The sequence below is a fragment of the Ovis canadensis genome, chromosome 26 (genome assembly GCF_042477335.2).
Source record: "Ovis canadensis isolate MfBH-ARS-UI-01 breed Bighorn chromosome 26, ARS-UI_OviCan_v2, whole genome shotgun sequence".
In the NCBI taxonomy this organism is placed as follows: Eukaryota; Metazoa; Chordata; class Mammalia; order Artiodactyla; family Bovidae; genus Ovis; species Ovis canadensis.
The window spans coordinates 40,452,766-40,505,000 of NC_091270.1; the positions used below are offsets into that span (position 1 = coordinate 40,452,766).

At 40.0% G+C, this 52,235-nt stretch overlaps 1 protein-coding gene and 1 long non-coding RNA gene across 3 annotated transcripts; one reads left to right on the plus strand and one right to left on the minus strand.

Annotated features, from left to right (window-relative positions):
• Positions 1–14,391: 14,391 nt before the first annotated feature.
• LOC138431022 (uncharacterized) lies at positions 14,392–24,394 on the minus strand. Its single transcript, XR_011253500.1, has 3 exons — positions 24,224–24,394; positions 22,089–22,192; positions 14,392–14,582 (listed from the first exon to the last, which is right to left on the minus strand). It is a non-coding gene; the product is annotated as an uncharacterized lncRNA (long non-coding RNA).
• Positions 24,395–24,403: 9 nt separating this feature from the next.
• Positions 24,404–41,685, plus strand: ERI1 (exoribonuclease 1). 2 transcript variants are annotated; one of them, XM_069573153.1, is made up of 7 exons: positions 24,404–24,745; positions 28,782–28,960; positions 30,159–30,369; positions 34,901–34,984; positions 36,319–36,428; positions 39,129–39,243; positions 40,541–41,685. In XM_069573153.1, exons 1-7 carry the CDS (start codon positions 24,638–24,640, stop codon positions 40,781–40,783), a joined length of 1,050 nt encoding a protein of 349 aa, XP_069429254.1. In that variant the 5' UTR covers positions 24,404–24,637; the 3' UTR covers positions 40,784–41,685. The 2 variants fall into 2 exon arrangements, with proteins under 2 accessions (XP_069429254.1, XP_069429255.1); XM_069573154.1 differs by having other exon boundaries at positions 24,457–24,745; positions 28,767–28,960.
• The last annotated feature ends 10,550 nt before the right edge of the window (positions 41,686–52,235 follow it).

Below are 52,235 nucleotides of genomic sequence, written 5' to 3' on the forward strand. Positions count from 1 at the left end.
TATAGTGACACGAAAGATCAGCGACTGCCAGCGGTTGGGAGAGGAGTGAGGAGCGAGGGATGAACAGGTGGAGCACAGGGGATTTTAGGACAATGGAACTATTCTGTGTGATACTGTAATGATCCATACATGACATTCATTTGTCAAAACCCATAGAACAAGGCAATAACAACAGTGATCCCTAAGGTAAACTACAGAGTCGGTACAAATGCAGCTGTGTTCTTGGGCTTCCCTTGTGGCTCAGCTGGTAAAGAATCCACCTGCAATGCGGGAGACCTGGGTTCCATCCCTGGATTAGAAAGATCTCCTGGAGAAGGGAAAGGCTACCCACTCCAGTATTCTGGCCTGGCAAATTCCATGGACTGTATAGTCTATGGGGTTGCAAAGAGTTGGACATGACTGAGTGACTTTCACTTTCAGTTTTCACTTTCACTATGTTGGTTGATCAGTTGTCACAAATGTACTACACTAATGCAAGATGTTAAGAGGGAAACTGAGGAGTAGGGGCACATGGAACTCTCTAGATTTTCTGCTCAATTTTTCTGTAAAACTGAAGCTGCTCTTGTAAGAAGTCTATTAATTTTAAACTAACAATGTGGGCTTTTAATATTCATATGTAACAATAAAAGGCCAATAATAACATTGGCCTAATAAGCATTTCAAAACCAAACCAGGACCATGATGCTCTAAACATGTTTTATAAGGTGCCAAATGCTCTTCTTCCCTATCTAGTTTGTTCAGCCATCTGGGACTCATCCAGGTCCTGCCTCGGGTGGAACTGGTGCGAACCTGCTGTGCCCCTGTCCACTGGCATGACCTTGGCAAGAGCTGGTCTCGCACGCCCTCTATCGCCTGGATCCCTCTGGTTCCCTCCAGGCTGTCAGGCACTAGGGGCAGCCCCCCTGGGCTGGGAAGTGGCTCTCACATTGGTTGGTGATCACTGCGGGCCACGGCCACAGCTGTGCTGCCGGGTTCACGCATCCCACAGCGCCAGCTCCACCTGCCAGACGAGCCCTTCCTGCCGCCACCTGGCTCCCAGGGATGGTGAAGATGTGGAGCGAACGAGTCTGCTCTGAGTCCCTCTCTGAGAAATGGGGTCCTGGCTAACAGGGTGCAGGAGCAGGCGGCCTGGAGGTGGTGGTTGGGAAGGAAAGCCCCCACGCTGGTTTGTTTCCGTCTCTCCACCCGGCTCAGGGCCCTAACCCTGCAAGGCCACAGACGCACTTCCACGCTGCTCTGGACTATCAGTCTGTCATTCCCAAAGTCTGGGTGGCAGTGCTTGCAGCCTAAAAATAAACCCCTACTTCCCTTGGGGGCATTGAGATTTATTCTATTTAAATTGCACAGATTGTTTTCATTCCTCGGGGTTTGAAGCACTGAAAACTGAAATCTGCTTCTCAGCTCTTTGCCTGTATTTGTTTCAGTGATAGAGTCACCCTTGCAACACAGGCTACTACTCCTATGGCAAAGCAGTATGAGGCTTCCACCCTGCTGGGGAACATGGAGCCTCCAAAGAAAGACAGCCCTTCTTTCTTCCACAGGTGTGACCCTCCCTTTTAAAGAATCTGCCTGCAATGCAGACGACCTGGGTTCGATCCCTGGGTCAGGAAGATTCCCCTGAAGATGGGAATGACTGACCACTCCAGTATTCTTGCCTGGAGAGTTCCATGGACAGAGGAGCCTGGGGGGCTACAGTCCATGGGGGTCACAAAGAGTCGCACATGACTGAGCGACTAACACACACACACAGGAAGGGAGGGCCTGGTGAGCAGGCCTTGAAGAGAGACCAGCATGACAAGGATGTGTTCATGGTGAAGTCCTGCATGGTACTAACTCAACTGAAAAAAAATTAAGTAAGCCCTTCCCTTTGGTTAGTGCTTATTTCAATGTTATGTGGCAGCCTGGATGGGAGGAGAGTTTGGGGGAGAATGGACTCATGTATATGTATGCCTGAGTTCCTTTGCTGTCCACTTGAAACTATCACAATACTGTTAATTAGCTATACTCCAAATATAAAATAAAAAGTTTTTTTTTTAAAAAGTTAATGCTTATTTCAAATGGTTACATGAGGGGCAAGTATTGCACCTTAGTTCACATTTATATAATTGTATGCACTGTCCTAGATAATTGTAATATATAGATATGGCATAAATATATATGGCAAGATATAGATGGATATATATATATATATAGTGCACACAACAACATGCATATACGATTATATATAGCTATTGCATATAAAATATATAGTTATAGCACATTGAAAACTAGACATTACTTTACTGACAAAGGTCTGTACAGTCAAAGCTATGGTTTATGGCTATGGTAGCTTTGACTACCAGTCAAAGCTGGTAGTCATGTACAGATGTGAAAGGTGGACCATAAAGAAAGCTGAGCCCCGAAGAAATGATGCTTTTGAACTGTGGTGTTGGAAAAGACTCTTGAGAGTCCCCTGGACTGCAAGGAGATCAAGCCAGTCAATCCTAAAGGAATTCAGTCCTGAATATTCATTGGAAGGACTGATGCTGAAGCTGAAGCTCCAATACTTTGGCCACCAGACTCATTATAAAAGACCTTGATACTGGAAAGATGAAGGCAGGAGAAGGGGATGACAGAGGATGAGACAGTTGGATGGTATCACCAACTTGATGGACATGAGTTTGAGCAAGATTTGGGAGCTGGTGATGGAGAGGGAAGCCTGGCGTGCTGCAGTCCATGGGATCCCCCCAAATTGAACATAACTGAGTGACTGAAGTGAACTGATTGCCTATAATTACATAATGCTCCACTTATTTAGAAACTTTGTACTTCTGAGCAGATATTGTTTGGAAAACACTTTTGGCACTTAATATAACACTTTCTTATATTAAATAGAGTTGAGGTTAAGATTCCTCTGGATCCAACTTAAAAAGCAAGGTTCCATGTCCTTCTAACAGAAGAGTTCTTGATCCTATTAGACACTGTGCTCACTTTTTTATCATGAAAATTTTGTAATGCCTCCTTAACTATCTTGAAATGAAATTTATGGTTAATATCAATTACCTACAACTTAATTTTAAAAAATCAACACAACACTCCAAGTAAAATATAAAGGAGAGATAAAAAGGAAGACATTAAGACTAATATGACACAGGGGCACGATGTAGCGCCCCTTACATGTAGAGTCACATACGAAAGTGACAGCCATAAATGAAGGCTGATACAAGTGTCTCATATTGACAAGTAAAATATCCCAAATTGGTGATACTATTAGTATTTTTTGAAATGACAAATAACTCTTAGTAAAGCAAGCAAAACAAAGTGTGATCTTCCCCTTTCTACTTTATAATTACATTCATGAAATTCAGTGTATATTAAAGCCACGCAAAAATATTTTGTGCTTATAGGTAAAATGAGTTGGGTTCCAGGCTCTGGTAATCATACAGTGTTTGGTTTATTTTATTTTCTTACACAAAGATCTGATGAAGTATTCAAAAGTTGATGAAAGTGTCCCATGCCAACAACACTACCCAAATATTGTGACAACTAATCCTCTCTCCCACACAGGTTTCCAGAACATCCCCTCAGGGTAATTCCAAACCATCTTACCTTTTAAAGTGAAGTGAAAGTCACTCAGTCGTGTCGGACTCTTTTCAATCCCCTGGAGTGTACAGTCCATGGAGTACTCCAGGCCAGAATACTGGAGTGGGTAGCCATTCCCTTCTCCAGGGGAGCTTCCCAACCCAGGGATCAAACCCAGGGCTCCCACATTGCAGGCAGATTCTTTACCAGCTAAGCCACAAGGAAAGCCTTACCTTTTAAACCACTGTTCTAGATAGAATTCTGACTCCAACAAGAACACAGTGTTGGCATATTTTATTCATTGTTTTGAGATTTGAATCAAAGAATGGAAGGCGAAGTTGCTGAAAACCAGACTTTTCTTTTTTAAATAGACGGAACACTGTTATTCTTTTAATTTTATTGTTATTATTATGGCCATGCCACGAAGCATGCAGCATCTCAGTTCCCTGACCAGTGACTGAATCCATGACCCCTGCAGTGGAAGCGCAGAGTCCTAACCACCGGACTGCCAGGGAAGTCCACGGGCTGGGTGGTAAAATGATCATAATAAAAGGAATAGCTTCTGAGAACTTGGCACTTTGAGATTAGGCTGAAATGACTTACTTATTCACAAATCAAAAAAAGCTAGGTCTCCAAAAGCTTTTCTAAGCATCTTATATAAGAGCAGCTTCTCCCAAGGCCAGGTGATGCCTTAGCAGCTCAGCCATGGGGAATAACGTGGTAGCCCAAAATGAGGCCAGTGATGCGCTCAATGAAACAAGGGAATGAGATACAGAATTCTCAGCTTCTCCATCTCCAAACAGCCGCCTGTCTGTAAAAACCATGTCAAGCCTTCTTGAGCACAGCATCCCTTCTGCAGGGCTAAGTGTCATTTGCTTGTCTGGAAATAACATAAATCCCAAGGAGATTCTATATGCTATCTACCAAATAGACATGGAGTTGTCCAAACAAAGAAGCCTATACTAAGAGGAAGGAGATGAGGCAAGAATTTTCAACCTTGGCTGCACACTGAGATCGTTTGGGAAAACATTAAAAAATAAGGGTGGCTAGGCCCTTCCCTTTGGTATTCATTTTTTCTAGTATGTGAACTAAAGCATTGCTTGCCTTATCAGTAAACAAAGGATATTATAGTCGATGATGAGCCCCGAGAGAAACCAGGATGGAGACAAAGAGGATGCCCATTGCCTAGCCCATTTAGGAGTCAGCCGATGTAATAGGACTTGTTAATTCTCTTCCATAAAAGCACATACTAGGCTTCATTCATTTTCCTCTCAGAATATCTTATATTTTAATTTCTATCCATTTATGTTCTATAAATGGATAGAAATTTATGTTCTATAAGCCTGATGTGAAGAACTGACTCATTGGAAAAGACCACGGTGCTGGGAAAGACTGAAGGCGGGAGAAGGGGACGACAGAAGACGAAATGGTTGGATGGCATCACTGACTCAATGGACATGAGTTTGAGCAAGCTTTGGGAGTTGGTGATGGACAGGGAAGCCTGACGTGCTGTAGTCCATGGGGTCGCAAAGAGTCATACACGACTGAGCAACTGAACTGAACTGATGTTCTATAAATACTAACCCCAGACTTGTGAAACCAGCACTCTTCTGGCCCTTAGGGCTCCACCAAATGGACTAGGATCTTCATTATAATGTACAGTCTACCCAAAGAGTGTAAGGTGATCTGTGGTATTGAGACTGAAAGAACAGGGTGGGAGAGTCAAGCTGTTACTCACTTCACTTCTTTGCTACCACCAGGAACATAGATGGAGAGAGGGTTTAGCTCCCAGGCTGTAGAGTGGTGAGCTGGGCTAAATGACGGCAAGGATTCACCTGGCCAAGCCTAGAGGCAGATCCAAGGGGCTTCACCCTAAGAGCGGGACGAGCAGCCTCTAGGAGCCTCCTTCCTCTAAATCCAGTCCAAGTCACAACCTCCAGAGCAGCCCAAACGGATGAGCAATCCAAGCAAGAAGAAGGGATTGCACTCCTTCCTGAGAGCTAGATCAAAATGCCTCTAATCCACCAAACTGTACCTGGAAGGATCTAATTTGCAAAGGACAGAATCCAACTCCAATACCTGAAGAAGGAAAAACAGCATTTTAAGGCTACTCGGGAGCTCCCACTCCTGTGAGGACGCTGGAGGATCAGGCTTAGAGACAGTGTCAAAGGAGGCTGGGCGGCTGCCAGAACCACCAGCCAGTCCAACGAGGACACGACCGCTGCTGTCGCGGACATGAGACACCCCCTCCCCGCCCCTGCAGCCTGCCCACCACTGATGCTGGCACGAGGTAGTGGGCACTGCTGTGGGTATTACTGCCACTGCCTTTGGGAACTTGATGTTGCTCCTCCAGCTGCCCACCCCCTACCTGTAGGTGCTTTCTTCACCTGCTTCTTGAAGAGGTGCTGTGCTGTGCTTAATCGCTCAGTTGTGTCCGAATCTTTGCCACCCCATTGACTGTAGCCTGCCAGGCTCCTCTGTCCGTCAGATTTTCCAGGCAAGGATACTGGAGTAGGTTGCCATGCCCTCCTCCAGAAGATCTTCCCAACCCAGGGATTGAACCCAGGTCTCGAACCCAGGTCTCCCGCATTGCAGACAGATTCTTTACCATCCGAGCCACCAGGGAAGCCCTGAAGAGATGCAGCCCCCCAAAAGACAAGCAGGCTAGGCCAGACTGGGGAAGAGAAAGCAATTCCTCAAAGGACCGAATCTCAAAACATACACTCTGGTCCTGTGGCAGTGAAAGTAAACACCCCTGTGTGTGATATCGACGTATGAGCATCCCAGCCCCTGCGGGATGCAGTGGGAAAGGCTGTGAGGAGGGCTGCTGTCCACATTCTTGGAATGAGTTCCCCCACGGATGACTTTTCTGGGGAAAAGGGCTTATTATTTTTTAAAAAACAAATATTTTCATAGATTGGGAAAGACATGATTTTGTTGTTGTTATGTAACTGCAGCATCCTCTTATGCTTTCTTTTCCAAAGGAAGATACATTTTTCGCTTGATTTAGAAGACTCTTTTTAGAAAATATTTTATTTGTTTGGCTGTGCCGGGTCTTAGCTGCAGCACACTGTATCCCTGATCTTCAGTTTCGACATGCAGGATCTTTAGTTGAGGCTGATTGGACCAGACAAGTTCCAGCTTTGAGAGACTGGGATGAACGCTCTCTGAACCTCTTCACAGCAACTCCAGTAAATGTGGGAGCACAGAACTGTCCTGAGTAACTCATGTAGCTGTTTTTCAGGATTGGATTGGCAAATATGTGTAAACATAGCAATAAGATTATTTCATTATTAATGAAAGTACAGCTTTTCTGTTGTGTTTGGATTTGTTTGCTAAAGATACATTCTATATGGAACAGTCTAAAACAGAAAACGAAGCCCCAGTGCTTGGACCTTTCTGACTAATAGAAGCATCTACATAAGACTATAAGAAGTCAGTTAACACAAACCGAGTGAGTTTATTTACTATGGTAGGCAAATTCCAATTTCTTCAATCAGCATAATCTGCAGAACAAAAAATTAATTCAGTGTTTTTATAACAGTGTGGTCATCTTATTCCGTGACTTACTCTGTGACTGAAAGTCACATTCCTGACGACTGAAAGAGAGCTAAATTCTTAACAGTTAAATATCCTATGATTCTTTTAAAAATAATTTTATTTGTTTATTTTTGGCTGTGCTGGGTCTTGATTGTGCAGGCTTTCTCTAGTTGCGATGCATGGGCTTCTCACTGCAGAGGCTTCTGTCGCTGCAGAGCATGGCTCTAGGGCTTAAGTAGTCTCGGCTCCCAGGTTCAAGAGCACAGGCTTAATAGCTATGGTGCATGAGCTTAGCTGCTCCACAGCACGCTGGATCTTCTCGAACCAGGGACTGAACCTGTGTCTCCTGCATTGGCAGGTGATTCTTCACCACTAAGCCACCAGGGAAGCCTCCTATGAATTATCTTGAGAAGCTTGATTTTAATCAATAAATGTTACAATAGTTGATAGGTGCAGAATGCAAAATTGCATGTAATTCTTTCAGATTTTGGAAGATATTGCTCCAGTGTTTTCTTTTTTGCTTCCAAGGTTACTATTGAGATGTCAAAAGCCTGTTTCCTAATACTGGTATACTACTACTTCTATCTGTCTAGAAATGAGTAGTATCTTCTTTTTATCCCTGGATTTCTAATATTTGACAAGAACTTGCCTCAGAGTGGATACATTAGGCTAAGTACCTAGGGCTTTTTCAATCTGGCAATTTACATTATTCAATTCCAGGAAATTTTCTTGAAATTCTTTGATTATTTTCTTCCCTGCATTTTCTTTCTTTCTGGAACTACTATTACCCAATTGTTTGATCTCTTGGATGATCCTATGGTTTTTCTTAACCTTTTCTCTTTGTCTTCTGTTTCATGAGAGGAGTCCTCACATGTACTTTCTCGGGTGTCATCAATAGAGCTTTCTGAAATGATGGAAATGTTCTATATTCGAGCAGTCCAACATCTTACCCACTGGGCACATGTGCCTTTTGAGTACTTGAAATGTAACTAGTGAAAATAAGGAGTTAAATCTTTAATTTTGTTAATTTTGAGTAATTTACTTTTCAATAGAGTGGTTAGTGGCTACCACATTGGACAGCACAAGTATTACTTTTCTGCTACCATGTTTTTAATTTTCAACAGCCCTTTGCTGTTGGACTTTCCCCCTAAATCTTCCATTTCCATAGCTTTGGTCCTTGTTTAATGGATGCAATATTCCCTCTTCTCTCTCTGAGGATATGATTTTAGCTTTCATTTTTAAGTCTTAACTAATTTCTATTTCCTCCAAGATGCTTCTTTGGTTGTTACCTGTTTGTTTTGGTCTCTACCTTCTATATAACAGGCTTCATCAGGTAATCCTTGGTGGTCTGCTCAAAATTAAGAGTGGAGAATTTTAAAAAACGATTAAAACTGTGAGCTTGTGACTTTCACTAAAGGGTGATATCAGTAGGAAGTGAAGTGAAACTCGCTCAGTCATGTCTGACTCTTGGTGACCCCGTGAACTATTCAGTCCATGGAATTCTCCAGGCCAGAAAACTGGAATGGGTAGCCTATCCTTTCTTCAGTGGATCTTCCTGACCCAGGAATACAAACCGGGGTCTTCTGCCACAGGTGGATTCTTTACCAACTGAGCTAACAGGAAAGCCCAGATACTTCTATTGATTTTCTACAGAAAGGCTGTTGGCAAAACCTTGACATCAGTATATTTAAGCATTTTCTTTTTGGCTGGCCAGATTTCTCCAGGGAAGAGTCTTCTCATCTGCCACCTAGAGACAGTAAAAATCTATCGGCTGCATTTTGGGGACCAATGGGGAAAGAGGTTGGGGAAGGAGATGATTTCTTAATCCCCCTCAATGAGTCTAAACATGCAGATTTTTACCAGGCTGAGGGAGGGTCTAGGGCTCTAATTTCTTCTCAAACAGCTTTCACCCTGGTCCTCCCTACATTAGCTCTTTTCCTTCCTTTTACCTCCAGTCCTGGGATTGCAAGAGCTTACAAATCATGCCCTTTGATGATTCTGCTTTATGATTCCGGTCAGCCCAGTTCAGTTCAGTCACTCAGTTGTGTCTGACTCTTTGCGACCCTATGGACTGCAGCACACCAGACCTCCCTGTCCATCACCAACTCCTGGAGTTTACTCAAACTCATGTCCATTGAATGGGTGATTCCATCCAACTATCTCACCCTCTGTCATCCCCTTCTCCTCCAGCCTTCAATTTTTCCCAGCAACAGGGTCTTTTCAAGTAAGTCAGTTCTTTGCATGAGGTGCCCAAAGTACTGGAGTTTCAGCTTTAGCATCAGTCCTTCCAATGAATATTCAGGACTGGTTTCCTTTAGGATGAACTGGTTGGATCTCCTTGCAGTCCAAGACCACCATTCAAAAGCATGAATTCTTCAGCGCTCAGCTTTCTTTACAGTCCAACTCTCACAGCCATATATGACTACTGAAAAAACCATAGCCTTGACTAGACCTTTGTTGGCAAAGTAATGTCTCTGCTTTTTAATATGCAGTCTAGGTTGGTCATGAATTTTCTTCCAAGGGGCAAATGTCTTTTAATTTCATAGCTGCAATCACCATCTGGAGTGATTTTGGAGACCCCCAAAAATAAAGTCTGTCACTGTTTCCACTGTTTCCCCATCTATTTGCCATGAAGTGATGAGACCAGATGCCATGATCTTAGTTTTCTGAATGTTGAGTTTTAAGTCAACTTTTTCACTCTCCTCTTTCGCTTTCATCAGGAGGCTCTTTAGTTCTTCTTCGCTTTCTGCCATTAAGGGTGGTGTCATCTTATATCTGAGGTTATTGATATTTCTCCCGGTAATCTTGATTCCAACTTGTGCTTCATCCAGCCCAGTGTTTCTCATGATGTACACAGCATATAAATTAAATAAGCAAGGTGACAGTATACAGCCTTGATGTACTCTTCTCCCTATTTGGAATCAGTCTGTTGTTCCATGTCCAGTTCTAACTGTTGCTTCTTGACTTGCCTACAGATTTCTCAAGAGGCAGGTCAGGTGGTCTGGTATTCCCATCTCTTGAAGAATTTTGCACAGTTTGTTGTGGTACACACAGTCAAAGGCTTTGGCATACTCAATAAAGCAGAAGTAGATGTTTTTCTGGAACTCTTTTGCTATTTCGATGATCCAACGGATGTTGGCAATTTGATCTCTGGTTCTTCTGCCTTTTCTAAACCGAGCTTGAACATATGGAACTTCACAGTTCACTTTCATGTACTGTTGAAGCCTGGCTTGGAGAATTTGAACATTACTTTACTAGCATGTGAGATGAGTGCAATTGTGCGGTAGTTTGAGCATTCTTTAGCACTGCCTTTCTTTGGGATTGAAATGAAAACGGACCTTTTCCAGTCCTGTGGCCACTGCTGAGTTTTTCAGACTTGCTGGCATATTGAATATAGCACTTTACAGCATCAGTTCAGTTCAGTTGAGTTGCTCAGTCGTGTCCGACTCTTTGCGACCCCATGAATCGCAGCACACCAGGCCTCCCTGTCCATCACCAACTCCCGGAGTTCACTCAGACTCATGTCCATCGAGTCAGTGATGCCATCTAGCCATCTCATCCTCAGTCGTCCCCTTCTCCTCCTGCCCTCAATCCCTCCCAGCATCAGAGTCTTTTCCAATGAGTCAACTCTTCACATGAGGTGGCCAAAGTACTGGAGTTTCAGCTTTAGCATCATTCCTTCCAAAGAAATCCCAGGCCTGATCTCCTTCAGAATGGACTGGTTGGATCTCCTTGCAGTCCAAGGGACTCTCAAGAGTCTTCTCCAACACCACAGTTCAAAAGCATCAATTCTTCGGCACTCAGCCTTCTTCACAGTCCAACTCTCACATCCATACATGACCACAGGAAAAACCGTAGCCTTGACTAGACGGACCTTAGTCGGCAAAGTAATGTCTCTGCTTTTGAATATGCTATCTAGGTTGGTCATAACTTTTCTTCCAAGGAGTAAGCGTCTTTTAATTTTATGGCTGCAGTCACCATCTGCAGTGATTTTGGAGCCCCCAAAAATAAAGTCTGACACTGTTTCCACTGTTTCCCCAACTATTTCCCATGAAGTGATGGGACCAGATGCCATGATCTTCATTTTCTGAATGTTGAGCTTTAAGCCAACTTTTTTGCTCTCCTCTTTCACGTTCATCAAGAGGCTTCTTAGCTCCTCTTCACTTTCTGCCATAAAGGTGGTGTCATCTGCATATCTGAGGTTATTGATATTTCTCCCAGCAATCTTGATTCCAGCTTGTGTTTCTTCCAGTCCAGGGTTTCTCATGATGTACTCTGCATAGAAGTTAAATAAGCAGGGTGACCATATACAGCCTTGATGTACTCCTTTTCCTATTTGGAACCAGTCTGTTGTTCCCTGTCCAGTTCTAACTGTTGCTTCCTGACCTGCATACAGATTTCCCAAGAGGCATGTTAGGTGGTCTGGTATTCCCATCTCTCTCATTATTTTCCACAGTTTATTGTGATCCACATAGTCAAAGGCTTTGGCATAGTCAATAAAGCAGAAATAGATGTTTTTCTGGAACTCTCTTGCTTTTTCCATGATCTAGTGGATGTTGGCAATTTGATCTCTGGTTCCTCTGTCTTGTCTAAAACCAGCTTGAACATCAGGGAGTTCATGGTTCACGTATTGCTGAAGTCTGGCTTGGAGAATTTTGAGCATTACTTTACTAGCATGTGAGATGACTGCAATTGTGCGGTAGTTTGAGCATTCTTTGGCATTGCCTTTCTTTGGGATTAGAATGAAAACGGACCTTTTGCAGTCCTGTGGCCACTGCTGAGTTTTCCAAACTTGCTGGCATATTGAGTGCAGCACTTTCACAGCATCATCTTTCAGGATGTGAAACAGCTCAACTGGAATTCCATCACCTCCACTAGCTTTGTTTGTAGTGATACTTTCTAAGGCCCACTTGACTTCACATTCCAGGATGTCTGGCTCTAGATTAGTGATCACATCATCAGGATTATCTGGGTCATGAAGATCTTTTTTGTACAGTTCTTCCGTGTATTCTTGCCACCTCTTCTTAATATCTTCTGCTTCTGTTAAGTCCATACCATTTCTGTCCTTTATCGAGCTCATCTTTGCATGAAATGTTCCCTTGGTATCTCTAATTTTCTTAAAGAGATCTCTAGTCTTTCCCATTCTGTTGTTTTCCTCTATTTCTTTGCATTGATCGCTGAGGAAGGCTTTCTTATCTCTTCTTGCTATTCTTTGGAACTCTGCATTCAGATGCTTATATCTTTCCTTTTCTCCTTTGCTTTTCGCCTCTCTTCTATTCACAGCTATTTGTAAGGCCTCCCCAGACAGCCATTTTGCTTTTTTGCATTTCTTCTCAATGGGGATGGTCTTGATCCCTGTCTCCTGTGCAATGTCATGAACCTCATTCCATAGTTCATCAGGCACTCTATCTATCAGATCTAGGCCCTTAAATCTATTTCTCACTTCCACTGTATAATCATAAGGGATTTGATTTAGGTCACACCTGAATGGTCTAGCTTTTAGGATTTGAAATAGCTCAACTGGAATTCCATCACCTCCACTAGCTTTGTTCATAGTGATGCTTCCTAAGGCCCACTTGACTTCACATTCCAGGATGTCTGGCTCTAGATGAGTGGTCACACCATCGTGATTATCTGGGTCATGAAGATCTTTTTTGTACAGTTCTTCTGTGTATTCTTGCCACCTCTTCTTAATATCTTCTGCTTCTGTTAGATCCATACCATATCTGTCCTTTATTGTGCCCATCTTTGCATGAAATGTTCCTTTGGTATCTCTAATTTTCTTGAAGAGATCTCTAGACTCTCCCATTCTATTGTTTTCCTCTATTTCTTTGTGTTAATCACTGAGGAAGGCTTCCTTATCTCCCCTTGCTATTCTTTGGAACTCTGCATTAAATGGGTATATCTTTCCTTTCATGGGTATATCTTTCTCGGCTTTCCCACTGATAGATTGAAGTTTTATTTTCTCAAGTCTGTTAAATCACTTACCATTGATCTGTAAGTTTTTCAGCTTCCAGAAATTTGTTGCTGTTGACTCCTCTTCTATTTTCCTAATCTGTGTGAACTTAGGTCCTAAAACACTTATTTTTTTTCTGTTCAAAAGGGAGGAAAATTAAACACATATGTTCAACCCACTACTTTAACCTGCAAGTTCAAAAGAGTCTATTCATTCTGCAAGGTTCAATTCTTCATGAGGCATTCTTCTGACTTATTTGCCTTTGGCAGAATTAATCTTATCCTTCAAAGCATTCAATAATTTTTAGTACAATAATTAGATTCCCAAAAGGGTAGTGGTGAACCTTCTCAAAAATCAAACATTTATTTTGATATGTTGTTGTTGTCAGTCACTAAGTCATGTCTGACTCTTTGCAACCTCAGGGACTACAGTATGCCAGGCTTCCCTATCCTTCAGTATCTCCCAGAGTTTATTCGAATTCATGTCCATTGAGTCAGTGATGCTATCTAACCATCTCATCCTCTGCTACCCTCTTCTCCTTTTGCCTTCAATCTTTCCCAGCATCACGTTCTTTCCCAGTGAGTCGGCTCTTTGCATCAGGTGGCCAGAGTACTGGAGTTTCAGCTTCAGCATCGGTCCTTCCAATGAATATTCAGGGTTGACTTCCTTTAGGATTTACTGGTTTGATCTCCTTGCTGTGCAAGGGACTCTCAAGAGTCTTCTCCAGCACCACAATTATTTGGATATATTTTCTACCAACTAAATTTTTAATTCTTCTTCTTTTTTTGCTGTCTTCCCAAATTAAAACTGAAAATCAGCACCTCCGCAGCACAGAAGCCTGTTTATACACCATAAATCAATTTTTGAATTTATTGCCCTCTAGTGGCATTTCAAGAAACTAACTTCTTGCACAGCCTATGGGTTGTCTTTAAAGAGAAAATATCTGATATTATTGATATTAAATTCTCAAAGGAATGCATCGCTCTATTTTTAAAAAATTCCCTAATTTAATATGCATAGCTTTTATAATCAAGGAAAGCTACACTTTTCAAAATCATTCAATGAGTTTCTTTTATAGTATAATTACATTAGGAAGCTGAACAAAAGTCCCAATACAAATGTTTTTAAAATACAACCTATTTGTAATGTTTACTTTGCTTTTCTTATTTCTCAGTCTGACTCAGATGAATTACAATAACCTTCAAATGAAATATTTATAATTCAAATGGTAGGTAAATATCTGATGTTCTTTACAATAGAAAATATTTTTTATTTTATATACCAAAACCCTGAACTGAGCTGCTTCTGCTCAAATTCAAAATCAATCTGAAATCTTTAATATGTAGGTTTAATCATGTTTATTTAAACACAGACATATAAAATGTATAAGATAAACTTTCTTGGATGATATATTTAATGAGAGGGTCAAAATTTGCACACGCCTTCCTCATCACAGGGTCATCATGCTGGTCTGTGCTTGTCAATAAGGCTACACACGGGGATGCAGTGGGCAGAGCAGAGGCCCCTGTTTGGGTTCAAAATGAGATAGGATATGATTTGTACAGTTCTCAGAAATGTTTTAAGCAATTGCATAACACCACACAAGAAGAGAAGCTACTTGAAAAAAGCATTATTTAACTCACAAATCACATATGTGTATCTATATATATGCATTTATATATGGCACACATATGTATATATATCTAAACTGAATAAAATTATTTAAACTTTCAAATGTTTTATGTAGCAAAGAAGTTCATGCCAAGCAAATATAAGAGAAATGAGTATTATCAGATGAAAACCACAGAAGATAAAGATGAGAGATACACCCCCATCCTTCCCCATCCCTCTGAAAGCAGAAGCAGTGCTGGCCACAGGAGTTCAACATTCTGAGCTCAGAGTCTTTCTAGTTCCTTCTCAGCACAATTGGTCATTTCTGTGAACTAGTGACAGCCTGCATTTTCCATTTCTTCCTCCTCCTTTTTTCCCCCCAAATCAGCATTCTTATTTGTTATCCTGCTCTTACTACTTCATACTGGGTATGATCAGAGCAGATAACTTGTAATTGGTTTATAAGTGGCTGGACCAAGAGGAGCCCCATCTGAGCCTCCCTTAAAGAGCCTAGACACAGAGCTGGAGGCACCAGCTGAACAGGATTGGGGTGGTATCCACTTGGGAAGGGATGGATGAATGTGCCTTCTGTGCAGAGAGAGGGTGTGCATGGATATATGTGTTTTACCATGACTGTGGCAGAGACTTGTTTGTCCAGATATTCGATCTCCCCTTTCTCTACAAGGGAGTTTCAATTGTTCATAGATAACTATTCACAGAACCAAAAAGAACATTCTGCTCAGCCTCTTTTGCAATGAGTATGTGGTTATGTGACTAAGTTCCAACTAAGTTCCAGATGAGATAGAAGCATGAATAATGTGCATGGCTTCTGGCTGTGACCTTAAAAGCACATTCTTCCTTCCAACTTTTCCCTCTTTCTGCTGGCTGGAAGGCACTCAGAGTGCTGAGCTGTCTGAAACACGGGGCTAAAAAAGGTATACTAGAATGGTGGAGGGACAAGATAGAAGGACCTCAGGCCCCGGAAATCTTCGTGTTATAAGGCCAAGCTTTAACCTCCCAGATAAACTTCTATGTCATCTAAGCCACTGCTCTTCAAGGTCTTTTCTTACACAGTCAAATCTTTATTAAAAAAAAAAACAAACCATGCCCAGGAAGGAAGCAGATCTCATTAAGATTAGAATCTAACCAAATTTGGAGATTTGAGGGAAACATTCTGGAGAAAAGCTTAATCTCTGATCTAAAGAATGAGAGGGGGATGTCCCTGGTGGTCCAGTGGGTGGGACTCCATGCTCCTAATACAGGGGGCCAGCGTTCGATACCTGATCAGGGAACTAGATTCCACATGCCTCAACTAAAAAATATTCCCAGGCTGTAACTAAAGATCCTGTGTGCCACAACTAAGACATGGTGCAGCCAAATAAATAAATAGAGATATATATATTTAAAAAAAAAGAATGAGAGAAACCATGCTGGAAAAACTTTCAGATAAGAACAAGCATCGGGGGTTGAAGTATAGAAAGAAGTCTGGAAGGAGACAGAGGGTATTTCCTGCTAAACCTGCAGAGGTCAGCACAATCCACATCATTCTAACTTTGTAGCCTCTTGATTAAGGAAGGTGAAGAAGATTAAAAATCAAAAGTAAAACCAACTATGGGGTTTTTAGAACTATTTACTGAGAAAAGAAATGACAGTAGGTTTCAGGGGAAAGATGAGTTCACTTTTGGATGTGTGGACTCGGAGGTGTTCATGAGTAGGCAATTGGTCACACGTCTCTGGTGCTGAGAATTAACATCCTGGATGAAAAATGTTTAGGAGGAGTCACTGGCAAGCAGATGGTAAACAAAACTAGAGGAATGGATAGGAGCACCGAAGAAAGTCTAAACTGAGAAAATAATGTAAGAGAGGATAAGAAAGTCTAAAATCCCGCCCTGAAAGAATTCCCGCATTCAATGATTGAATGTGAGTGGGGACTAAGCAGGAAGACTGAGAAGGAATGGCCAGAGAGATAGGAGGGAAACCAGACAAGTTCATTGTCAAGGAGACCAAAGAAAGAAACTGTTTCAGTAAATAAATTATGACCAACAACGCTGGATGCTGTTTTTTCAGGGTCACGTAGGATGAGCTCTGATAGGAGCCCACAGGGCTCTACCATATGCAGATAGTTGATGACCTCCATGGAGAAGGAAAGGCCTTGGGCAGTGGGGATGGAATCCAAATTAGGGTTAGGCTATATCCAGGGCAGATGGTGTAGGAAAAGAGACAGTACTTTCTAGAAGTTTAGCTCCAAAGGGCAAGAGAGAGAGAGAGAAAGAGAGCGAGCGAGCGAGCAAGCAGCAACTGCAGGGGTACTGAGGTTGAAGATGTTTGGTTTGCTTTGGCTTTTTAAGTTGGAAAATTTTTAGTTGAGCTCATTTAAATACGGGCTTCCCAGGCAGCTCAGCTGGTAAAGAATCTGCCCACCATGCAGGAGACCCTGGTTTGATTCCTGGGTTAGGAAGATTCTCTGGAGAAGGGATAAGCTACCCATTCCAGTATTTCTGGGCTTCCCTGGTGGCTCAGATGGTAAAGAATCCACCTGCAATCCGGGAGGCCTGGGTTTGATTCCTGGGTTGGGAAGATGCCCTCAAGGAGGGCATGGTAACCTGCTCCTGTATTCTTGCCTGGAAAATCTGCACAGACAGAGGATCCTGGTGGGTAATAGCCCACGACTAAGCACAGCACATTTAAATACAAAAGAGAAAGGTCCACATGCATGGAAAAGATTGCAAGTACAGAAGACAGAATGGAGAGCACAAAATTCAAGGTTCCTGAAAAGGTGAGAAGTGTAGAATTCAGAGCATATGGTGACAGTCAGCAGAAAATGGAAGAGGGAAGGAAGCATGGGGGGATGGAGCAGGGCCGGGACTATAGTAAAGCAATAAGGCACTCAACTTGGGCACAAAATTTAGGGAAGCACCAAAAAGAAATCCTCAGTAATTAAGATAAACACTATTTTAGTGCAATCTCTATATAGATCAAAATTAATGCAAAAAATTTAAGATGAATAAAATATTAAAATCTTAAATATCCAGTCTGTGGGTAATTTGTTATGGCAGCCCTAGTAAACTAATATAACACATATCTCAATATTGCAGAATGAATAATGTCGCTTCATAACTGATTAAACCCTCTCTCCCAAGAACTCTGGAAAAATTCTAGAATTTAGAAAACACATGGAGTTGAGAAATGAATATTAAAAACAACAACAAAGCAAGAAACTCCTTGGGAGCCTGAAGGCAGTTTTGAAACGGTGTGGGAGGTAGATGTGTTTATCTGCAGAGGACAGGGCTCTGCCAGGGGGTGGTGGGCAACCAGAAGCAGCCTTGAGAAGGCCTGAAGGAAAACAGAAAGGAACAGCAACATCCCCAGCCTGCCCAGGACATAACAGAATAGAAGCATCAGCGCACATGGCTGGGGAGACAGGTTGATGAAAACAACAGGTTGACCAGCTAACCTCTGATATTTATTTCTTTTCCCCCTCCCCCTCCAAATCCCAGGGCTGATGGATAATGGACTGGGGAGTGGGTCTCTCAAAGCTACTTCTTCCTTAGAGACCAATGGTATAACTCTGAACAGAGTTGTCTTTATTGAATGGACTGACAACAAATGAGGGTGATTAAAACAAATTCCATGGTGATACAGGCTCCCTGGCTTCCTTCTTAAATTCATCTGGAGGGTCACACACATGCCTCCTCCCCACTTTACATTACCAGACACTCCCACAGGCACAAGAGCTCACAGGAGCTCAAAATAACCCGGCACTTGTGGAGGAGCAAAGAGACCATAAAATGCAGACAAGTTGAATCACACATACCAAATGAATCAGAATCATTAGAACAGATGAGTCAAGAATGTCAAAGATGCTTCAGGAGATAAACAAAGATATTAGCAATCTGAACTAAGAAATCATGAAAAAGCGGAAATATGAGGCTTCCTTGTTAAACACTCACCATTTTCCAAAAATCCACAAACTACTGAAATAATTTTCTTTGATACCTGTCAGCTTGTTCAAGTTGCTGCTTAACCACTATACCCCAAATACGTGCACACCAATCACTGTTTCCAGACTGTGGCCTTTTTCTGTTCTCTTCTGTGTTTTAAATCCTGTTTTTGCCTTTGTTTCTTAACAATAGCGTAATGACTGCCTTCCTCATGTGACTAAATGGGTGAAGCAAATTAACTAAAGGTCCCTGGGTTATCCTTTGACTAAATAAAATAATTAGACGGAAAATGCAACAAATAGGTAAAATGGCACAGAGAATACAGCTAAAAAGTAAGTTAGAAACTGTAAAATCAGATTGAGGAACTTTCCCAGGCAGCTACAGGAAAAAATAAAGATATGGAAAACATAAAAGGAATGATATGTGATATGGAGGGTACTGAAGGTAGAAGCATAATGCCAATATCTAGATTTTATGGATTCAAAATGGGGGGGGGATTAGAAAGGATATATTTAAAGAGATAAAGAAGGCAAATTTTCCTAAATTAAAGAAAAATGAAGGATCCCAGATTGAAAGAAAAAAAAATCAATCAGATTTTCAAAAAAGATCCCTAACTAGATCCATTATTAGTGAAATTTAAGAACATCAACAACAAAAATAAATGATGTACAATTCTCAGAAAAAGGGAACAGATATCTAAAAAGATCAGGAATCACACTGGTATCAGACTTTTGAAACAACACTAGATTTAAGAAAAAAATTAAGTAGTATTTTAAAGTAATAAAGGAAATGACCTTGGAAGCTGCAGAAATTGTTACATTAAATAGAGAGATTCTATATGCAATTCCCATGAGTTTAGTGTGGGTATCATTACTATTAAGAAATTACCAAGACTTCTGGACAATGCAGTAAGAAAAGAAAAAGATAAAGGTGTATAAAAGTAGGAAAAGTAAAGCTAAAACATATATAAAAATATGACCAGCCATCTTAGGAAAAAATTAACAGAATAAAAAATATTAAAATTCATAAGGGAGTTTAGGCATTATAAAAATCAATAGTATTTTTTCTCACCACAAATAACCAACCTAAATAAGTATAATGTAAGATAATATACCACTCATAACAATAACAAAAGCCATAATGTGGCTAAGAAATTAACCAAGAACAGACAAGACTTCTATGGCTGCTGCTGCTGCTGCTGCTGCTAAGTCGCTTCAGTCGTGTCCGACTCTGTGCGAAGAAAACTATAAAAATTTTAAAGCATGCAACATGGTCTGAATAAACAGTCATATGTTTCAACAGAAAGACTTATGTCAGTTCTCTTTGAATAAATTTAGTGAATTCGATTTTAATGAGCTTTATTGGATTTTTAAGTACCAATAAATTTGTCCTCAAATGTACGTGAAAAGACCAAAAACACATAAAAGAGTCAAGCTAGTCTTGAAAAAGAGGGAGAACTTGCTTTATCAGATATTAAGACATATTGCAGAGTCAAGCAATAAAGATAGTGTGGGAAGGGTGTAAGAACAGACACCATGGTGCTGGGAAAACTGGTCAACCACTTGTAAAAGAATGAAACTAGATCACTTTCTAACACCGCACACAAAAATAAACTCAAAATGGATTAAAGATCTAAATGTAAGATCAGAAACTATAAAACTCCTAGAGGAGAACATAGGCAAAACACTCTCAGACATAAATCACAGCAGGATCCTCTATGATCCACCTCCCAGAATTCTGGAAATAAAAGCAAAAATAAACAAATGGGATCTAATTAAAATTAAAAGCTTCTGCACAACAAAGGAAAATATAAGCAAGGTGAAAAGACAGCCATCTGAATGGGAGAAAATAATAGCAAATGAAGCAACTGACAAACAACTAATCTCAAAAATATACAAGCAACTTCTGCAGCTCAACTCCAGAAAAATAAACGACCCAATCAAAAAATGGGCCAAAGAACTAAATAGACATTTCTCCAAAGAAGACATACGGATGGCTAACAAACACATGAAAAGATGCTCAACATCACTCATTATTAGAGAAATGCAAATCAAAACCACAATGAGGTACCACTTCACACCAGTCAGAATGGCTGCGATCCAAAAATCTGCAAGCAATAAATGCTGGAGAGGCTGTGGAGAAAAGGGAACCCTCCTACACTGTTGGTGGGAATGCAAACTAGTACAGCCACTATGGAGAACAGTGTGGAGATTCCTTAAAAAATTGCAAATAGAACTACCTTATGACCCAGCAATCCCACTTCTGGGCATACACACCGAGGAAACCAGAATTGAAAGAGACACATGTACCCCAATGTTCATCGCAGCACTGTTTATAATAGCCAGGACATGGAAACAACCTAGATGTCCATCAGCAGATGAATGGATAAGAAAGCTGTGGTACATATACACAATGGAGTATTACTCAGCCGTTAAAAAGAATTCATTTGAATCAGTTCTGATGAGATGGATGAAACTGGAGCCGATTATACAGAGTGAAGTAAGCCAGAAAGAAAAACACCAATACAGTATACTAACACATATATATGGAATTTAGGAAGATGGCAATGATGACCCTGTATGCAAGACAGGGAAAGAGACACAGATGTGTATAATGGACTTTTGGACTCAGAGGGAGAGGGAGAGGGTGGGATGATTTGGGAGAATGACATTCTAACATGTATACTATCATGTGAATTGAATCGCCAGTCTATGTCTGACGCAGGATGCAACATGCTTGGGGCTGGTGCATGGGGATGACCCAGAAAGATGTTCTGGGGAGGGAGGTGGGAGGGGGGTTCATGTTTGGGAATGCATGTAAGAATTAAAGATTTTAAAATTTAAAAAATAAAAAACTAAAAATTAAAAAAAAAAATAAAATAAAAAAAAATAAAAGTAAAAAAAAAAAAAAAAAAGAACAGACACCATGGACTAACAGGACAGAGCTCAGATACAAACCCAAACATATAGAACTAAATATATATTGGCACCAGGCAGCCATGGGTAAACCACTCAGAAACAAATGGCATTCTACTCTGCCAAAGATCACATATTTAGTTCAGTCTAGAACAATTTACAAAACCTGGTATTCAACATACAGATCTATCATTGACAGTGGATTCATCCAGGGACTTTGGAAGCAGGTATGTTTTTCACTGGGGAGAATAGAAGAAGGCAATGGCACCCCACTCCAGTACTCTCGCCTGGAGAATCCCATGGACGGAGGAGCCGGGTAGGCTGCAGTCCACCGGGTCGCTAAAAGTCGGACACAACTGAGCGACTTCACTTTCACTTTTCACTTTCATGCATTGGAGGAAATGGCAACCCACTCCAGTGTTCTTGCCTGGAGAATCCCAGGGACAGGGGAGCCTGGTGGGCTACCGTCTCTGGGGTTGCACAGAGTTGGACACGACTGAAGTGATGTAGCAGCAGTAAGAGAATAACTGATTCTAAAACCCCTCTTTCAGGCTTGGGCCATACCTGAAACATTTAGGGAGGCTCTCCCCCTTGAGCTGTCCAACTTGGAGAAGTCATTTTCTTAGGTGGAAGGCACTGGAATCATTGGGACTTTCCCCTAGGTGTACCTGGAGAGCAACAGCAAAATCACCATTTACAAAACACGGGTCTCCTGCATGCTGATACCATACAGTGAAAGGAAAGCGTGAGATATAGTGGTATTTCTTGAACATTCCAGGCACGTTGTCAGCTCTGGGCCTTTTCATTTGTTGTTTGCACTGCCTGCAATTCTCTTCCCTCAGAGAGCCTCACAGTTGGGTCCTTCCCTCCTTCAGGCCTTTGCCCAAGTAGCATATCATCAAACAGACCTCCCATAACCACTCTATTTACAACTGCAAGACCCTTTCCCACAGAATCATCTCCACCTTCCTTTACCTGCTTAATTTTCCTCCATATGTAAATGTTTTGCTTATTTATTTTGTTTGTTGTCTTTATTCCACTTCTTGAACATAAACTCATGCCGAGTTTTTGTCATTTAGTTCAGTACTCATTCCTGGCAAGTAGAAGGTGCTCCATAAATCTTTGTTGAATGAATGAATGGTTATTGTATCTTAGCGTTCCCATAGATACTGGCAACAGTACTAAGGTATAAGCTCATCATCTGAAGTGTAGATAAATGATCAATCAGTCCTTGATAGTGAATCTTTACTTAACAACTGAGATACAATAATCAAATCAAAAAGTTCAAGTAGAAAATTTGTAGTTAGCACTTACTAAAGTTCACATAACATGAATCATCCTGATAAGTGTTTACTGGATCATTTTTTCTTGGCAAGAGATGCAATTAGCAATTCTTATTAATTCTATAGTTGCATGTCAGGACTCACAATCATTATCTGAAGAGAAAATAAATAAACCCTAGGAAAAAGAGATGATTAGAGTTGTGCCTTAGAAGTCTTTGTGATTTTTAAGTCTATAAACCTTTGTTTATAAACACAAAGGTGAGTCTGCAGTTACAAGAGAAAAAATATAGTCCACTTAGAACGAAGCAGGTGATTTCAAAAGTGAAAAATCGGTGGTAGATTTCCAATTGCGTCCCTTTTGCCGTTAGGGAATTATATGTCCTCACCCACTGCCATGTGCCTAGAAGTGATCCTATTCTCATCAGTTATTTTTATAATAATGAAGAATAACAAACCACCCCATTGGCTTACAATAAGCATTTAATTCTCCTATAGTCTGCAAGTCAGCTGGGATGGTGCTGCTTCAGGATGTGGCCTTCCTGGACTTGTTTGTCTGCAAAAGTCTGTGTTTCATCCGGTGGAGTATAGAATTCCAAGCTGACAGTTTTGTTTTGCATTTTAAAGTTGTCATTTCATTTTCTTTTGGCTTGCACAGTTTCTAATGACAAATCTATGAAAACTTACTATTATTTCTCTGTGCATAATGTGCCTTTTTTCACTAGCTGCTTTTAAAATTTTCTCTTTAAGCTTTTGATGGGTCTACAATAGCTTTTCCTTTAGACCCCAGAGTCTAGGGCTAGTCACTACTAAGGCATGACACTTCGGGGGTCTCTATTGCATATTCCATTCAACAACTGTATTCAACAGTCTCCCCACTCTGGCTCCATGGAACACAAATGATTCCTAGTCCTGTGAGTTCTGAAAATTGTTTGGCTTACTGTTTCCCCATGATTGTTCTTTCCTGGCCTTGTGGAATAGTCACAGAACATATTCACTTATTTTTATTCAGTTAAAGATGCAGATTTCTAAAGCTTTTTCTCCATGAATTCGGCCTCATAAATTCCACCCAATTCGGTCTCCCAAAAATCCAATCCCCGTCTACCCCATTCGGTAAGACCTGTCTTCTCAGGGAGACTCTAGGCTCTGCTTAAGTTCCCCTTGCACTTGCAAACTGGAAACTGCTTCTGGACAGAGAGCCAGGGTCATAACCTGGCTCATCTCATTTGTTTCTCTTCTTTCAGGTAAAAGGACTGGAACTGCCTGCCGTCCGATGTCTGAAAACAGTTATTTTCACATACTTTGCTCAGTTTCTTAATAAGTCCAGACCTATTTCTTCTTGTCTGCCCTACGGAAAACGCAGATTGTTTTATAAATGTTATTTTCTGTGGTTAAAATTCACCTCTCTCTAGGGCATACCTCGTTGACGTCTCAGGAGATGGTGATGGATCATGTCCTTTGGTGGTCTCCAGGGACCAGAGCTCGGAACCTGGCGTAGCCTCCACTCTGCGCCGTCAGCATTCTGATTCTCCCGCGCGCGCCTCCCTCCCGCTTGGCTCCTCCCATCTTTCTTCTTGCCCCTCCCTCCTCGCTTCTCCAGCCCCCGTCAACGGAAGCCCTCGCGTTCCGGGCGCCGCTCACTGCGCCTGCGCGGCGTCTGGACGCTTCACGTTCCCGGAAGTGGGAGGTGCCCGCTGGAGTTTGTGTGGTCGCCGCCGCGGGAACGCGAGCCCGGTAATTTTTCAACCGGGAAAGACGAGGTTTTCGGGCTTGGCCTGGTGAGACTGAGGGAGTGGAGGGCTCCAGCAGCTCTCTTCTGACGTGACACGCGACATGGAGGATGAGCAGACCCTCCAGCCTGGCGACGAGGCCGTGGCTCCCGCGCGGCGCGCGTCTCCTGGGTCGGAGTGCGGGGATGAAGCCCAGCGTCCGAATCCTGAGGTGAGAATCCCCCCGCGCGCCCCTGAATTAAGAGGGTTTCCTGCGGGAACCGCAGCCCGTGCGCCCTGGGACCCTAGCCCCGGCCACCTTCCCTGGCCTCAACTCCGGGAGCCGTTCTCTGGGGGTCGTTGTCATTGAGCCCTTTCTAGTCCCAGGTACCGTCTGGAAGTAAGTCAACAGCCAGACGAACTGAGGTTTTAGACGTTCTGAGTGGGAATTCTGCTCTAAACTTTCTGAGTTAACAATCGGTTACACTTTGCTATCGTCATTCCGGGTAGCCCTAGTCTGTAATTGGCAGTTTATGTTTGTAGAAATCTCACCCTAGCTCTAAGTGTATCACTCCTTAAGACCTTTAAGGCCATCTCCCAGCCTTGGCAGAAGGTAACTGTGCCTGTTGGCTGGAACTTCGTCTCTGGTTTTTGGACCATTTTACTCCTGCTTCGTATAAACATAATGTATGAATGATGTTGTTAATGATTTTGACAGCTCAGTGGTAGATCCTACGGGTGACAGAGTTGTAAAGACGGTCTTAAAACGTCTTTAATCATCTTCTTTAATAGGTATAATTATTGTTGACTAGCTGCAGACTGTAAATAATACCAAAACTGGTCATTTTCTATTAATAATATACAAATACTGAGTGCCTCGTAGTGTGGGTAGTTGAAGGAGGCGTCCAGACTTTTGCTCTTTCCACCTACAGCCAATTCTCCACATAGCAGCTGGAATAATCTTCAGTAACATGAATCTGACTGGGTTTCTCCCCTCCTGAATCTTCAGTTTGCTGGCCCCAGGACTTGGCTCCTTCCTTCATTGTTAGCTGTACCTCCTCCCTTTTGCTCTCAGTGGCCACCATCCTTGGTGTTACGGTGGGTGGTCTTTCTTGTTAAAGGTCTTTTATGTGCTTTCTTTGCCCTGAGTCTTTGAACAGTTATCTGGTTCACCTTACGATGCTGCTTTCAAAGAGGTCTCCATATCTCTTCTCTCTAAAGAACCATTTCTACTCCACCATCCTTCTTCAGTTTAAGATACTGTCAATAACATTGTCATATGAGTTGGTACAAAAATAATTTTTTAAAGTTTATGTTTAATGAGAGTAGCATGATTGAATGCACTTTATTTAAATGTCTTAAAACTTTGAGCTAAAAAGAAAACAAACAAACTTTGAGCTATTAGTGACTCAAGGCCTGAATCTGTGTTCCTGGTTGGTTTTAGTGACTCATATTTGTTAAAAACCTGTTGTTGGATGCTTTTAATAAATGATGATAAAGTCCTTTTGTTTTCAGGCTTAAGTAAGCAAGTTTGGATTTCAGCTAAGTAAAATTTCATTATCCCTTATATCAACAAAAGTGTTTTCATAATTGAATAGGTTTTTAATGAAGTAGCTTCAAATTTCATCAGAACTCTTCTTTGGGAAGGATTTTAATCAAGTTTAATTCTGCTTTTAATTTCTTTAATGTGTAGATTCAGAGGCTTTTTTAAAAAAAAAATAGGTAATGTGCAGGGGTGTTTTGGGCAATAAAATAATGGAAATGTTTCCAAAACATCTATTTCCTAAATGTTCTTGCCACAGAAAAGGTTTCTTTTGATCATGGTTGCTTCCATATTGTAAAGATTCTCTCATTTGAGATAACATAACCTATGTAACCATTTACTGGGACATGTGAAAATTGCAAAATGTCACAGTATCATGAAGTTGAATATTCCTTCCTATACGGTGGAGTCTGTCCTTACTTTGCTCATTGTATGGCTGATACTTTATGGCATTGGACAGATGGACTCAGACATTGGGGAGGGTGCCATTGTCAATCCGTGTATTACGTGGTAAACTAACCTTGTGTTTTTGTAGATTAATAATACATATAGGGTTTTAAATACTTTCTCTGCTTCTTAGTGGATTGTCTTGAATAACTTTCTTTGGAAGTTTGTGTAGACTGAAATTTGTGAGAACTGCACCTTGACCGTGTCCTGAACTTCACTGAAGGAGGAGGACTAGAGTTGGACCCAGGGGAGGAGACAAAACTTTCCTTATTGAAATCATGATTTATAACATATTTAGAAGAGGCCTGTTACATGTGGGTAATTTTTATAACTACAGTTCTAGATAAAAATGAAGCATGTGAGTAAGGGAGAAGACTTAACCAAAGAGAAAAGTCATTTAAATTGACTGAGACATCTGTTTTGGTAGGCAAACTGTTGTTCAGTGTAGAACCTAAATTTTAACCTGATTGAAGACGGAGTTTAAAATTCACTGTAAGTATAAAGACAAAGGATGAATTAGGAATCCTGATTATATTCTAATGATAAAGTAGCTAAGCATTGCAAAATTTATTATTGAAAGCAAATTATTTTCTTTACCTTTAGTCAAAGATCTGTGAAATAAGGTTTCTAAAACATTTGTTATCAAGTAACTTCAATATAATTACTCTTCACTCTGCAGACAGTTCATACATTGGAATTCCTGACCTCTTCCTCAGAGGAGATGGGAGTATTTCTAGCACTGTCTGCTAAACGTGTGTTACATTAAATGGAGAGCTAAGAGTGAGAAATAGTCCCTGAGTCATCAGGATTGGTTCTGACTCGGAGACTGTGGCCTTTCCATGGTTATCCTTCCTTAATGTGTAATTAAAGTTCCCGTGGGGACAGTATGGTAAACTATAACTAACAAGTTTTGTATAGATTGCTAGTAAACTCCAAAGTATTTTTGAAAATTCTGGAACATACCTAATATTTATGACATTGCATGTGGAAAATAACTTGTAAATGAATCTTTGGAGCTTAATATTTTAGTAATTTGGGGGTTACCTGTGGCGTGATTAGAGTTGAATTATGTCTTTCTCAACTTGAATTTTAATTTAAGAAAGGAAGAACAATTTATAATGTAGTAGGGATTGGGGGCAGGAGGAGAAGGGGACGACAGAGGATGAGATGGCTGGATGGCATCACTGACTCGATGAACATGAATCTGAGTGAACTCCGGGAGTTGGTGATGGACAGGGAGGCCTGGCGTGCTGCGATTCATGGGGTCGCAAAGAGTCGGACACGACTGAGCGACTGAACTGAACTGAACTATAGTTCTCCTGAATATCCCCTCTGTGTGTGTGTGTGTGTGTGTGTGTAACTTTTGGAAATTGTGTGTTTTGAAACAATGTGTTTTCATCTTTGCTTTGGGTAATAACATGTTTTGGATTAGATTTCTGGCCATTTTATTTTTATATTGGCCAGTTTCTGTTAACTTTGTGAAACGAAGTCAGGCTAAAAATTCTCAGGAAGACACTCATTTATACGTGTTAAATGTTGTGAAAGTTTATTTAAAAAATGGTTCATTTGTAAATTTTAAAATATTGTTTGTGAAAAGGTCTAACCTTCAGTCTGTGATGGTAATGTTTATTGATAGCAATGGTAAGTATGGATTTTTCCATTTTGGTGATGCCAGTGGTGAAGAACTGCCTGCCAGCACAAGAGTTGTGGGTTCAATCCCTGGGTCAAGAAGATCGCCTGAAGAAGGGAATGGTAACCCATTCCAGTTTTCTTGCCTGGAACATTCCATGTAGATAGAGGAGCCTGGTAGGCTACAGTTCATGGGGTTGTGAAGTGTCAGATACCACTGAGCAACTAAGCACATGGTGTGTGTGGCATTGGAAACCTGATATACTTGATTTCATTTAATCCTTATAATGATGTCTCTCACCTACTATTTATCATTACCAATACCAAATACCATTTGAGATACTTATTATTATATCTTGAAGGTCAGAGGCTAATAAATAATTACCCAAGGTTATGCAACTAGTAAATAATCAGCTGGGGGCTCTGTCCTGAGGTTATTCTGACTCCAACACCAGGGCTCTTTTTACTTAGCTTCTTTTCCTGTATGGAACCTCGTGACTCAGAAGAGAGCAGGGTAAATTGTTCTGGAAACACAACTTTCTTCTTCCTATGCCCTTTTATTGGACATACAGTACAAAGAGGCCTTAATCTTTAAGATGCTTATACTAACTGTAAACTCTATATATACCCATAGTTTATTTTTTTGTAGAAAAAGCAACGGTGTAGACTTGATGGCCAAGAAACAAAAGCATCTACGTTGATTACCTCCAGTGCAAATGATTTCAGTGACCCAGTTTACAAAGAGATTGCGATTACGAATGGTTGCATTAACAGAATGAGTAAGGAAGAGCTCAGAGCCAAACTTTCAGAATTCAAGCTTGAAACCAGGTAACTAAAAATAACTTTCAAATTGCAAAAGTAGTACACGTTCATCCTAGAAAAGCTTGAAAACACTGACAGAAATCATCTGTAATGATTAGTTATCAGCTGATTAGTTATCAGGATTTTTCATGGGTAAGATTCCTTTTCAGTGGTAATTTCAAAAGGAAAACAAAAGATTTCTAACAGTCACTAATTGGTGATGTAACCAAAATGTCTTCCTTGTCACTTCCCATTAGTTACAGTTTTTAGATCCTCTTATTTTTACTACCATTTTCTATTTGCTAGCTCCTCTAGGACTCAACCAAGTTATCTGATGAACCAGTGTGACTGCCTTTGCCCACCATAGTTATCTGTTTAGAACAATCTTGTCCCACCTTCTGTTTGTGGAACATATATTTTAAAAATAACTGTAGGAACTTCCCTGGCAGTCCAGTGGTTAAGACTCTAAGCTTCCACTGCAAGTTCAGTTTCTGGTTGGGGAACTTTGATACTGCATGCCACGCAGCATGGCCAAAAAAAAAAAATCTGTAAAACTAAATCTCCTAAATCATATTTTACCCATGGTAAATTAGAAATCTAATTCGAGTTAAGAATCTATTGACTGTGGCAGTGTTCTCCTGGACATGGTTTATTTTAGGATGTCTCCTAAATGAATTTTCCTAGTTAAATAGCTAAGGGGCATTCAACTTTATATAGTAGTCTCATGATACTTTTAAATTCACATGGATTTTTTTTTTTTTTAGTTATCTAACTTAAAAAAGCCAAAGCAAGGAAAGAGCATAATAAATTTAATTTGCCTGAATTTTTATATTCTGAAATTTGTGTTTGGTCAGTAGAATAATTCAGTATTAATTTCAGGTTTTGTATCCTGTATGTTATCTTATTATATAAGGCAACAGGGCTAGGTAGGCGGTGTATGCCAGCAACGCTTCTGGTGTGAAAGACCAACATATAGTTTATATACTGTACAACAAAAATGAAAAATTACATGTGAATGAAAATATTGATGCCATATTAGATGCTCTGTTTTAATTAGTTGGCTGCTGACTTAGCTCTGATTCCTGCTTTCTTTACCTTCATTTTGGCTAACATTTGCTAAATTAGGCTGTGACTATCAGTGTTCAACCCAGTGCCAGCAAGTAGGAGTTCACATTCTTGTCTGTAAAATTCACCTGAGAGTTCATTTTATTCTTATTTTCAATAGAGGTGTAAAGGATGTACTAAAGAAGAGACTGAAAAACTATTACAAGAAGCAGAAGCTGATGTTGAAAGAAAGCAATTGTGCTGACAGTTACTACGATTACATTTGTATTATTGATTTTGAAGCCACTTGTGAAGAGGGAAACCCACCTGAGTTCATACATGAAATAATTGAATTTCCTGTTGTTTTACTGAATACTCATACCTTAGAAATAGTAAGTGAATTGTTATATTTTAATTTTTGTTTTAGCAGCAGCTGTTCTGGGGTTGACTAGTAAGGTGGAGGATTCCATTTGCTGATTTAGTTAGTGTTCTAAAGAGGGGGTGTTTGCTCTGGATTCATCCTTAATAGATGGGCTATAATAATTCCAGAGTCTGCTGCTCTCCTTTTCCAGTAGCTTAAAAAAACACAAAACCCCCTGATGCCTAGCCCTTGTCCCAAAGATTAGTTGTTCTGTGGTGGGGCCCCTAGTATCAGCTTTTTTTTTTTTTTTTTCCTTTAAAGCTCAGTTGGTATGTAGTCAAGGTTGAGAACTACTGCAGTAGACTACTGTATACTCTGATCTATAAAAATGCTAAGGTACAGAAATTACCTTTCAACTTAAAACTAGTTCGCTTTCTGATGAAAAGTTTATGGGTGAAGCAACTCTTGTAACCTTGGCTTTTAAGCCATGTGACATACATTCATTGTTAGCTCAGGAGCTCAACAGGATCCCTCCAAATAAATGCCATTTGCCTTGTAAAATCTGACCAAGGATTGTAACAGCTCATCTATACAGAGGTACCACTTTTGTGGTTTCCCCAGTTGCCACACACTGGGAATAAATATAAAAAGGCTTTGTGCATTAAAATACACAGCATTTTTTCCTTTGTGCCATTGGAAGCCTCTTTGGTTATAGTCTTAATCAGTCCATTTAAATAATTCCTTGTCCAAAGCAGATTAAAGGTCAGTAAATTAAAAGAAGGCTTCCCTGGTAGCTGAGCTGGTAAAGAATCCACCTGCAATGCAGGAGACCCTAGTTTGATTCTTGGGCTGGGAAGATTTGCTAGAGAAGGGAGAGGCTACCCACTCTAGTATTCTTGGGCTTCCCTGGTGGTTTAGCTGGTAAAGAATCTGCCTGCAGTGCAGGAGACCTGGGTTCAATCCCTAGGTTGGGAAGGGATCAATTCTCCAGGTTCAATCCCTGGAGAAGGGAACAGCTACCTACTCCAGTATTCTGGTATAATTAAAAGAAAAACTGACAGCTATGAAAAATCATCTTGCGTAATTCACTAGGTCTTACTTTCTCAGTGATGGATGAGGTGCTTGCCACTCTCCTCCCACATTAGACATGATGATTCATTGCTTTCTACTGTGTTGTTCCCATCACATTGTTGTTATTGTTCAGTCACTCAGTTATGTCCAACTCTGAGACCCCATGGACTGAAGCACACCAGACTTCCTGTCCTTCACTGTCTCCCAGAGTTTGCTCAAACTCATGTCCATTGAATCGGTGAGGCCATCCAACCATCTCATCCTCTGTCATCCCCTTCTCCTCCTGCCTTCAATCTTTCCCAGCATCAGGGTCTTTTCCAATGAGTTTGTTCTTTGCATCAGGTGTTCAAAGTATCGGAGCTTCAGCTTCAGCATCAGTTCTTCCAATGAATATTCAGTATTGATTTACTTTAGAATTGACTGGTTTGATCTCCTTGCAGTCCAGGGGACTTTCAGGAGTCTTGTCTAGCACCACAGTTCAAAAAGATAGATTCTTCAGTGCTCTGCCTTCTTTATGGTCCAACTCTCACATCCATACATGACTACTGGAAAGGACTGTAAGGACCTTTGTTGGCAAAGTGATGTCTCTGCTTTTTAATATGCTGCCTAGGTTTGTCATAGCTTTTCTTCCAAGGAGCAAGTGTTTTTTAATTTCATGGCTGCAATCCCATCACATACAGACTCATCATTTTTCATACCATAAAGAGCCTTAGCTTGATCCCACTTCCCTGACAACTGCCCTGTGTCTTTGTTCCTCTACAGCAGATTTCTTTATAAAAGTTATATACTTGTCTGTCTCTGTTTCCTCCCATTCTCTTAAATCCCCACCACTTGTAGATGTAAGTTATGTATTCCATCCCATCACTCCACTAAAATCACTCCTCAGTGTCATCTTTGACCTTTACCTAAGTCCTGGTGGAACTGACCATTCTCTCCTTGAAACACTTTCTTCAGGAGACTGCCAGTACCCCTCATTGTCCTACGTTTTTGCCAGCCTCACTGGGTTCCCTTTCACAATTTCCTTTGCTGTTTCCTCTTCTTCCAACTTCCTAGTATTGGATAACATAGGTTCAATCCCAGGTCCTCTTCTCTGTATATACTTTCTCCGTTAATGAACTCACCTATCATCTGGTTCCATAGCTCTTAAAAATTCTGTAGAAACTGGTATCTTCTGAATATATATCTCCAACCTCATCCTCTATCCAAAATCCAGGCTGTCACTTAACATCTCTACTTAGACATCTAAACAGCCATCCTAACGTGTCCCAGACTGAATTTACTGTAAACTTGTTTTATCTTCAGCCTTCCCTGGCTTGGGGCCTGGCAACTCAGTCTTTCTGCTTGCTCAGTGCCAAAACGTTGGCATCATCCTTGACTCCTATTCTTCGCATCACACACCTCGGCTATCAGCGGCTCTTGTCTGTTCTGCTTTCAGTGTGTATCCAGAACCAGCCACTTAACTGCCTTGCTATGACTGTAGTTTGAGCCCCATTGATTTCTTCTCTGGGTTTACTGCATTTGTTCACCATTTAACCAGTCTCTGTTTCTGTCTAAGGGCTTTCCTTGATAGCTCAGTTGGTAAAGAATCTGCCTGCAATGCAGGAGACCCCGATTCAATTCCTGGGTCAGGAAGATCTGCAGAAGGGATAGGCTACCTACTCCAGTATACTTGGGCTTCCCTTGTGTTCTTGTTCCCTACAGCCAGTTCTCAGTTTAGTGCCCAGTGAAAGTGAAAGTTGCTCAGTCGTGTCTGACTCTTTGCAACCCCATGGACTATACAGTCCTTGGAATTCTCCAGGCTGGAATACTGGGGTGGGTAGCCTTTTCCTTCTCCAGGGAGTCTTCCCAACCCAGGGATCAAACCTAGGTCTCCTGCATTGCAGGCGGATTCTTTACCAGCTGAGCTATGAGAGAAGCCCCTTTAGTGACCAGAGTGCTCCTTATAAAATATATAGTTTCATTCCTCTGATCACAACCCTTTTATGGCTCCCCATTTAACTCAGAATAAAAGTGATATTCCTTTTACAATCTGGCCTCTAGTTGCCTCTGATTACAGCATGTTGACCTGCTTGCTGCTTCTCAGAAATGCCAGGCATGCTCCACCCCCTCACCTCCCAGAGCTTTAGCTCAAATTCCTTTCCTCCAGAGATCTTCCTGCTAATTTCCTTCCTCCCGCCCATCCTTCCAGGCCTTCCTTAACTCTTGCCTTCTAAATAAAGTCTAACTGGTTCTCTGTTCAGTCTGAACACCCCCAGACAACAGTGTTTCTGATCCCTCTTATCTACTCTTAACTTTTTAAGAATCTTCATCACCTTTTAACTTACTATGTAATTTATTTAAGTAATTATTCAGTATTTGGTCAGTGAATGCATAGTTAGTTCTATGGCATCATTCTGTTACAAATGTTAAATAATACCAGCTTGTAATGGTAAGATATTGCATTTTTTTAAGATTTTCGTATAAAATTATGAGATAAAATCCTGATACTTTAAAGGATAGACTTCATTTATCTAAGAAATCCAAGAAGTAGAATTTTTTCTTTTGAAATATGTCTGATAAGTAAAGGATGTCTCTTAACTTTAGAAGTTCAAATTTTCTTTGCTGTTCTTTTACTCTTTTACAATTATTAACTATTGATAATTCATCTGCTTAATAAACAACTATTTTTTCTTAAAATTTTAATCTTCTATTATAAGGAATTTTCTTTGTCTTTTCCTTCGTAGCTAGCTAATATTAATAATTGCTGCCAATAAATCTTTAAAAGACTTTGAAATTGTCCTTAATTTGAGCAAGTGACTTAGTGTGATCTGGTTTAGGGAAGCAGCATTGGGCTAAAGGAAGAAGCACTTAGATCTGAGCCTGATAATAACAGTTCTGTCCTTACTGAGTTCACAGAGTTGTTGTGAGCACAAAATAAGAATGCAAACCTGAAAACTTCTTCAAGAGGTTAAACATTGCTAAAATAATTAGTGCTATTAATTACCACTCTTTAAACTGCTACATGCCATATTGTTAAATTTTGATTACTCAGAATTCAGTTTAATGAAATCTTAATATAAAAATAAGATCTAATTAGGAGTGAATGAGAGCAGGAATCTGAACTAATTGTAACTGAAAACTGGCATTTCTTAAACATACTTTCTGTTATTTAAAAAGCTCTTAATATCTTCAACTGGAGGTTGCATTAATAGGCTTTACATTTCCAAAACATTATAAGCAAAATCATCAGCATTTTGCTCCTCTGGTTAAAGTTTGGTTTGAAGACTTCAGATACTTGTTCTATCTTAAACGTTTGTAAAGTGTGAAACATAATTTTTTCATTAAAAAATTAGAGTAATTTGGGAATAGGGCATTATCCTTAAATTGTTAAAACTGTAGTCTCTGCCTTAACCACCTGTAAGGTTACAACCCAGTGTGGCTGATGTTGTCATATATTATTTCATGTATCTTAAGTCATAGAAATACTTCAATTTGCTGTCCTTCTCTTGTAGGAAGATACGTTTCAGCAGTATGTGAGACCAGAGATTAACACCCAACTTTCTGACTTCTGCATCAATCTAACTGGAATTACTCAGGTTATCATTCTGTGTTCCTTTTTCTAGAGTTTGAAGGAAGTTTTGAAATTAGGGATTTATTTCATAAAATTATTGTTGTAAACAATTAAATGTGAGACTTTCCTTTCTTGGTAAAGATCTTTTGCTTTGTAATACTTAGGAAAGCACATTTTATACCTGATAAGATACTTTTCAGCCTTTCCTTTTAAAGTGTTGTAATGATGAATCTAAGCATTTCATTTGTTTGGAGCATTAGTGAAGAAAGAGTTAAGTTACCATGCTGCACTTGGGGATGAAGTTTTAAAATATATCTGTTTACAACCTGATTTTATATATAGTGTAATTTTTTTTAGGTCTCTGATTTTTGGTTGTATTCTAATGTGGCAGGCCCTTTGTCCACTTACTTAGTTGCTGTATTCATTTGTTCAGCAAATATTTGAGGGTGTGCTGTAATATCTGCCGAGCTACAAGGGATACAGAAATAGTCAGGATAGTCTCTCTCCTCAGCTCACTTAGCAATTGTAGGTTGGGGGGACTGACACAAAAAAAACAGTGGTCACAGTATGGTTAGGATTACTGACAGTCAGTGTTTCCTCAGGGTGTCATGGGCCCCCGTAGAAAGACCTTTCTCTGACAAAGGGAATGGAGGACTGTCCTGGGCAAAACTCAAGTTGGTGAGCTTGGGCAGAGTCATGATGGGAAAACAGACGTAAAAGAATGACTGGGCATTTCAGGTGTGAAGGACAGAACTTTTAAGTGGTTCAGGATGGTTCAGGTATCTTATGGGCTGATGAGAAAATGGTCACAAATAAAGCTGAAGTAATAGAGATGAGCTATATCACGAAGGGTCTTATGTGTCCTTTTTGTCTGGAAAGCCTTGGGGAGTGTTTGGAGGATTTTAAGTATGAAAGTGGTGTGATGGATGATTTACATCTTAGGAAGATGGATATAGTATGTTTTGGAAAGATGTGAACTTTGAGATGCAGAGATACTGTAGAGGGCCAGGGCTTTCAGCTAAGAAGAGATTGCCCTTTTCTCCCCTCTGGAGAATCAGGAAGCCACTAGGTTGAGGCCTGAAAAAAGAGAATCCCTGTGGATGATCTTAAATCTTCATTTTGGGACGATTATATACTTCAGTTGAAAGCAGTTCCTAATATTTGGCTATAAACAATTTTTAATCGTCTTACAATTGGAATTTTCAGTGAATCTTAGCCTAAGAAACCACAGAGTTCAAAACATCATAGATAAGACTGTGTCCTGCTCTTTCATGTCCCTCCAGTGTTTGTATGCTGAGTATTTTGTAGGACTGCATGTAACTACCGTGATTTTTATGTATTTTACATTCATATCCTCAGGATCAAGTAGACAAAGCCGATACCTTCCCTCAGGTACTGAAAAAAGTCATTGACTGGATGAAACTGAAGGAATTAGGGACAAAGTATAAATATTCCATATTAACAGATGGGTAAGTATTTAGGAAATTTATCTTAATCTGCTTTTTAAGATTAAAGATATCCTTATTCATCTAACTTTTAGAATAACCACAGAAAATATTATTTCCTGAAGGACCCCCCACAGCAGACAATAATTTTCCTTTCATATCCTTATCCTTAGTTAAATTTTTAAGTCCTAGGGGTGAAAGCTTTTGACTCTATGGATCACAGTAAACTGGAAAATTCTGAAAGGGATGGGAATACCAGACCACCTAACCTCCTCTTGAGAAACCTATATGCAGGTCAGGAAGCAACAGTTAGAATTAGACATGGAACAACAGACTGGTTCCAAATAGGAAAAGGAGTACGTCAAGGCTGTATATTGTCACCCTGCTTATTTAATATGCAGAGTACATCATGAGAAACGCTGGGCTGGAAGAAGCACAAGCTGGAATCAAGATTGCCGGGAGAAATATGTCACCTCAGACATGCAGGTGGCACCACCCTTATGGCAGAAAGTGAAGAGGAACTAAAAAACCCCTTGATGAAAGTGAAAGAGGAGAGTGAAAAAGTTGGCTTAAAGCTCAACATTCAGAAAACGAAGATCATGGCATCTGGTCCCATCACTTCATGGGAAATAGATGGGGAAACAGTGTCAGACTTTATTTTTGGGGGCTCCAAAATCACTGCAGATGGTAATTGCAGCCATGAGATTAAATGACGCTTACTCCTTGGAAGGAAAGTTATGACCAACCTAGATAGCATATTCAAAAGCAGAGACATTACTTTGCCAACAAAGGTCCGTCTAGTCAAGGCTATGGTTTTTCCTGTGGTCATGTATGGATGTCAGGGTTGGCCTGTGAAGAAAGCTGAGTGCAGAAGAATTGATGCTTTTGAACTGTGGTGTTGGAGAAGACTCTTGAGAGTCCCTTGGACTGCAAGGAGATCCAACCAGTCCATCCTAAAGGACATCAGTCCAGGGTGTTCATTGGAAGGACTGATGCTAAAATTGAAACTCCAGTACTTTGGCCACCTCATTGGAAAAGACCCTGATGCTGGGAGGGATTGGGGGCAGGAGGAGACGGGGACGACAGAGGATGAGATGGCTGGATGGCATCACCGACTCAATGGACATGAGTTTGGGTGAACTCCGGGAGTTGGTGATGGACAGGGAAGCTTGGCGTGCTGCAGTTCATGGGGTCGTAAAGAGTCGGACACAACTGAGCAACTGAACTGAACTGAGGGGTCAAAGAGAGGAGCGAAAGAAATAACAGTCTGATCCAGGACTAGAAGAAGATTAAATATTAATATGCAAAATCTAAATGATTTTACTGTTTTTATCACTACACTTCTTGCTCAAAAAAGTCCAAACTCTTCAGTCTGGCTTTCAAGGCTCTCATCTAATCCCACCCTACCTGTGTAGCCTAATCCTTCTGCTGTTTCTCTTTTTCACTCCAGTCAGGCTGACACATGAATCACAGGGTTTTATCCTTCCTCGGTGTATGCATGCAACTTTCCTCTCTGCTGGAAGGTTCCCTTCCTTCACTGTTTACCTCTTTATTACTCAAAGCCTACCTCGTGTTTTACTCCAGACATTATAACTCATGCTGATGTCTCTGTTGAAGTCTTACAACCTCTGCAATAGGTACCATTCATGTTGGCATCTGATTAATATTCTGATATCTAAACTTTATGTGTGTAAGATTTATGTTTGCAAGGAAATTAACAATCCTTTCAGAGCAAGAGGTTTTACAACTTGAGAATCTTCCATATTGCTTACTATAGTGCTGAGCTTGAAACTATGCTTCATAAGCATTAGCTACATGAAAAGTATGGAGATGAGAGCGATTAAAACAGGGATTAAAAATGGAAATTTGTGAAAAACACTGATGAGCCTCTTTAGAAATCTATTACTGGTTTTCAGGATAAATGAGGAGTGTCCCTGCTTAAATACACAGGTGTCTCTGTTATAACATGGTGTGTGCAGTTCGATAAAAACCTTGCATTCTGGGACAGATTGTTCAAAATCTGTGCAATTTTGTAACCAGAGGACTAACAAAACAGTAATTGATATACCTCCAGAAATAGTTTGGACAGTCCAGGCAAGCAGCCTGGGGTCTGTGGAAGTCACCTCAGAGGATGTTACACAGAAGCCAGAGGATCACGGGGGCAGGCACTTAATTTTCTTAAAAGTACTCCACTTGGCTTACGGCAGCTGAGTTAAGAATTTTTCTTTTTTCTTTCTTATTGAAGAGTATGATTTCAACTGCTTCAATTCTGACTCCTGAGGAAAAACTATGTATGAAGCAGCACAATTTCCACATGATACAGTCAGTGATTTGTGTTGTAGAAGCATGTACTGTGGCAGAACAAATTGTGTTCTAACTACTTGATATCATCTGTGTTTCTCTCAAGTATTTTGTGCCTTTGTTTGTAGTTTTTGTTTTATTTCAAAGCATACCCTCAAAGACCTTCCTAATGTGATAAACCTGGCATTAAAAGTAAGCTGGGCAGTTCTTTAGAGTTGTGAAAAAATGCTCAAGAGAATAGAGGGGAAGTTTATTTTTGAGTTATTGTGGGGAAAGAGAAGTTAGTTTTCTGAGCTTGATGTTATGTGTAAATATAAGAAGGATGATGTATAAATAAAAACAAATAGAATGACTTAAGAGCCTCATTTTAAAGAATGGTATAGCATGTATTTAATTCAGTTTTCTTTCCTCTTTTGACTCAAGTTCATGGGATATGAGTAAGTTCTTGAACATTCAGTGCCAGCTAAGCAGGCTCAAATATCCACCTTTTGCCAAAAAGTGGATCAATATTCGAAAGTCATATGGAAACTTTTACAAGGTAAGATTATTGATTATATTGCTCTTGATAAATTTATTATATTTTGCATGTACATAAAGTTGTAATTTACTAGGGACTTTTCACAGAAAAAAATCATATAATTATTACTCAGATTCTAAGTAGTTATATTCATGTGAATTTAGAAAAATAAGCCATCTTCCTCACTCAACCTATTACTCAAACAGGGTAAATGTATATGTATTGTTGTTGTTCAGTTGCTAAGTCGTGTCTGACTTTGTGACCCCATGGGCTGGGCTTCCCTTTCCTTTCTTATCTCCCAAAGTCTGCACAAGCCCATGTCACTGATGATCTTTAGTAACAGAGATTTGAAACTGAAATATATGGCTTGCTTCTGGAACAAACAGTTCATACTGATTTTTAATTTTAGCAAAGTTAATATGTGTGTGTAGTGTGAATTTTTTAAAATACTAAATAATATTGCAGGTCTTAAATAGTCTTCCCCCATGGCCCTTACCAGTACTGGTTCCATTTCTCCCAAACACTTGCAGTTTTTTAAGCTATTTCTTCTCATATTTAATCTTCCTATTTCTAAATTATATATTTATGCTATTTCTTGAGTTTTCAGTCTGAGCTACCTGTTGAGTTCTTGCAGTGGACAGTGAAGATTTAGCTCCAATAAATAGCCACCATTCCTGCCTATCCTTCCCCTCCCTGCATCTTTCTAACTCAGTCACATTAGCTCTGTAATCATTATTCAGTGTTTACATTTCTAATGACTGTGGAGAGTGTTCACAAGTTTCAATCAGATTGTTTGCTTTTTTGGTTGTTGCCTTTTAAGAATTCTTTATACATTCTAGCTGTTAATCCCTTTTCATATATGTGATTTGCAAATATTTTCTTCCATTCTGTGGGCTGCCTTTTCCCTCTGGTGATAGTGTCATTTGATATATAAAAATTATAAATTTTGTCAGTCAATTAAAATAATACATTACAGAAAAATACCATGCAAAACAATTAGTTTGGGTTAAAACAGTAGGGCTTCAACTTAACTGTTCAGAACAATGTATGTCCTTTCATAAATAATTAAGTTACAAAGCTGTAAACTTTTTGTTTTAGGGACTCCATCTGTTTGTATATACTTTTATCTAAAACACTAAGATCATTTTTTTTCTAAGTCTGAGAATTTTATTTGCTTCATTTGATCTAGGAGTATTTGCCCTTTGCCTGAATTTTTACTATCTTGCCTATTACTGTTAATTTTCGGCCTCTTTATTTTCCACTTCATTGAGACTTACAAAATACTAAAGAATTATTCACTGAGCTGTCCATGTTTCAGGTTCCTCGAAGCCAAACTAAGCTGACAATAATGCTTGAAAAACTCGGAATGGATTACGACGGGCGGCCTCACAGTGGTCTTGATGACTCTAAGAACATTGCACGAATAGCAGTTCGAATGCTGCAGGATGGATGTGAACTCCGGGTCAACGAGAAAATGCATGCGGGGCAGCTAATGAGTGTGTCCTCTTCACTACCAATAGAGGGCACTCCAGCACCACAAATGCCACATTCCAGAAAATAACAGCATTTTTGCCCTTTTGCCTGTGGATCATTCGCTGTAACTGGAGCTGCTACAAAGAGGTAGCAGATGAATACCTATTGAATTAGTCCTGCAGTGCAAAATTTAAGCACCTTAAACATTTAAAATCTTATTACAGTAATAGGTATACACATACATATGTGAACAGATTCCGTGGGAGGGCATATTGAATTCCTTGTCACCAGCACTTTTGATATGAGCAGTATTTGTTACACAGTAACAGTTCCTGCTTAGAATTGAATTTTATAATTTAAGGTGTCCAAGATGTGTTTCTTTGGGTTTAAAATGCAAAGGTTTATTGGCTCTCCCCTTGAATGTCATATCTTACTGATGTTAAAATATGTGATGTATTTCTACATTAACGTCATTAGATCAGATCATTTCTTCAAATGCAGAAAAGATCAGAAAGGTGGGCCTTTATCTACTAGCCTTTGGGTTTTAAGAATATCAGAGTCCTTTTGATTTTTGAAGCTTATTTGTGAACATGAGCTGTGAGTGGTAAATTTCATAAAGAACTTAGTAAACATATCTGCCTGTGTTTTTTTGTTTTGTTTTGTTTTTTCTTTAATTTATAACTGGAAGGCTCGTGATAGGTTATAGGGTCTGATTAAAAATTCAGTTACTGATGAGGTCAATGGAAAGTCAAAAGAAAATATCATATAAAGGAATATAAGGGCTACAGCTTGAAGTTTATAATATATAGATAAATCATTGAGGTCTTGGATTTGGTTTTTTGGTTCCTCTCCCTCTTGTGACATATCTGCCCTATTTCTTAAATCTAAGAGACCATGCTTTGAATTAGACTTTCAAGGTCACTACTTAATTTTGCATTTGTATTCAACATTGTGAGTGAGGTTAATAAAGTCGAATAATACTTTCTACCATATCTTATGTTTTTATTGTTAAAAAACTGATTTTACATAGTGAGTGACCACCAAATGTTGAAAAGTTAATTCTTAACTAATTCTGAAAATGAAAATGTATTTATATAGTTGAGAAAGTAAAATTGGATTTCCCACTGTAACTTTCCTGGAACAGTTTCATTAGCACTGCTTCTTTTCATTCACTTCGTAATAGTAATTGTGATGCTACTTTATTTTGATGATTTATACATTGTAATCAAATGAATTTTATAGAGGTCTTCTAACCCTGATGCTTAGGAGGAAAGTAGGCATTTTTCTTGGTATAAGAATTCTCCACAGAATGCTGTAGGTTTTTAACTTAAATGAATTCCTGCCTCTGAGGAATTATAGAGTCAGCATAATAAAGAATAATTAGAGGATAACAGCGGAGAAGGCAATGGCACCCCACTCCAGTACTCTTGCCTTGAAAATCCCATGGACAGAGGAGCCTGGTAGGCTGTTGTCCATGAGGTCGCAAAGAGTCGGAGACGACTAAGCAACTTCCCTTTCACTTTTCACTTTCATGCATTGGAGAAGGAAATGGCAACCCACTCCAGTGTTCTTGCCTGGAGAATCCCAGGGACGGGGGAGCCTGGTGGGCTGCCGTCTATGGGGCCACACAGAGTCGGACACGACTGAAGTGACTTAGCAGAGGATAACAGCACAGTGTATGTGATGCCCTTAGACGTACAGATTATAGTAAAACAAGGACATCTAGGTGTCTTCAGCTTAAACAGTAAATTCTTGAGGCGAAAGGGATATATGCTAAGATTTTTGTTAACCTAACTAACACCATGCAATATACCATGAAGTATTACTGGACGTTTTAAAGCATTTCCTTCAAATGGTTACAGAGGGACTGTGCCAGGGCCAAGTATTAATATTCAGAAACAGCAGTCACCAGCAAGGTGTGGATGCTGGAATGTCCAGTCACACTCCCTAGGCAATTTTTCCACATAGCCACATCACTGTAGAATTCAGATTCATGCCACAGCAAAGTTGGAGTCCTCTCTCACCAACTTTCAGAGGTGCTCACAAGAGCTGAAGTTTGCAAGGGAGAATCTGAGGATAGCAAAGAAATATATTAAATTGCCTCCCTCTCTTGTTTTCAAGTCCAGCTGCTAATCTCTTTGCCTATTTTTCTTTTTCCAAGTATCAACAAGCTCATTTTATATTTCTTTATATATATAGATATATAGATAGATTTCTTTTTAAGACTTTCAACAATATAAGCTGTCAATATCCTTTTAGCTCAACTGAATGTTTTATCTGGTGATGCTTTACTGTCTTGACTCTTTTTAAATTCTATTGAGGAATAATTGACAAATATGTATATATTTAAGTATAAACATGGTGATTTGATACACATTGTGAAATGGTACCAAGATCAAGATAATTGGCATGTACATCACCTCATATAGTTTAGCTTTTTTTCCTTTTTTTGATGGTGAGAATGCTTGAGGTCTTCTCTTGGCAACTTTCAAGTATTCAATACCATATTATTAAGCATGGTCACAATACTATACTTTATGCCTTGGAAATTATTCTTTGTATAACTGAAAATGTGTATCCTTTGACCTACGTTGCCTCATTTCTGCCATCTTCAGCTCTTGACAACCACCATTCTATTGTCTGTTTCTATGAAGTTGGCTGCCTTTTCTTTTTCTAGATTCCACATATAGGTGATACCATAGTGTTTGTTTTCTCCGTCTGACTTATTTCAGTTAAACTTCCAGGTTGATCCACATCGTCTCAAATGGTAGGATTTCCTTCTTTTTTATGGCTCAGTAATATTCCTCTGTGTGTATGTGTGTCTGTGTGTACCCTTTTTTCCCCCCACGGTATTTTTTGAGTTCCCTTTTGACTTCTTTGAGCTCTTAGTTGCTCAGAAGTATATGTGTAGTTTCCAGTTATATGTGAGTTCGCTTATGTGAACTTCCCAGTTTTCCTTCTGTTACTAATTTCTAGTTTTCATACCGTTGCAATCAGAGAAGATACTTGGTATGATTTTAGTTATCTTAAATTTGTTGAGACTTATTTTGTGACTTTACATATGATCTATCCTGAGAATGTTCCTTGTGTGCTTGAGAAGAATATGTACAGGTAATACCTCAGAGATGTGCGGGTTTGGTTTCAGACCACTACAATAAAGTGAGTCGTGAACTTTTTATGTATGTTTACACCATAGTCTACTAAGTGTGCAATAACATTATGTCTAAAAAAATTTAAACATGGTATTGCTAAAAAATACTAGTCATCATCTGAGCCTTCAGTGACTCTTAATCATTTTGTTGGTGGAGGATCTTACCTTGATGTTGATTGCTGACTGACCAGGCTGGTATCTTGAAGGTTGGGGTGGCTGTGACAGTTTCTTAATAAGAGGCAGTAATGAAAGTTTGCCACATCAGTTGACTCACAAATTATTTCTCTGTAGCATGCAGTGCTGTTTGACAGCATTTTATCCACCTTTCAAAACTGGAGTCCTCTCAAATCCTGAAACTGCTTTATCAACTAATTTTATGTAATATTCTTAAATCCTTTGTTGTCATTTCAACTGTCTTCACAGCATCTTTACCAGGAGTAGATTCCATCTCAAGAAACCACTTTCTTCACTCATCCATAAGAAGCAACTTCTTCCCCATTGGTTTTATCATAAAATTTCAGCAATTCACATCTTCAGGCTCCACTCTTAACGCTAGTTCTCTTATTATTCCACCACATCTGCAGTTACTTCCTCTACTGAAGTCTTAAACCTCTCAAAGTCATCCAAGAGGATTGGAATCAACTTACAAACTCCTGTGGATGTTGATACTTTGACCTGTTCCCATGACTCACAAATGTTCTTAGTGGCATCTAGAATGGTGACTCCTTTCCAGAAGGTTTTCCATTGACCCTGCCCAGGTCCATCAGGGGAATCCTCCTCTATCACAACTATAGCCTTCAGTTCAGTTCATTTCACTTGCTCAGTCATGTCAGACTCTTTGCGACCCCATGAACCACAGCACGCCAGGCCTCCCTGTCCATCACCAACTCCTGGAGTTCACCCAAGCTTCTGTCCATTGAGTCAGTGATGCCATCCAATCACCTCATCCTCTGTCTTCCCCTTCTCCTCCTGCCCTTAATCTTTCCCAGCATCAGGTGGCCAAAGTACTGGAGTTTCAGCTTCAGCATCAGTCCTTCCGATGAACACCCAGGACTGATCTCCTTTAGGATGAACTGGTTGGATCTCCTTGCAGTCCAAGGGACTCTCAAGAGCTTCTCTACTTCCACAGTTCAAAAGCATCGATATCTTCGATGCTCAGCTTTCTTTATAGTCCGACTCACATCCATACATGACTACTGGACTAAAGAATGACTTGAAAGTTGAAATAGTCCTTGTTTCATGAGCTTTAGAATGGATGTTATGTTGGTAAACATGAACACAATGTTGAATAATACTGCTATTACTGCATTGGCAATGAGTGGTAATATCTTGAATCTTTCTGAGCAGTAGGTTTCAACAGTGGGTTTAAAATATTCAGGAAACCATGCTGTAAGTGTGTTGTCATCTAGACTTTGTTTTCCATTTATGGAGCACAGACAGAGTAGATTATCGTTCTTGAGGGCCATGGGATTCGGGGGACTGTAAATGAGCATTGGCTTCAACATTAAGTCACCAGCTGCATTTAAGCCTCTAACGAGAGAGTCAGCCTGCCCTTTGAAGCTTTGAAGCCAGGTACTGACTTCTCTCTAGCTATCAAAGTCCTAGACAGCATCATTTTCCAACAGAAGATAGTTTTGTCTACAGAGAAAATCTGTTGTTCAGTGTAGCCACCTGGATTAATTAGCTAGGTCCTCTGGGTGACTTGCTGCAGCTTCTACCTCAGCACTTGTTGCTTTACCTTCCACTTTGATATGGAGACTGCTGCTTTCCTTAAACCTCACGAACCAAGCTCTGCTGGCTTCACACTTTTCCTCACACTAGTCCTCATCCCTCAGCCTTCATAGAATTGAAGAAAGTAAGGGCCTTACTTTGGATTATGCTGTGGCTTAAGGGGATATTGTAGCTTGTTTGATCTATCCATACGACTAAAACTTCATCAGCAGTAGGACTTTCTTAAAATTCATGTGTTCACTGGAGTAGCACTTTTAATTTCCCTCAAGAACTTTTCATTTTCATTCACAACTTGACCATTTGGTGCAAGAGGCCTAGCTTTAGGCCTATCTCTGCCTTTGTCATGCCTTTCTCACCAAGCTTAATCATTTCTAGCTTTTGATTTAAAATGAGAGATGCAGGACTATTCCTGTCATTTGAACACTTAGATGCCATTTTAGGGTTATTAATTGGCCTAATTCAATATTGCTGTGTCTCAGAGACACAGGAGAGGGAGAGAGATGGAAACAGCTGGTCAGCGGAGCAGTCAGAACACAGAACATTTACTAAATTTGCTGTCGTACTGCCCATAACAATTACTATATTAATATCAAAGATCAATGAATATAATATCAACAAATATAATAACAGTGAAAAAGTTTGAAATATTGCAAGAATAACCAAAATATGCCCACAAAATGAGCAAATGCTGTTGGCAAGATAGCACCAATAGATTTGCTTAACACAGGATTGCTACAAACCTTCAGGTTGTAAAAACTGTAGTGTCTGTGAGGCACAATAAAGCAAAATCCAAAAATGAGGTATGCCTGTATTCTGTTGGATAGATTGTTTTATATATATGTGTGTGTGTGTGTGTACATGCTGGGTCTATTTGATCTAAAGTATCATTCAAGTCCATTATTGTTTTATTGATTTTCTGTCTGAATGATCTATACTTTGTTGAAAGTGAGATATTGAAGTCCTCTACTATTATTGCATTGCTGTGTATTTTTGCCTTCAGATCTGTTAATAATTGTTTAATATATTTAGGTGCTTGAGTATTGGGTATGTACATATTTACAATTGTTATATCCTGCTTAAATTAATTCAGACCTGTTTATCATTGTATGGTGACCTTTGTCTTTTGTTACAGCTTTTGAGTTAGTCTGTTTTGTTTGATGTAATTGTGGCTACTCCTGACTTCTGTTTTCTATTCTAATAGGATATCTTATTCCATCCCTTTACTTTCAGCCTATGAGTGTCCTTATAGCGCAAGTGAGTCTCTTATAGTGAGCATATAATTGTCTTATTTTTACATCTATTCAGCTACTCTTTTTATTTGTAAAAAAATCATTTACATTTAGAGTAATTATTGATAGATAACAGCTTACCTCCATATTGTTCTTTGCTTTCGGATTGTTAAGTGAGCCCTTTGTTCCTCTCTCTCTGTTTGTCCTTGTGAGTTGATGACTTTTTGTAGTGGTATGCTTTGGTTCTTTTTATCAGCAACTGATGTCCCAGAAATCATGGGACAGAGTTGTGACTGAGGCCTGGGAGTCGGGCACAAAGCAGTGCCAGCCCTGGTTCAGTATGTGGCAAGGCGTGTGGCATCCACCCGTGGAGAGTGGGGCACCACTGCATCTGGGGCCCTTGGGGGCAGGTCTCACTGAAGTGTGGTCCCAGGAGCAGATGCATTGGGGCCACTCCAGACATTCCTGCTGAAGACTGTGCAGTCCTTGACAGCAAAGGCTGCAGGTGTCCACAGCAGGGAGCTCACTGGGGTTCTCCTGCTCTCCTTTCCCCATCAAGTGATTCCTCTGAGGGCATCCTTCCTGGAGCCGAGATGCTCTGGACTGGGGAATGAGCAGACGCGGCTGAAATGTTTCCTTCACAGTTCTCTTCACTGTCGGCTGTCCCTGCTCTTTGAGCTCTGCACAGGTTTTGCTGCTGCTTTGTTGTAATCCAGATCTTTCTGTGTTTTAAGGAAACATAGCTTTCCCTATTTTTATTGATTTGTTGTTTTTGTGGAGAGAGAAGTGTTAGTGCCTCCTAGCCCTCCAGCTCACTGGTGCTCCCTCCTCACTCGTTTTTAAGTGCTCTGTTGAGTCTCTGCCCCCTTCTCCTGTGTGATAGTCCCTGTATCAGATGGACTTTTGGGGTTTGGGGGTTGAGACTAATTGTGCCTGTTCCGATGAGAGGATCTTAAACATCAAGAGTACAGGTTTTGAATTTTTGTTGTGATCTCCTGTTTTTAAAATACTCAGTACTGCTAATTCTTGCGAGGAAAATGCTTACTCTTAAGCAGTTTTGCTGTTTAGTATTCCAGAAAGTCAACAATATGAGGAATATTTTATTATCAGTTTTTGTTTTCTGTTAATGACATTATTATACTATATACTGCTGCTGCTAAGTCACTTCAGTCGTGCCTGACTCTCTGTGACCCTACAATATTAATATTTATTATTTACAAACACTTTTTTCCTAATCATTAGCTACATTGATTGCCTTGTTCTCCATTTTTCACTTATTGTGACATATTGATATACTGGGTTTCTGCTGTATTACTTTAAATCCAAAACCTTCAGAACCAACTGAGGTGAATAAGGGAGCACTGTATTTTGCCTGTGCTTTGTGTTCTTTAGGTAAAATACTTCAGAACAGTTGCTGTGGGAAAAAAAACTGTTTTCTGAAGTCTTTCATAAAGATAGACCTGTTTAACCTGCCTCCCAGGGGCAGGTTTCTACCTGGGTTGAAGTGAAAAACTATGGGAATAACTAAACTGGTACCTATGAGAAGGGAGACGGTATCTTTGAAGACTAGTTTAAATGGTCATTTTTTTTAAAAGCTCGGACCAGTTGACCTGCTGGCTTTACTACATGTTCATAAATATTACATCCAAAATGATCATGCAAAACACAGTAATATAAAGGCGCGAGAGAGAACTGGTCATAAAGTTACTGAGCAGAGGAAGAAACAGGGTGGTCACGATAACATATGTGTTTGGCATGGGCTGTGGGTAGGGTCACCAGAGAAACTCCAGGCCTCCTGTATAAGCGCACCTGTGTGTGCTGGGGAAGCCTGATAGGATGTACTGCATTTTGAAGGAAGCCTTTCAGTTTCTAAGTTACAGTGAAGGAGTATAAGCTCCTTGAGAGCAGGGACTATGACTTCCACATCTTTGCACAGTGACATCTACAACAGTGTGTGAGTTAAGAAATGTTCCATATGTAACTGAGTCCATTGTTAATAAGTGAATGGTAGCATTAAATAACCTTTTTTCCATAATATGTAGAAGCTTCCTCTTTCTTCTGCACCACAAACTGAACCTGTATTTCAGACTTCCCTGCTCCTACAAACTTCCAAAGCCCATAAACTTATAAAGTGTATTATGGAGTGGGTGTCAGCAAACTACCAATCCCTGGGACAAATGTGGCCCACGGCCTTCAAACTAAGTGTGGTTTTTATATTTTTAAGCGGCTGAAAAAAATCAAAAGGATAAGAGTGTTTGGTAGCCCAAAATTATATGGAATTCAGTTTCAGTTCCTTTAAAGCTTTATTGGTTTATTGGAACTCAGCTAAGATGCTCATTTGTTACATATTACCTGCGACTCCTTTTGTCCTGCAATAGTGGGATTGAGTAGTTGCAGCAGAGACCACCTGACCAGCCAGGATGAGACTCACTGTCTAGCCCTTTGCAGAAGCAATATGTAAGTTCCATCAATAAATGAGGAGTCAACTGTGGTGAGTGATAGCCTAGAGCTGAGTGTTCAGATATAATAAGAATCCTGATTTTGAACACTGTGAAAGCATGTTAATCCATTGTTCAGCATGAAGCCTATAGGCTGCACAGTTATCACCTCCATTTTACAGATGGAAAAATTGAGGTACAGAGAGGTTGACCTGCCAAAGTTTAAGTAGTGGGAGTTTCAGACTTGGGGAGTCTGCCTTGAGCCTTTGCACTGTACCCTTTTTCTGTGGCACCTCCCCTTACATATTTCAGCTCCTTTGATGTTCTACGAACAACTAGGTAGTCCTACACCGCACGAACATCTTCCTGTTAGAGTTTTTCTTTTATTTTTTTGGCTGTACTGTGTGGCATGTGGAATCTTAGTTCCCCAACCAGGGATGGAACCTATGTGCCCTGTAGTAGAAGTGCAGTCTTAACCACTGGACCCCTGGGGGAATCCCCCTGCTGCAGTTTAAATTAGATATTTCCAGTGTCTGATTGTACTAAATATTACATATCAGGAAGGCATTTGATGTTCATTCTTTGGATGGAACAAACATACAAAATATTGTTAATTTCATAGATGACAAAGCTTTCAAGGCTTGTCAGGGATGGGGGTCAGTGAGGAAGGGTAAAGATTTATGTTGACCATTTTTCCTTTTGTTCTCAAGGCAAAGTGTATGATGAGTCTGTAATGAGACATAATGGTTAAAGGGCTTAAGCTTGGCTGATGAGGGGACTGAAGGTAGAGGTGGTGGTTTTATGGATTCTGTATCAAGACTTGCATAAGAGACTGATGATTCTGAGGCTTTAAGCTAGATCTGCTTTTGGACTTCTGAGTGAGAATTCTCAAGGAAAATTTACTTAGATTTCTTTAGAGTGAATACTAGTCAATCCTCTCATCATATAGTATGATTCTTTAGGGTCATTAAGTCATGCAGTATGATTTTTTAGGATGAATACCAATAAATCATGTAGTATGATCAAGTGGGGGATACCAATCCTTTTTCCCCCTGTTGAATAAGAAGGCATAGGAGAAAGCATTTGATTTCCCATCTAGGTGGTGATGGCAGATGGGTTAGAGGTTGGACCTTTTGCATATGTCCATTCTTGCTGACCCTGCTCCTCCCAGTATCAGCCTACTTTCCCTTTGTATTATTTTTGTCAATGGGACCATGATTATCACAGTCACATAGGCTTAAAACTTTGGAATTACTTGTGGTCCCTCTCCCCTTTTATCAAATTGTCCTTTGATTATTTTCCAGTCACAGTATCCTTACTGCAGTCTCCATTTCCATCCTAGCTTCTCAGACTTTTGCTAAAATTGAACTGACTCTTCTCTTTTCCTACATTCTACTGTCATTAAAGAAAAAAAAAAAAAAGCTCCCTAAAATGTCTCTCACTAATCTCAGAAACCTTCACGTTTCTCATGGTGCAAGAGCTAGCTCTTGGTTGGCATTTAAGACACTCCACAGTCTGGTTTTTAGCTACCTTGCGACATTTATAGTAGCTATCTGCTCTGGGCTAAACAGTCTGCCACTCACCGTCATAGCTGCATCACAGCTCTTTTTGTTAAGACCCAATTTGATTTCAGTTTTCTTCCCAGACCACCCTGACCTTTGGCAATAACTACTTCTATTTGTTCACTTTAGTTTTGTCATAGTCACTGGATCCTTAATTTGTGCTACATGGAGCCATGTTTATCTCAGTGTTTTTTCTGTTTCATAAGGGATGCTCAATTAAAAATAATGGTGGTAATGAGGACCTTTTCCTAAAACTGCAGAGTAAAGAGCTTAAGTCTTGACTCAGTTCAGTTCAGTCGCTCAGTCATGTCTGACTCTTTGTGACCCCCTGGACTGGTGCACACCAGGCCTCCCTGTCTTGATTAGTCTCTGGTCCAAAAGGAGTTATTGCTTGGGCAGAGTTACAGAGTTCCTCTTACAGTGTTCCATTAATCAGCTTTTAGAGAAGAAATGTTTAATTCCTGTCTATGCATGACTTTCCCTCTAGGTGCCAGGAAAAGCAAGCAAATGCAAAGTTGCTCAGTCTGTGCACTGCTGATAAACATCTGCTCCAACCACCCTTGGCCTTGAAAAGGTCATTGCTAACCTTTCTTCTGTCTAGAACAGTGATTTGCAAACTTTATTTGCCCAAATACTCCCTAATAGTTTCTTAGAAATCATCTTAAAAGGAAATTGTTCTTTTCTATATTTAAAGCTGTTCCTAAGTATAAATATTGGCAAAAGATAGAATTTCCAGCATAGTATAAATATTGACATTTTAAAAACAAAACATTGCTCTTTCAAATATATCCAATGCAGGCAAAATATCTTAGAAATTTAATGCCATCAGCCATATAAAAGATAAAGATATTGAGAATTTTACATCTTTGTTTATTCTCTTTGAATTTGTATTTCATTGCAATTTCCCCACAGGATTTTATCCTATAGATTACTACAATAATGCCTAGATAGAATCCAAAAAATCAAATTGTGAAAATGTAGGGTCATGTTATAGCTATTATAATGAAAGAAAAAAGGATATTTTAGTCTGTATTATCACACAAGGGACAAAAGTAAATGTAGTGACATTTATTGTACAGACTGACCATTCGCTGAACTGAGAAAGGCCCCACCCCATGGCTTCCCCAGAGAAGCCTGCACATTTGGGAATAAGGGGCTGGATTGGAAGGAGGGTCCGATTCTGTTAGATCAGATTCTTATATTCTTGGACTTTGTTGTCATCGGAGTTTACTAGATATCTTTATGTCCAAAAGTAGTATTGATTACACTATCATACATCTTTGCCAAAAATATATATGTATATAATATTTTAAAATTTATGTATTGTGCTAAATTTCTTCTATTTAGCATAATTAAAATCTTTTCTTTTACATAATCAAAATACATTTAAGATTTTGACACTTGTTAAATGAAATGTGAAATTGTTGAA

Excerpts from the sequence above, each read along its gene's own strand:
- ERI1 (XM_069573153.1), top strand. The coding sequence starts at position 24,638 with ATGGAGGATGAGCAGACCCTCCAGCCTGGCGACGAGGCCGTGGCTCCC. Across the intron at positions 34,985-36,318 it reads ATCTAACTGGAATTACTCAG|GATCAAGTAGACAAAGCCGA; the intron begins GTTATCATTCTG and ends TCATATCCTCAG. Across the intron at positions 39,244-40,540 it reads CATATGGAAACTTTTACAAG|GTTCCTCGAAGCCAAACTAA; the intron begins GTAAGATTATTG and ends TCCATGTTTCAG.